This window comes from Oryza glaberrima, chromosome 10, assembly GCF_000147395.1.
Source record: "Oryza glaberrima chromosome 10, OglaRS2, whole genome shotgun sequence".
Taxonomy (NCBI): Eukaryota; Viridiplantae; Streptophyta; class Magnoliopsida; order Poales; family Poaceae; genus Oryza; species Oryza glaberrima.
The window spans coordinates 20209752-20270699 of NC_068335.1; the positions used below are offsets into that span (position 1 = coordinate 20209752).

The 60948-nt window shown below is 44.7% G+C and overlaps 12 protein-coding genes across 15 annotated transcripts; 10 read left to right on the forward strand and 2 right to left on the reverse strand.

The window, feature by feature from the left end:
- Positions 1-8256: 8256 nt before the first annotated feature.
- Positions 8257-13459, reverse strand: LOC127752479 (uncharacterized). Of its 4 annotated transcripts, none has more exons than XM_052277872.1 (6): positions 13107-13459; positions 10598-12168; positions 10235-10333; positions 9962-10133; positions 8886-9869; positions 8257-8782 (listed from the first exon to the last, which is right to left on the reverse strand). In XM_052277872.1, exons 1-6 carry the CDS (start codon positions 13399-13401, stop codon positions 8745-8747), a joined length of 3159 nt encoding a protein of 1052 aa, XP_052133832.1. In that variant the 5' UTR covers positions 13402-13459; the 3' UTR covers positions 8257-8744. The 4 variants fall into 4 exon arrangements, with proteins under 4 accessions (XP_052133832.1, XP_052133830.1, XP_052133831.1 ...); XM_052277870.1 differs by having other exon boundaries at positions 8259-8789; XM_052277869.1 differs by having other exon boundaries at positions 8387-9869.
- A 400-nt stretch (positions 13460-13859) lies between these two features.
- LOC127753156 (heavy metal-associated isoprenylated plant protein 30-like) lies at positions 13860-14849 on the forward strand. Its single transcript, XM_052278623.1, has 2 exons — positions 13860-14205; positions 14320-14849. The coding sequence occupies exons 1-2, from the start codon at positions 13971-13973 to the stop codon at positions 14640-14642; spliced, it is 558 nt and encodes a 185-aa protein (XP_052134583.1). The 5' UTR covers positions 13860-13970; the 3' UTR covers positions 14643-14849.
- Positions 14850-15386: 537 nt separating this feature from the next.
- Positions 15387-19308, forward strand: LOC127786287 (tobamovirus multiplication protein 3-like). Its single transcript, XM_052313631.1, has 11 exons — positions 15387-15783; positions 16035-16125; positions 16228-16280; positions 16367-16459; positions 16546-16617; positions 17239-17311; positions 17695-17740; positions 18226-18289; positions 18382-18435; positions 18524-18601; positions 18985-19308. Exons 1-11 carry the CDS (start codon positions 15613-15615, stop codon positions 19075-19077), a joined length of 888 nt encoding a protein of 295 aa, XP_052169591.1. The 5' UTR covers positions 15387-15612; the 3' UTR covers positions 19078-19308.
- A 318-nt stretch (positions 19309-19626) lies between these two features.
- On the reverse strand, positions 19627-26965 carry LOC127786286 (uncharacterized). Its single transcript, XM_052313630.1, has 7 exons — positions 26582-26965; positions 25080-25826; positions 23282-24439; positions 22832-23159; positions 21922-22177; positions 21651-21831; positions 19627-21234 (listed from the first exon to the last, which is right to left on the reverse strand). The coding sequence occupies exons 1-7, from the start codon at positions 26861-26863 to the stop codon at positions 19873-19875; spliced, it is 4314 nt and encodes a 1437-aa protein (XP_052169590.1). The 5' UTR covers positions 26864-26965; the 3' UTR covers positions 19627-19872.
- A 234-nt stretch (positions 26966-27199) lies between these two features.
- Positions 27200-27772, forward strand: LOC127785950 (ATP synthase subunit alpha, chloroplastic-like; the record flags this gene model as incomplete). Its single annotated transcript, XM_052313278.1, has 1 exon — positions 27200-27772. A coding segment is annotated over one exon (573 nt), but the record flags the coding sequence as incomplete, so codon positions are not given.
- A 3582-nt stretch (positions 27773-31354) lies between these two features.
- Positions 31355-32773, forward strand: LOC127752970 (aspartic proteinase nepenthesin-1-like). Its single transcript, XM_052278421.1, has one exon. It carries the CDS (start codon positions 31462-31464, stop codon positions 32644-32646), a length of 1185 nt encoding a protein of 394 aa, XP_052134381.1. The 5' UTR covers positions 31355-31461; the 3' UTR covers positions 32647-32773.
- A 3365-nt stretch (positions 32774-36138) lies between these two features.
- On the forward strand, positions 36139-37332 carry LOC127753498 (aspartic proteinase nepenthesin-1-like). Its single transcript, XM_052278981.1, has one exon. It carries the CDS (start codon positions 36139-36141, stop codon positions 37330-37332), a length of 1194 nt encoding a protein of 397 aa, XP_052134941.1.
- A 3424-nt stretch (positions 37333-40756) lies between these two features.
- LOC127753514 (aspartic proteinase nepenthesin-1-like) lies at positions 40757-41995 on the forward strand. Its single transcript, XM_052279003.1, has one exon. The coding sequence runs from the start codon at positions 40757-40759 to the stop codon at positions 41993-41995; it is 1239 nt and encodes a 412-aa protein (XP_052134963.1).
- A 3067-nt stretch (positions 41996-45062) lies between these two features.
- Positions 45063-46682, forward strand: LOC127753238 (aspartic proteinase nepenthesin-1-like). The gene has a single exon (XM_052278714.1). It carries the CDS (start codon positions 45130-45132, stop codon positions 46369-46371), a length of 1242 nt encoding a protein of 413 aa, XP_052134674.1. The 5' UTR covers positions 45063-45129; the 3' UTR covers positions 46372-46682.
- Positions 46683-52602: 5920 nt separating this feature from the next.
- Positions 52603-53859, forward strand: LOC127785952 (aspartic proteinase nepenthesin-1-like). Its single transcript, XM_052313279.1, has one exon. It carries the CDS (start codon positions 52603-52605, stop codon positions 53857-53859), a length of 1257 nt encoding a protein of 418 aa, XP_052169239.1.
- Positions 53860-55594: 1735 nt separating this feature from the next.
- On the forward strand, positions 55595-56881 carry LOC127753339 (aspartic proteinase nepenthesin-1-like). Its single transcript, XM_052278818.1, has one exon. The coding sequence runs from the start codon at positions 55595-55597 to the stop codon at positions 56846-56848; it is 1254 nt and encodes a 417-aa protein (XP_052134778.1). The 3' UTR covers positions 56849-56881.
- A 2295-nt stretch (positions 56882-59176) lies between these two features.
- On the forward strand, positions 59177-60420 carry LOC127753484 (aspartic proteinase nepenthesin-1-like). The gene has a single exon (XM_052278967.1). It carries the CDS (start codon positions 59210-59212, stop codon positions 60398-60400), a length of 1191 nt encoding a protein of 396 aa, XP_052134927.1. The 5' UTR covers positions 59177-59209; the 3' UTR covers positions 60401-60420.
- Positions 60421-60948: the final 528 nt, after the last annotated feature.

A 60948-nucleotide genomic window follows, 5' to 3' on the forward strand; every position in this document is an offset into this window, starting at 1 on the left:
CTAAAATACATATTTGTAATTCCAAAAGCGAATGAACTTAAAAACTGACTTAAATACGGATGGCGTACTAAAGTATCGACAAAAAACCATTCCGTTTTTTTTTGCGGGGAACCATTCCGTTACGTTAAACTTGGCTTAATTTAGTTCTAGTATCTGTTTCTGATGTCATGTCTCATGTGTATGTACAACTGTAGACATGTGCTGAACAATATAATTAAGCAGCAGTGAACCTGATTCGCCCCCAGCGCTGACGTACAGAGGCGTCGTGTTTTATGGCCTCATGCACGCGTAAACATGCTGAGATATGCACATGATTTGAATGCACTCTATTTGAAATTAATAGCTCAAGTGCAGATTATTGGTTCGTATATAATTTTGCAATTTGTGTCTCTAGTACCCTCCAAACTTAATTAGCTTTTTCGTTCCCTGAGGTGTGCAATTTGGCTCGTAAATTAACCTGAAGCAGCTCGAAAAGCTCGAACTGAATCTACTTAATTACTTGCCTAATAACCAGTTGCGTGAGACAGTTTCATCTAAATTATGGGTCAAATTAAACAAGTTTGAGCTAGCTAGCTAGCTCTAGCTCACACAGTACTAGTTATCGAGCTAAATTAATTATAATTGCCGTTAGGTTCAGGCACATGCAATTTGCGAAAACCAAATGGTCCTCAAGAATCAAAGGAATCAAGATGCATGCACTTCGAGAGATCATGCATCCTGGTGCTCACGGTTGGTCATAATTCTCATGCTCCCATTCGGATCGGTCGCATGCTTGAGATCACTTTGACCATTGCAGAGATGAGCTGAGAGCTGAGCTAGCATGGGCTGGTGTTCTTGCCACAAGTGGGTCAAGCTAAACTAGAGCTAAGATATCATCAAGATCAGAGGTCCCAATTAAAAGAGAGATCGATACAGCGTGCATTTGCTTGCCTTTTTCTTAATTATGTGTGCGAGAGATTAATTGATCGATCGATCAGGATGTCTTGATGGAGATAAGGATCATGTGGTCGTGGCGTTTTCCTAACCCTAATTTACTCACCTCGATTGCAGCTAAAAATTGCAGCAGATTCCGTAGGGGACCGGCCGGTCTCTGCTGGGAGATGCATGTATGGTGTACTACATGATATATATATTATTGATCGATATGGGAGAGAAGGAAGAACGAACTGGAGCTAAGCTGCTCAAGCTCTGAAGAGAACTTAATTTGATGTGGACAAACTGTACAGAAGCAGCAAACAGTCTTTACTGTCTAAAGCTTTAAATGGTACTACACTACTACTAAATCTTGTCTCGAAGCAATTACGTGTCGATATCTCCATGACCAGATGCTCATGAGGGTGATAATTAATTGATCTGTGCATTCATATATATGGGCAGATAGTAGTAGCAGGTACGTACTATATGTTCTTAAGGTTGAGCTTTTGAGATGTTGAGGTTGATAGGAGATAGCATATATATATATATATACTCCCTCTTTCCCTAAATGTTTGACGCCGTTGACTTTTTAAAACATATTTGACCGTTTGTCTTATTCAAAAACTTTTGTGAAATATGTAAAACTATATGTATACATAAAAGTATATTTAATAATAAATCAAATGATTGGAAAAAAATTAATAATTACTTAAATTTTTTGAATAAGACGAACGGTCAAACATTTTTAAAAAAGTCAACGGCGTCAAATATTTTGGGATGGGGGATTATTAGGTTATCAGTTCGATCAGGAGACCCAACACCTGCAATCATAATGCTTGGAGATGAAACCATGCGTTGATCATGCATGGCATATATACAAATCTTTGGGTTAAAGAAGGTGAAGAGGGCATACCGCTAATTAAACAATGACACCTGTGGGAATGAAAATTTTGTTACTCTTCACATGTAAAGCAAGGAGAGAGGAAAAGCTACATGAGAGCTAGTAATTTTTTAAGGTTACAGTTGCTTTTAGTTCTGAAATTAAATCAAGAGGCAGGAGCTAGAGATCAGATTGCTGCATTGCTAGCTGTCATGCTGGGATTGGGAGGATCACCTCATTTCAGGAGATAAGCTAGGTAGCTAGGATTTTCCTCTGGTTTCATTAACGATCAGTGTATGCAAATAATTTCAATAAAATAGCAAGGCACCTAATTTACTCATTAGTCATTACATATGCATCGATCACTTATATACACAAGATTGCAACCAGTGTTTGTAATTTTGGTTCAAAATTCCAGTTGCAACCCCACTTCCCCCGCCCCCAAAAAAACACAGCACACCGGCATGAAACTATTTCGCCTAGGATTTTTTTTTTGCAGTTTCTTTTTGCTTAATTTGGCAAAAAAAATCAATTCCGGTCAAAAGTTATCCATTTTTTTAAAAAAAAAATCGCTCCAAAATTTTGGACTTTATATACTCCCGGCACAAATGTGCAAAACAAAATTGCAGAACCTTTGCTTGCAATAGATAAGTAATTTAATTTGCTTGTTTTTAGTTGATCCTTAATTTGTTTGCAGATTCTCTCTATCCTAAACATTAAAGAATTCCATGCTTATAAAAATGTACTAACTCTGTTCCAAAATATAACAAGTTACATAAAGTCCTTGGCACGACTAAATAAAGGAGAGAGAGATGTAAAAGGACTTGTTTGCCTTAGGGTGTGTGCGGTGTGGGTCGGGACTAGTTGGGATAAATAATAAAGCCAATGAGTAGTATATATGGGTATTATGTTTGTAAGAAAATTTGAATTCTAGAAGTTGTCTATATTGCTATACTTTCTCCGTTTTATATTATAAGACTTTCTAGCATTGTCCACATTCATATAAATATTAATGAATCTAGATATATATATATGTGTATAGATTTATTAACACCTATATGAATATGGGCAATGCTAGAAAGTTTTATAATATGAAACAGAGGGAGTACAACTTAATTGGCCTAGTGTGTGCTGCTTTTTGTTCTTTTTTTTTTTTGAAAGAAAGATGCAAATGTGCTACTCCTTGTACTTCTTATTTATTAATTTCAATAGAATGTAGAAATACACTGTACTAGCTGTGGTATACTATGAGAACTATTTTTCATTAACAAATCTAGTGGGTTTAATTAGTTTTTATACATCCAACTTTGATGATTTTAAAGCACTACAGTCCTTTTGAAATGTGTAGTTACTATATCGCCAGCCTTTGCACTATATAGCCCTCATGAATTCTGTACAACTGGTTAGTGTCAGTTCAAGCAACTTTTTCCAGATATGTGCATATGACCCAAACATTGAAACATATATATGTGCCACCATTTACTGTGCATATAGATGCACTGCTTCATACTATCTAGTAGTATATAGGATACCAGGCCTCGATCAAGGATAGATATATACTACCTCCATTTTTTCATATATGACGTTGTCGAATCTTTTGGCAAACTTCTAATCATTTGTCTTATTCACATTTTTTTTTGCAAATATATAAAACAAAATTAAGTTATGCTTAAAGAGCATTCGACGATAAATCAAATCACAATAAAATAAAGAATAATTATATTTTTTAATAAGACGAATGATCAAACATATCTGAAAAATTCAACGGCGCCGTGAATTAAAAAATGGAGGGAGTATATATATATATATATATATATATATATATATATATATATATATATATATATATATATATATATATATATATATATATATATATATATATATATATATATATATATATATATATATAGCAAGCTAGCTCTAGGGAAGATATACATTAGTTAAGCACACATGCAGTGAGCTAGCTAACTGCTACTACTAGCATATATATCTACAATTAATACAGAGTGATTTAATTTACAATGCGTGACTCATGCATATGTAGTTATGTACGTAGTATCTAGCTACCCTCTCTCTCCCTCTTAACATGCGTCAATTCGTACTAGTGTAGTACAGTGACCCGATCCCTAGCTCGATCTCTCGCCGTGAGAGAGAGAGAGAGAAAGAAAGATCAGAGAGATGATCCATGGCAAGATCGAGGTCCCCGTGAGGCCGTGATTATGCATGCCGGTCGCTGCGGTAGGGGCTCGATTTACATATCGATCGACGGGGCGTGGTGTGTGGGGGAGGAGCTAGCAGCCACGGCCAGCTAGGGCATGCATTTAGTTATGGCCGAGATCGATCAAAACTCACTACTCAGTAGGGGACCTCATCACACATCTTATATCGCCCAAGGTGACACATGACACACTAGGAAATGTCAATGCAAGATGATGAGGGAGAGAGGTGTGTAGTCGTATAGTAGTACTAGCACATATCACATGTTTGATGGTGGCACTGGCATGCATGCACACAATGCAAGCTGTGTTATTTACTGGTTATTGGATAGTGCTGGTGGTAGTAGCATATATATAACGACGCACTAATGTTGCTTCTGCTGCTGCTATTGCAAACAGTCGAGGGTTCCAGCTGACACTGTTGAAGTAGTCAGCTGATGTGTTTACAATGGAGGTACCCCAAACTTTTGAAGTAGTCCGATTTACGCTCTCGAACTAAGAACTGAACATTCATTAGGCATCCTAACTTATGCCCCCCTAATCTATTTAAAGTATTGATCCTATGTGGCATACACGTGACAGTGATGTTCTCATATGGTTATCTAATTAACGATATTAGTATATCATTTTATTAAAATAAATTGACCCACTTGTCAATCACTCATTCTCTTACATCCCTTTTTACCACGATTGAAACGGAGGCCTAGGTGCCAAGTCAGAGCCAACGCCTCGAGCTCCGCCCACGCGATCGGGGAGGTAGAGGTCACTGAAGGTGGCGGCTAGCAACTAACGCTAGAGGTAGAGCTCCAACTCGATCTCGCTCAAGAGGAGGATCTTGCCAAGATCAAGGAGGGAGGCACAAGTTGGTGGAGGCGGTGGCTAGTGACCGCCTTTATGGATATATCTTGTCGAGCTCAGGGAGGGATGTAGAGGTTGAGAGATACTCTTGCGGCGGCCGATGGTGGAGCAGAACTCAAACTTAATTAATCTCGTTAAAGGAGGCGAATCTTGCCTAGCTCGGGGCTGGCGGCTTAGGTTGTTCGAGGCTTTGGCCAATGGTTCATGGTGGAGGCAGACCTCAAATTAACTTGATCTTGATCGAAAAGGCGGCCAGGCGCGATGGCACAACCAACAACGATGGAAGTATGCAAATTTGGAGCAAATCTCGGTATGGTTTGAAATCAAGCTTAAGCTCACTCGAGGTGATAGATATCGCCAAAGGTTGCAAACTCGATGCACAAAGTGGGTTGAGGCACTAGCTGACGAAGCCATTGAGGAGGTTGAGCTCGGTGTTCGGCGAGCTACAGATGGCGGTGGTAAGTTCTCCCACTAAGGTTGAGCTTGGGATTGATTGGGCTATTAGTGAGGGCTGGCGATTGGATTCGAGAGATGGAGAGGAAGAGGTGGAGAACATGGGGACATGTGGGCTCCGCTAAATTTGTTTTATTATTTTGGTTGACTGGATTACCACGTCAATCAAATTAGTACCACTAACCAAAACAACTCCAGACTGATCAAGGCGGTAATTCATTTGGATTAAAGATGTTTGGGATGACTTGGACTTTTTTTCCTTTTCATAATTCTGTAGTGGTTTTAGCTATCCGATTATTTTTTAAAAAAGAAATACACTACATGAGGTGTCTTTTTTCTGATGCTAAATTTAATACTAGAAAATATAATACCTCGAAAAATCAATCTCTTCAGCTAATTTGCTTCAGTTAGTATATGTGTCCCTTTCACAAGAAAAAAAAAAGTCAGGGTGGAGTATATGAGGGTCAGCAAACACGTACTACAGAACATGAAGCTAAGAGTACGTAGGCTAGCTAGATTGAAAAGCTTTACGTATCGTACCCCAGCTATCTTAGCATCTCAATTCGATTTCAAAGGCAAAAAAGTTTCAGATCAGATCGATCGACTAGCTATATATGCACCCTTCAATGACGCTACTGGATTCTGAAGAGCTAGCTTAATTAGCTCTACTAGTACTACTGACCACTGAGCATGCAGCCAGTCAACCCAATAATCAACGCCAAATTTAGTCTATCACACACCCGTTGTCGTCCAGCCGCAGCCTACCACTGTACGTTGGGGCGGCTGGCGAGCGAAAATGGCAATTTTGCACGTACGCGATGTGGCACCGCTCCCGCGGCCTCGTCACGCGCGCGCGCGCCGCTAAATTTTGGTTGCCCTTGGGCGTCGGCACACGGCGCGCGGCCACCCACGCACTCCCCAAGTTTCCCAACCCATCGCGCCGCGGCGGCCGCGCGGCGGCTAACCACCAGTACAGCACGCGCACGGCGCACCCACCGCAACCAACCGATCCCCCCATACCGTACGTATTTCCCGCACGATACGGCGGTGCGCGGTGTGCTCCCGCGCGCCCGCACGTCACGGTCTCTCCCGTGCCCACGCGAGACGCCACGCGCGCCCCCGTCCCCCACACCGCCCTGTCTCCGCCCCCGTACTAAGTACTAGAGATCTCGGGGAAGCCTGACACGGGGTCTGATAATGTTGAGCCGGAATTAAAAACAGTCTTTAGTATTGGTTAGTACTCTGTTACCTTTTAAATATTTGACGCCGTTAACTTTTTTTAAATATGTTTGACTGTTCATCTTATTAAAAAAAATTAAATAATTATTAATTCTTTTTCTATCGTTTGATTCATTGTTAAATATACTTAGAGTAAAGTGCACGGGCGGTCCTTAAACTTGAAGCGGTGTATCATCTAGGTCCTTAAACTTTCGAAATACATATCCAAGTCTCAGAACTTGTCATAGTGTGTCATCTAGGTCCCAAATCGCCACAACCCCTCTTGGATCTCTTATGTAGGATATAAGAGGGGACGTGTCGATTTGGAATCTAGATGATACACTTTGACAAGTTCTAGGACCTGAATATGTATTTTGAGAGTTTAGGGACCTAGATGACACATCACTACAAGTTTAAGGATCGTCCGTGCACTTTACTCATGTATACATATTGTTTTACATATTGCACAAAAGTTTTTGAATAAGACAAACAGTTAAACATATGCTAAAAAAATTAACAGTATCAAATATTTAGAAACGGAGGGAGTATTACTTACTGATACTAAAGATTGTATAGTATAGTTGATGTATCAATAGATACTAATAGATCTAAAATTTATGTCTTCTATATACCACGACGAACGATCAATTCTCGAGTAGGGGACACCAAACGGAGGAGGATCACATCGACACGAGACAACGGGAGGCCGACATGCAGCTGAGATGGCAGCCCGGCTACAGTAGCAGCAGAGAGAGGCCACCCGCCCCGGCGCCTGCATCTTCCCTCCGCCCGCCACGCCACGTACGTACAACGATCGGCCTCTCTCTCCTCTCGCAGGCTATATAGCTCCTCAATCATCATCATCACTCGCCGCAGCGACGGTTTCCTTCCCCGGCCTCCAAAGCTGCCGCCGCCAGCAGCAGTCGCAGCGATCGATCGTCTGCCGATCGGAGGGCATGCAGTGCAGCGCAGCAGCCAGGTCGTCGCAGCACTGCAGCATGCAGCAGTGTGGTCTCTACTGTAGCAGTAGGCATTTTTTTTTTTGCCCCGTGCTTACGTACTTCGTTCTCTTCTGCACGCACGCCACCCATTTCCATCCATCGGTGTGTTTTTGTAGCCGGCCGGGGTCAACGTGAAAGCTAGAAGAGGATGCTGCAGTGCATGCATCGATCGCAGCCATATGTGCCGTGCCATGCCTGCCCTGCCCTGCTTTACTTTGCCACGTCCTTTTCCACGACTTTTGATCAGATTTCGCACAAGCATCGTCCATCCATCGATCGATCGGTTGTATTGGGATGTGCACCCCATGGAGGAGTAGTGGTACTGTGCCTGTATCTGCTCGCACAGTTGCGATATCGATATGGCCAGAGCGTAGTAGTAGAAGGTTGTTGTTGTTGTTGTTGGTCCAGTCTGTGTCTCCCACATCCAGATCAGCCGACATTTCTGCACTACTTGTCATCCTGGACGCACAGTGGATGGCAATAATAAGTAATCGATCTTCAGCTGACCGGCACAGCTGCTCAATCCCAGATCGATCGCTATCTGAATTTCAACTAAGGAAAAAAGTGATATATCTGTGGGGATTTTAATTGATTTCTCCCGTAATATAATTGCTCACTGCAATCAAACTCAATAGAAAACTTAAATCCAGGGAAATGAGATGAGAGAGCAATAAAAATTCCAGATTGGTTGAACCTGAAACTTGGCCGTGTTGAATTTTACAAGAACAGTGTCCTGTATGCATATATCATATAACTGAATTGGACATTGTAAGGTTGGTGATTACTCCATTGATGTTATGATTTATATTATATAGCAATGGACCAATTCTGTCCCAGAATGAGCATGCTGATGCTAGTCATGGTTGTCAGGTCCCCATGCAAGTTCTGATGCAAACACATAGTGATAAATACGTATACTGAGGCTGGGAGGATATGGATAACACAATTCATGAAAACTCCAAAATATGCACAATTATTATAGATACATCGTACGGTATGAGATGTTTATATGCTGACCAGTTGTGTATCATGATATACTGGTCACAGATAGAGGAAAAGGACCGATGGATCTTTCAGGTTTCGTTATTACGATAGCATATGTACAATAAGCATGTTAGAACATGAGCAAACATAGTTGCTTGATCTCCTTGATAGCTTTCAGTTCGGTAGCCTATTTGCCTGGATGGAAGAAGTTCTCCTTCAGCATATGCTCCCACTTCGGCGGAAATATATCATACCTGTGAACTGAAGAGGAGATTAGGGGCGTCTCTTGAGACCCTGCTGTACAAATATGAGAGTCCATTGTACTTAGCGGCCAACCAATGTTCATGGGAAAACTACCTTCGCTTTGGACTGCAGTTTTGTCATTGACTTCATCAGAAGGTGCCTTGCAACCATTATCTTCATCACTACAGGTTGCATCACCAGGAGAGTCTAGACCACTGACAGAATCTTTTCCTTCCGAGTGCCTCACAAAATTATTAGAATGCAGAATATTTTGGAACCCGTCAGCAGCGCTCGCAGTGTCGCCATTTGGAGCTTGTATTTTGGCCACAACACCATCTTCATCCCAATTTGGTTGATCAGTACATGCTTCTACATGCTGCTTGATGGCATCGTCCAATGAATTTATATTATCGTCACGGAACTTCAAAATTCTCAGTCTAGACATAACAGCATTATCAATTAAATCATTTGTGCCTGTGCTTGCATCTGGCTCATGCTTGCTGCTTTCCTGACCCAATGAGTTTGCATTATCAGGACGGGACTTCAAAATTCTCAGCCTAGACATAACAGCATTGTCAATAAAATTATTTGTGCCTGTAGCTGCATCTGGCTCATGCTTGCTGCTTTCCTGACCCAGTGGGTTTACATTATCAGGAAGGGACTTCAAAATTCTCAGCCTAGACATAACAGCATCATCAATATTATCTGCTCTGTTTGTGCTTGTATCTAGCTGGTGGTGGTTGTTGTTTTCCTGTTTTAGAGAGGCTATATTATCAGGACACGAATTCAAAACCCTTAGCCTGGCCATAACAGCATCTTCAATTGCACATGGTTTTTTGCTTGCTTCTTCCTGCTCTTCACAGTTGTTTTGGCAAAAAGCACGACAATCCTTCAAATTGGACTGTAAAAATTTCAATCGCTCAATCACCTCAGCATCAACACCATCAATGATGCTCCTATTTACTGCAGGAGGTTGCCCGTCACAACTATCTGCTCCCTGACATTGCAAGTTCGCAGGATAGGCAGTGCTGTTTTGTGGTTTACTATTGGGTATGGTTGAGATAAAGATTTTATTGCCTTTTGATAAGTCAACAGGAACTGCATTGATAAAAAGATTTGCATCTATTAGTAGGGCACACTAAGAGGTTAGTATCCATATCCAAATATGTAAATTCATAATGTCTGAGCACCTTGTGTGTTATTGTGATTTTCCATTGCTGCAAGCTTCGCACGGGTAAGTTGAAGCTCATATTTGAGCTTACATGCTGATGCTTCTGCTTCAACCCACAAATTTTTGTAGATCGACAATTGCGAGACATCAATATCATCAAGCGTCTTATCCTCTGGGAGCTTAGCAACAGCCTGAAGGGAAGATAAGGATAAGGTACACAATAGAGGATAAAAAGATGTAATCAATTCAAATTAAACGGCAGCATGATGCTCCTAATCATGATTGAAGCTACCTGTGAAATAGAGGTCTTCAATTCTGAATCGTTCTCTACTAATGAGTGTTCAGGCATTGCCATCCATAAGTTATTCCTTGAACAACTCATATTTTGAACCTTGTATGAGACCAAAAAAAATGAAATGAGTAAAAGCTAATGAAACAAGCTTCGCCTTTCCTACATTTAGTCTATGAAAAGCAGCTTTGCATTTGTATGCAACTTCAAGGGGCTAGAAACTAGAACGTATCAAAGGAAGCATTCGAACTACATATGCCCATTTTTTTATACTATAATAAGTTCATACACATGATGGTTATAGGGGTATAGTACATGATATGTAAATATGTGATATAATTGTGCAAAAACATTTCCAGAGCATACCTTGCTTATACAGGAACTAGCATCTCTAAGATTTTGAATCACTAATTGCAGAAGTTCCTCTTCATATCCCTGTAATGGACCGCTATTGCAAGTGGACAGAAGCATTGCCGATAAATCATGCATTTGTTTCAGAAGTTCTGCCCGAGACTTCGATCTTGATTCAGAAGACGTCTTCAACATGCTCCCCCCAGAATCTGAATAATAGCGAGGCTGCTGACCTCCTTTTGCACATATTTGAGCCTGTGTGCATTCCTCTGCCCCAGCTGCTTGAGAACAAACATTAACATGTAGGCTTTCACTCAGATTCTCAACAAGAGCCCTAGGAGCACTGCCAAGAGGACTAAGCCCTTTGTTAATTGATTCTTCAGTTATGCTCCCAATATGGTTGGAACTATCCTCACCTAAGAGTTTGGCTTTGCTGACTGAAAGGTTTTCCTGTTGATTCGCAGCTATCATGTTCTTACAATCTCCTGTAGAATCATAGCATTTCTGTCTTCTGGAATTTTGTTCTTCAGGAAAATAACTTGCATTGTTACCAATACCATTATGAACCCCAATACAGACCGGAAGTACTTCTTTGTTATCTTCAGTGTTTTTACGTGTCTCGGGCAACTTGAATGTCTTCAAAGCATCACTTTTGACACTTTCAGAAGCTGATACTTCCTGATGTTTGGAGAATAGCTCTGAATACTTTAAACTCCATTCGGGTGATTGCTCGATTTGATAACCACCTACCCCATTTACAGAGTGGGGATTGTCGGTATTTTTCATAATACCAAATGAAGGAGGATATGCAATAGGTGCACCCTTCCAACAAGGTGAATCAACAGTGGGGTTATTAACCTCAGGCAACTCGGATGAAAATTCACGAGACTGAACATATCCAACCTCAGATGGAGAAACTTTGGAATTAAAGCTACCCCGGTCATATTTCATCTCTGAAGATTCCTGTATAGGTCTCCCATTTCCAAAACACCTTGCAGCACGGTGATCTGCTCCAAGAGAATTGAGCAAATGGTCTCCCGCATTGCTAGCAGAGCTGCTCCATTTTCCATGGTGTTTATTAGTAGTCTGATGCCCAAGATCTTTTTGTTCATTCCACATGCAATCAAAATAATCAAGGTTGATTCTACAAGGATTCATATATGAAGAAAAGGATGAAGAACTTTCCCCAGTATTTTTATTCATCACTGGAAACATTTGTTCGACCACTTCAGAAGAATTGGCAGGTGGCGTCCACATGACAGGAGGTGGCACATTTGTTGAACATGATGAAAGCTGTGTCATGTATTTGTCATATGCAGGATACTGAGGAGGATACTGTAATAAACCTCGGTGTGTAGGATAAGGTTCTGTATCTTCTGATTTATGCACAAAGGTATTCTGCTGCGGACTAAAAACTGATGGCCCAACACCACTGGGCAGAACCTCTGAACTTCCTAGCCAAGTTCCAGGACCTTTTGCACTTGTTAGTTGTGAGCTCTCTGATCTCAATGGACGTGTAACCATAAAGTTACCAATTTGACAAGTCCCAGGGAATATACCATATGGTGCAGTTTCAGGAGCTTCACCTATATAATATGTTTGAAGTCACCAAAAATTATTAGGCATGGCATGCTTTGGTTAAGCCAGGCAGCAATATCCCAATCAAATTATACACTCACCAAAAGCTCCTATTAACAAAGATAGAGCTTATGTACACATAAGCTCATTGTGTGTGTGTTTTACGCAAAAGGCAGAGGAGAGTCTGCCTTATGTCCATTGCATTACTGGAGAGTCAAATAGTTATATTACCAAGAGGCAAAAAAAAAAGAAACACTAAAAAGAAAAGGACAGAAAGTATAAACAAAGAAGAAATCTAGAGAAGAAGAGGAGAAAACAGATGCCAGAAACAGCTTAATTCATTATATCCAGCCATTGCTCGGATGTGTTCTCAGCTTGACACGAAATTCCATTTTGAGACAGCAATCATCTAGCTAGTAGTTACGCACAACAGATATTTGCAAGCATGCCTCTTATAATTTGTGCATATGTAGCTAGTCTAGATAGGCCTCTCATGCACATAAATGAAAAAACAGATTCTAGTCGAGGAGCTAGATGCCTTCAATTATTTATCCCAAAATATAAAATAGAAATTAATTCACTTTGATCACTTATATGACAAACCCTGGAACACAAAATCTCCATAAGGAGCTAAATAGGATGAACCACACATGCACACAGTTATCCAATAGTGTAAAAAGTTTAATTCGCTCTGATCACTTGATATGACAAACCCTGGAACACAAAATCTCCACAATAAGCTAAATAGGATGAACCACACAAGCATACAAGTATCCAAAAGCGTAAAAAGTTTGGCTTATGCAAGTAACACCAGCATCATGAGCGGATCAAACGAATCCTATACAGAACCACGAGACAGTAACATCTGACCCTATCAACGCATTCTCGCAACGATCGACCACATATCCACTAGGAATCGACCTCTAAATTAGGCAAACGCGAGTACCTTTATACGCCGGCGGCGGGGGGGTGGCAGCGGCGGTGGAGGGGGCCATGTAGCTGGCGGGGGGTTCCATCCACGACGAGCTCCCCCAGTCTCCGGCGGCGGCGGTGGCGTAGAGGGAAGGCGCGGTGGGGAGATCGAGCCCGGGGGGGTTGGGGTTGCGGACCCTGGGATCCGCCGCGGGGCGGGGGCAGTCCACGGTGAAGGGAGCGGCCGAGGGGGAGAGCGAGGAGTGCGCCGCTGCCGCGGGGTACGGCGGGGGCGAGCCCCGGTGGCGATCGCCGTGGTAGGGCAGCATCTCGCCGGCGGCGACCGGTGGTTGGGTGGAGTGTGGCGTCTGCTCAGGCGTGCGCGACGTGTGCGTTTCTGGTGGTTTGGGTAGGCACGAGCACGAGGAAAGCGTGTTGGGCCGTATGTGGAAAGCTCATAATAAGGTGGGCCCAATGGCCCATATAGTGGTAGCAATCTAATTAGATCCACGTAAAGCATGGAAATATGATTGGCCCATTTCCGATCTCTGAAGCAGAGCGATGGTACATATGCATGAGCTGATTGATCAGTGAAATTGCTTCGTCAGTAAGTCTGGATTCAGAGCAAACTTTTTCTGTGCTATGTACTATTCCTACTCATCAGCAAAAAAAATATATTCCTCCATATTCTCGCACATGACACTGTCACCTCAAGCACTGACACATCGATCGACACAGCCGACCATGCAGGAGGTAGTCACTTCTAAATGTCCAGGATATATGTGTATATACAGTTTCACATTTCTTCCCAAATATATTGATGCCAAGATCCAGATCCTATAACTATACTAGCGTGATCTACCTCAAGGTTAATTAGCTCTGCTTCACCCAAGCACAAATGGCGGACATTGTCTCCGACGTGTTCCTGTCCTTCTTCTGCTGCTGCTACTACCCTCCCGGCGGCCACCGCGGCGTCGGCGCGCACAACGACACCGCCTTGCGCCGCCGCCGTGGCGGCGCCGGCCGAAGCAGCAGCAGGCCGCCCGTGTCGCTCCAGACGGTGGAGCTCAAGGTGCGGATGTGCTGCGAAGGCTGCGAGCGCGTCGTCCGGAGCGCCCTCGCCAACCTCCGAGGTGAGCTATAGCGTGCAACCGCGTCATCGTTTTAGACAATGACACGGTCTTATCGTTTTCGACAACGACACGGTCTCGAGCTTTTTGGTGGTGGTACGTGTTGTTTTTTTTAAGGGGTGGATAGCGTGGAGGTGGACGTGGCGATGGAGAAGGTGAGGGTGACGGGGTACGTGGACCGAGGGAGGGTGCTGCGCGAGGTGCGGCGGAGCGGGAAGAAGGCGGAGTTCTGGCCCAGCGGCGGCACGCCGCGGCGGTTCACGTCGGAGAAGGAGTACTTCCGCGACGGCGAGGCGTACAGGGGCAGCTACAACTACCACCGCCGTGGCTACGGCGACGGCGACCGCCACGGCCGGATGCGAGAGCCCGCCCGCGGCGCCGACGCCGTCAGCAACATGTTCAACGACGACGACGTCTCCGCCGCCTGCGCCATCATGTAGTATGATAGTAGTGTCCTTGTCCCAAGCAGTATAGGAGTGGCTGATCTAGCAATTAGTAGAGCTTGTCTAGCATGATCTAATCAAATATTTATCTGTCATAAAAAAAAGAGAGGATCATGGAGGTTACCTACCTTAGCAATATGCCAATCTACTACTCTATGTCTAAAAGAAAAAAAAACGAATCTTAGAATTGGATGTGACATATTTAATAGAGACATATCTAAATTCATTGTACTAACATGTTTCTCACCATGTTGGTTTTTTATAAAAGGATAGAGTAATAATACTTAAAGTTAGCAAACTATTGCTGACATGGAAACTTTTGCTACTACATTATTGTGGTATGCTTTGCTGAGTCATCTCCAAGTGTAATGTAACCAGCATCTGAGGACGATTGGTCGTTGTATTAGTACATGCTGAGACATCCTGAATGATCTGGCAGACTGATTAGGACACGTGAGAACACGGTCAAGCCCGGCGTGCACACTCTGTCCGGTGGGCCCAGCCCAGCCACCGCAAAAAAAAAACTGAAAGCGAAAGTGCTAAACTAATCACGCCGAGCTGGACCAACCAGGCGCTTCCACCGAAACGTCCCTGCACCCGGTCCATACACCGACAGCCTCGTCCCATCCCCCCTCGCGCCGTCGCGCGGGTTCCACAGCCGTAGACCGGGTCCACGAACGCCGTACACGTGGCCCTCCCCCTGGATCGGCTCACCCTCCCCGGTCGACGTCACCGCCTTCGCGAGGAGGAACACGAACACGAAAAGGCTCGAACCTTCTTCTTCTCCTTCCTCTCGCCTCCACGCGAGTTCGCGAAAGAAAGAAACTGAAATCCGAATTCGATTCCAATCCTCTCGACCAGCGAGAGGCCTCGCCTTCCTCCTCTCCCCCACGTCGGCGTAGCTCGCGCGCGCGCGCGCGCCCGCGCCCGAATCCACAAACAGCGTGGTCGCGGGCGGGGGTTCTCGATGAGGCGGATGCTGGAGGTGGCGGCGGACGCCGGCTCGTCTGCGGCGGCGGCGGCGGCGGCGAACGGCGCGGTGGACTGGTGGCGCGACGTGAACGAGTCGCCGGTGTGGCAGGACCGCATCTTCCACGTCCTCGCGGCGCTCTACGGCTTCGTCTCCGCCATCGCGCTGGTAGGCGCCCGCCACCCTCCACCCTTCCATTACGTTACGATCTGTGGAGGCTGGATCTGATTGCTCAGTGGTATCTGTTTTGATTGGGTTTTCTTTTTTTTATCTTCCCTTTCGATTGTGCGCGTCGGCACGATCTGTGGGCGTTCGGTTCTAAACTTTGGGTGTTTCTGAATTTCTGATGGATATCTTGAGGCTGGGTCATGAGCGTTGTAAGAAATCTAAATTTTTTTGGGGCTTGATTTCTCTTGTAGGTCCAATTGATCAGAATCGAATGTAGGGTGCCCGAATACGGGTGGACAACACAAAAGGTGTTCCATTTCCTCAACTTCCTCGTGAACGGCGGTGGGTAACGAGCTGTTTTTTTTTTTCTTTGCCTATGTTAGATGTTCGGTCTGGTACTCTTGTCGATTGATCTATGACAATGCTTGTTGTTTGTGTTTGCAGTGCGATCCATAGTGTTTGTGCTGCGACGAAATGTGCAGCTCATACATCCAGAGGTTTGTGAATTGTTGCTAATTTGATGATCAGATTGATGCTGCAGTTCATTTAAGTTATGGTGGTATTAAGCAATATTCTACCGCAGATACTTCAACATGTGCTTCTAGATATGCCCGGGCTCGCATTCTTCACGACGTACGCACTTTTGGTGCTCTTCTGGGCCGAGATTTATTATCAGGTGCTAGGCTGGTTTGATCTTTGTAGTTCCCTGTGACATTTCATCAGTGCCTTTAGCACCTCCTAATTTGTGAAATTTTCCACTAGGCGCGTGCAATGTCCACTGATGGGCTTAGGCCAACTTTCTATTGGATCAATGCTGTGATCTATGCAATTCAGGTGTGTACTGTATAAGATCTCATGTTGCACTTGATGGTTTAGAACTTTAGATGAATTAATACGCATGTGAAACGTACTGCTTGAGGTGCTTGGTATTATGTTGTGTGGACCGTTGAATTCAGCTGCCTTAATGTTGCGTAGAATAAAGTTCGGACACTGAAATTCTTTCAGATGGTTATGATGGTGGTGCTTATGACCAATCAGATTGAAGGTAGTTGTAGACATAATTGCTGTACTTTCTTGCCCATTACACCTTTCAGTTTCTCAACTGATGGATACAGTAAGGCACATTTACCTGATATAGAAAATGATTGATAGAAGTACCAGATTCCTTTTAATACCAACCACTAGCAAGTACATGATATAATTGATCTTTGATTTTACGATGAAAAGATATCCCCAATTCCCCATTAAACAACCTTCCTAATGTGTCATACAATGGGCTGGGATGTTGGGATATCTGATTGTATATGTTTATGGGAACTGGAACACATTGAAGATGTTCCTGGTTTAATTATTGGGGAATGCAATCCATCTGTCTTATCTATTTCTGAGCTAACACATGAAAACAAGGAACATATTGCTTACGCATGAAATGATTTGATTATTCATTACTTTCAGATAATATTATGGATGGTTCTATGGTGGAAACCAGTTCGAGTTATGATCATCTTGTCGAAGATGTTCTTTGCAGGTAGAATTTATGTTTGCTTTTCCTCTCCAGTAATTCATATGTTTTAAGTGAACATAGGAAATTTAGGGCATATGCATCCATCATTTCTACTATGCTGTTTAGTTATGTTAGTTATCAACTAAAGAGTACTATCTGAGTGAAAGCTTATGGAAAGTATTAACAGATCTACTGTAGAGTGTCGACCAGGAGCAATAGGAGTAAGCATAGCGTGCTAAAGTTAATTTTGGAAACCACCTTCATATAAGTCTTTAGTTTCTGGTCAGGGAGATATCTAAGTAGCACATGACAAAGCTTTAATAAATTCAGGCACACTAAATTGTTAAATACTTTCTGAGAACTACTTCATCTTTTCAGCTAATAATATGCTATATTTTAATTTTTAGGTGTATCACTGTTTGCGGCTTTTGGGTTTCTTCTCTACGGTGGGAGGTAATACTTCTCTAGCTACAGTACTGCTCTGATAGAGTGATGCTCTCTTGTTGTACTGTTTGGATGGTAAACTAGATCTGGTCACAACAGAAAAAAACATGGGGCCATTTTTGTACCATATGACAAATTAACCATATGATGCAACATGATATGACCACACTATTGCCCTGTCAGATTGTAAGCTGTTCTATGCTTATATTACTTGGATGGTGAACTTCTGGCCTTCTTTTGCATTCAGTAACAATGACCTGCTTTAGCCGCCAGGATGTGTAGCAGCGAGTATATGCCAGTCATTGTGCTGTGCAGCTCTGTTCTACACTAGAATATATACGGTTATGGCCAGTATACTTTCCATGTACCATTCATTTCCATATTCTACTTAACTTGGTCCTATCTATCACTTGGAAAAGCTTGTGCTGAGTATAGGCTGGAGTGACCATTTCTAACAGATGATTTGTCACATGATATTTTGTTTATTGCTGTAGGTTATTCCTGATGTTGCAACGTTTCCCAGTTGAATCGAAAGGACGGCGCAAGAAATTGCAGGAGGTATACTTGCTTTTCATTAGTCTGAAATTTGGAGGCTAGTTTACGACAAATTTTATGTTTAACATATGTTAATCATGTATTCCTTCCTGTAGGTTGGCTATGTGACTACAATCTGCTTTACTTGTTTCTTGATCAGATGTGTCATGGTAAGTGTGTAGAATTTCTTTGGAGTCTTTGAAAGAATTTAGCTTGCTGAAACAGGAGAGAAATACTAAGTTGAGCCTTGTCTTGCAGATGTGTCTCAACGCATTTGATAAAGCAGCTGACCTTGATGTTCTGAACCATCCGATTCTGAATTTCTTTTATTACTTGGTATGTCTTGATTCATTTATTTCCTACTTGGTATGCTTTTGTTCGTTTATATTGTCAAAATGTTAAGCATTCAACTTATGCAGTATGACTTACGACAACTTTTAGATTTTGTTATGACTAAGCAAATTATGAAGGTATCGAGATGAGGGCAGAACTTAACAAAGGAGCATGGATAATGTGATGTTGATAATATAGTACAGTTTGCATATGAAGAACAATACCATATCTGACTCAATGCGGCACGAATGCCAGCCTTGTATTAGAGGGATTTTGCGAATATTCTAAAAGAAAAATAAATCATACCACGGGATAGCTCCAGAAGTATCATATATATTTGTTTACTGTTCTTATATACTAACAAAATTCTCTAATTTTTTTGGCAGCTGGTTGAGATCGTACCTTCAGCTTTGGTGCTATTCATCCTAAGGAAACTGCCACCGAAACGGGGGATCACACAATATCATCCAATTCATTAGAGCAGCCCTGGCAGGGACAGAAGAGGTTTTCTTATGAGTAGTCTATACAGCGTGGTAAATACAGAAAAGGCAATGTGAAAGATACCACACTTGCTTTCGAGCTTGCCCCAGCTTTTGTAAGAGGAAGCCTTTAGAATCTCAGGGTACCATCGTGTGTAAAAATGCAATCTGGTGTTGTTACAGATTTAGAAAGTGTTAACTTATATATATATATACCTTTGTTCTTCTTCACAGTGTTTTCCCTCTGTACACATCACTGCAACTGTGCCTCGCATATTTGTGCATTTTTACCTGGCGAAAAGACTGCATTTTCAGTACTTGTTTCACCCAAGCTCGAGGAGTCGGTTTCTCCTCTGAGGCAGACCTGCAGATTACCACACCTGCAAAACACAACTACCTGATGTATATTTACCATTATATCACAAATAATAGGATGGTGTACCAGATGAAGCACGTATCAAGCATTGACCTTCAGCTCCCTGGCCAGTTTAGCCCTGAAGAAACAAAATAAAAACTTTGAACAGTTGAATCAGAAAGCAGAAACAATACTTTGTTCGCCCAAAAAATTCTACGCTTTCTTTTCCTTTTTATTGAGCTACCTACTAGTCTTTTACATATTGCTTCCCAGGTTGGTTCCTAGGTTCTCCCTACTGTCGAGGTGCCAAAAAGATTTACACACCACGTGCTTGCTTATACACATTTTGGGGATATAAACCAAAAGGGGGAACACTATCCTATACAGAGCAAAAAAAAAAAGGACTGGAAATCTATATGTCTGTATCTGATCTCAAAAGTCTAGCTATCTGCCTCTGCACTTTCAGCTTTATTTTCTGCATTGCCCTGGCCAGGTTCTGCTGCTTCACCCAAGTCCCCTTCCGTCCATCGCTGTTCAGGAACAGGCGCTTCATTTGAAGCAACTCCCGAACCGTCAGGCTGCGCCTGGCAATGAGGTTGTTCTGCACCTTCGAGTGTTACTTCAGTACTGCCCCTGTTTGGTGAACCTAACGTGTTGCTCTGGTGGCATACTGCTTCGCACAAGTCACCTGACATCCCTCTCTGCTCAGGGATAACCGGTTCCTGGGAAGCAGCTCCAGAACTGTCACCCTGTGCCTGACAATAAGGTTGCTCTACACTTTCAGGCCTTACTCTTGTGCTGTCATTTGGTGATTCTGATGCTTCTGCCTTATAGCTGTCTGTTTTCATCTCACACTGCTGCTCGGAAACATCTTCGGGCTTAATTGCAGGCAGTTGGTGAGATGCAGTTCCATAACCTCCATGTTCGTCATGCAAATGAGGTCGATCTGCACTTTCGGATCTTATTTTTGCATTGACCTGCTGGGGTGAATCTGATGCTTCTGCTTCGCACCAGTTTCTTTTCATCCCTTGCTGCATAGTAACTGGCATGTTACAGGTGGCATTCTGCACCTGATGAGTTTCTTCCATCCAATGGTTATTGGTCCGTTCATACCATCCTCCCCTACCTCTACCATGATATGTAGGTCTCCCTCTACCCCGACCACCAAAAGTCCTATATGGTGCTTGTTGCGGATAACTACTGAACTCCCTGTGCTTATTCATACTTTGAAGTTCAGGAGCACCGGCTTCATATGTATTTGGCCTAATTTGAGAAGAATTGCGCCGGCATGGATAACCAGAAGTCCCATCCTGAAATCCTTTATTGCCGTCACCTCCTAAAGGTTGCCGTTCACCAAGGATACTAGTTTGCCTCTGTGATTTCTCCCTCTGAATTGATCCAGAATAAGGAAACCTCCCATTGCCTGTTTGAGGAGTACTGCACATGGTTTCATGATAACTTCTAGTACGTGAGTCCTGACCAGAATGATGATTTGGATGTTCTCTAAACACTTCCAGATAACCATAACTGCCACAGGATGGTCTGTTGCCATTGTGCCAATATTGATTAGGAGGAGCAACTTGTGAATAGTCACCACTATAGGACTTGCGTTGCTGAAAGTGTGTTCTATGCATGTCCTCTTTTGTGTGACACACATTTAGTCGTGAATCGTGGCCATTGCTTCTCCTTGTGTTTCCAGAACCTGGAAAGTGACTCCATCTCATTGGTCGACTGTTGCCAGCAGCAATTATGTCATGCCTCGATGACCCTGATGACCATCGATTTGCATTGTGGGCACTCCTCTGACAAGTAAACAAATAATTGTAAGGATTTCAAAATAAGAGAACTTTTTGCAAGAAATATGTCAGCATGTTAATCTTATTAACAGCTCCAATTGCCAAAGGTGTATAAAGGACATTATTCTTAAATAACATGAACTGCTCATGTGACTGAATAAAGGACTAGAAACAACAAAATAATTAGCTTTTAGGAAATTGGGGTCACAAAGAACAGGTTCTAACAAGATCAGAAAGTATTTGCTACTGGCACCACACCCAGCACACTTCAAGGCCTGCATTGCTTCACCAGGAGCAGCAGGACAGTCTCTCCTCACCCATATGTGTTGGAGGGAACCATCGCAAGCTTTTAGTAACCATATGTCCCTAATAAACATGATAAGTCCTACCTTCCGACAAAAGAAAATGTTCCACTTTATTACCTGTTCTCTTTGGTTCCTCTGCTCTCCCTCCTTGGTTGCATGCATAATTATTTCTGCTAAATTCTTGTCGTCAAGGGCATTAAAGAAACATCCACGTCGTTTTGAGTCATGGACTAATTCTGCCCATATTGAATTGCTTGCCAGCAAAGTGGCTCCATTTCCAAGGATCCAAAGGCAATACCTGAGGCCAAGAAAATAGTAAGCTTTTGAAATTACAAGCAGTGGAAATATTGAATTGAAATTAATCTGTTACTAAATTAAGACAACATACTTTGCTCTTGTCAGAGCCACATTAATTCTCCCAGCATCCGAGAGGAATCCTACTTTGCCATTTTTGTTGGACCTAACGGTCGAAATCAATATTATGTCCTCCTCTCCACCTTGAAATCCATCAATGGATTTTACTGTAACAGACAGAAACTCATGATTCTTGAACTGTTTTCCAAGTCTTTCTTGCAATGCAATTACTTGGGCAGTATATGGAGATATCACACCAAGGCTGGTTCGCTGCCTCTTCTCAGAGCACTCTACAATAGTTTTGGGAACCATACAAACATTTGTTAGCTTTATCCAATCCAGAGGCATGGTTAAATCAAGTTCATAAAAGTATCATTTTCAGAATATTCTTATTATCAAAATAGAAAGAATTTCACCCAAACAAATGCAAAGTATGAAACTAACCAACTAAGCATGTTACTCGTATTTCATGTATGGCTTTAAATTAGTTGCAAAAAAAAAAAATCAAACTTCATATATGCATGTTTCCTTGAACACTTAGCATCATGGAATATCCAACATTTTGATTCTGATGGATAGGACATGGTCACCCGACACCTATTTTCATCATATGTCCAGCACAATACCAAAGGAAAGCAAAAAAAAAAAAAATATCGCATTTATTTATTGTGTTATTCTCAACCTATTTCCATTATCAACAGACTGTTCAAAGAAGAAAACACTGGTGCTGATGGAAATGTGTACAGACAGCCTTGAAATTATGTATGTAGGAAACCATCTTAAAAGTTTATATAATAGCTAGTGTCGAAGCTCTAATAAAATATATTGAGCAAGTCAGCAGCTTATCAAACAACAGCAAGCAGGTTATCTATGTGGCAAGCCATATTTAAACTTATTTCTTTCAACAACTATGTGAAAACTGAGGCCTTAGCCCTTAGATGTACCTTTTGCAAGTCTTTCAACAATATTGGTCGCTACAGCAACCTCAACCATATTTTTGGAACTCTGGCCAAGTTCATCAAGCATTTCCATATCGTTTTCAATATGAATGAATGAATAAGCACCATAAATAGGGCCAGGGAGATAACTCTTCATATAGTCTTCCTGTTGGACACTGGGACCATCAGAAATTCGGTTATCATAAAAGTTGGCATTTGGAAATTTGTTGATGCCAGGGTGCATCCTATATTGTACTTCCAGCAAATGCTTTCTATAACCCATTGTACACAATCTCTCATAGAGACTTCGGCCAAAGTCAGCATCTTTAGCAATCTAGAGTAGCAGTAAGGAGACAGTATGAGCAAAGCTATAGAAGTCAGAATAATTACTGGCAACAATATACTCATAATAAAAGAGAACATGTCCATGTATATTATCCCATACCAATGGCATACCTTACTCTTTACCAATGATGATAATTGGTTTTCATCTCCAATCAGCAGAATGTGCTCTATCCCTGGGAGCAAGAGAGGAACCAGTGCTTCGCATTCTTTTAGTTGTGCTGCCTCATCAATAACCAAGATGCTTATAGGCATCACGTTTTGCAACCTGAACAACTCAAATGAACTAGAAGCAGTGCAGAATACCAGTTTCGCTCGTTTCAAGCATAAGTCCCGAATCGAACTCTCATTGTCTTCACAAGGAAGCCGCATTTTTGAAAGATCCATCAGGGTTTTGATACAAAGAGACTTTATCTCCAAAGGGTCATCTAGGGAGATATCATGGTCATGAAGATCAACAGTTGCATCATCTGTCTGGTCATGGCTATCAAAAGAGTCAATAGGTTCATCGGAAGGCTTGAAAATTGTGAAAAGAAGCTCATCAGAGACATCATCTGCACACAGCAGTTGTTGCAATTTATCTAATAAACTTTTGGCAAACATCATCCTGTCCAAATTCCTGCCCAGGGAATCAGTTGGAAGATGATCAAAGAATGTATCAATACACGTTGCTAATTCTTTTACTAATGTGCTGAATTTACTTGTGAAATACTTCTTAAAGGTAAGATTGCATCCATCACTGCTTGCCTGCTGTATATCTAGGGACATTTGGTAACGAGAAATGCAATTCATAAGGAATTTCATGACAGAATCCACACGTGCCTTCCAACCATCTTCTCGTTTGAAATACCTCAGCAGCTTATGGACACGATCATCCAAATATACTTTTGACAACTCCTTTCCGATGTGCAGACGGTCCTTGTTACCAAATAAGACAATGTCACCAAATGAATAACAATGACTTGAAGAGAAGTCCTGAATCAGCTCAATAAGACGAGATGCCACTTGCAAGACAGCCATGTTGGTTGGAGCACATGCAAGAATTCTCTGCTCCTTCATCAAAAGCATGTGTAGCATCACCGAAACTGTTGTAGTTTTACCTGTCCCAGGAGGGCCCCATATTAGCCCCACCGAAGAGTTATGACAGCATTCACTTGCCGAAATACAACTTGCTACTGCATCAAGCTGTGAGTCATTCAGCTTAAAATTGCAGAGATAATCCTTGATTTTGTCGTGTGTTTCACTTCCGCAGTACTTACAATGCCCTGTAGCCTACATTAATTCGAAAACCTCAGTGATCAATAGGAAAATGAAAAAAGACGTGCAACAGTGCATAAAGACATGAACAGAGAAAGTACCAGAGTCTGGAACAGCATGAAGAAGCATACATTTCATTTACATTCATATTTTACATTAAGAATGCGCTAACTGCTCATAATAAAAAAATTCTCTTAAAAATGATAATATCGATATAAGGCTCAATATCAAGTTGGCAACACAGTGATATGGATGAGGTACACACAAGAACATGAATTGTAAACTTTAGGCAGAGACTAATTGGTCAACAGTAAATACAAGAAGTTGAGTTTAATCAAGAATTTAAAAATAGTCTGAATAGGGCATGATCTGAGAAGTAATCTTTAACAAAATTCTAAAATGGCATATGAGTACTATCAGGGTGTATTAATTGCAATGGCAATGAGTATACAAGTTTATGGGGTAAAATATATAGGTTAATTGTTTGAAAGTAAATAAAAACGAACATACATATGTTTTAAAAGATATATTACAGTAAAAGCATTAAACTTGACTATCAAAAGCATATCGCCTGCACATTTAATTCTTCATATGGAAATCTTTCAGTTCACTGCAAACTAGTCATGGAAGGAAGCATTGTAACTGAAAAACTTACATATTTTTTTTTGCCAAACATACTGAGAACAATTTTTGAATCCATTGTCAAACCCCTTCGGAGCACAACCCAAACACGATCATATGTTATCATATTAGTCAGGTAGGTAGCACAGAAGGACCATCGCTTCAATGAATTTCCACATGTCCCCATCTCATTCTGTTCTTGCAGATCACTACACTTCTCAAAGCACTTTCGAACTTTTGAATGTTCTTTACGCCCATTTTCATGCATAAATGAGTTGCTAGATTCTGGAGCAACTGCTTCTTGGTCCAGCATTTCCCAAGACTTGTCAAAACCTTCCGCATACAACTTGTCATACCTGTTCATGCCCATTTGTTGTCGTTCATCTCCATGAACCCCTGTCTCCATCCTTCGTGATGCCTTGACTGTCATCTTATTACCCTGGACCTTACCAACCCATACAATGACACAGGATTTAGACTGTTTGAGAATATCAGATTGATTTGCCGGTCTCGTTTCTGAAATCAGTAGCAAATCTGCCGCTTTAGGCTTATAACCTTCTATCGCACAACCATGAGACACCCCCCTCCATTTGTCAAGCTTGATCTCATATGATCCTTTCCCCTTCCTCATTGCATTGACAGACAGAACACTTGCATATGGAGCTTTGGAAATGTCCTCCATGCTTGAACACATGTCACCCCTGACTTCCTCCAAAAGTGGACCGAAAAATGATGTCATGTACTGCTCCATGCTGCTGAATGTTTCTGGGATCTTAGCCACCTGCGACGACACATACATTCCATGAATCCACAGCCTCTTTTTATGGCAATAGGCAAAATGAGTTCACAGAGGAGTTAAGCAACATAAGAGCAGTCATGCTAATTCCTTAGTTCTATTCTTAGTGTAGTTAACATTTTGATTTATGGCATTTCAACTGCAATCATTCTACTCTGGCTAAAAAGGGGGTGTAGGTTGTCTCCATAGCACTACACAAGCAGAAGGTAAATCTGAAATCTACTCCAGCCATCTAGGTAAGTACAATTCAGATACTACCAGACAAAGCATAAACAGTGAATCACTTGGCACAGATTCAAAAAAAAAGGGCTAGTGCTTCTAGTGTGCTCTACCAGAAACTGGAAAGCACAAACTCCAAAGCGCACCAGTGGTACGATTTGCAGCGCCACCCATTATTTCACTAATAATAAGCACAATAAACTTCAACAAGCGCATCAGTGGTACGATTGCAGATTTGCAGCCACCCAATACTTCGCTTATTACGCGCAATTACCGGTTCTACACAAAATTAACCACTCATTCGCGATGCGTGAACCCAAAAATGGCCCCATCACAAGAGAGGGAAAAAAAAAACGGCCCCAAGTCCCACCCAATCGATGACGCGAAATTGACACGCATTTCGTCAGATCCACGCCGCTCAATGGCCACTCACGCGAGTGCCACCGGTGCGAATTCGAGAGGAAGAGGAGGAGGAGGAGGAGGCTGCGGATGTCGCGAGCCAGCGGAGGTGGTGGCGTCACCTTGTCGCGGAGCAGGTCCTTGTTGAGGATTTGGTCCACCGACCACGAGAGCACCACCTCGGACAGCCCCTGGCTCCGCCACTGCCACAGCGAGTCCCCCGACGACGACGACGACGACGACCCCTTCCCCGCCCCCGCCTTCATTGCCGCCTGGTGCCACCCGCCGCCGCCGCCGCCGCCGTCATCGTCGTCGCCGTCGCTGCCGCCGTCGAACGCGTGGGAGGAGGAGGGCTCCGCGGGATCCGCCTCGCGCCCCCAGTCTCCGCCGCCGCGGCGCCGCATTTCGCCGGCGACCGGGAGAGGAAGGAATCGCCGCCTCGCGATTGGTGGGTCAGATTTGGGGGCTAAATTGGAGTAGGTTTTAGTGGATTTTTTTTTGTTTGGTGGATTTTTTTATCCTATTGGAGTATAATAAAGTATGGATCGATCTGTCCCCCTGCACGGCTGCATCCAACGGTTGGGCGGCCGTGATTCGGACAGGCTAGCTAGCTCCAGTGACGCGTAGTACCGGCACAAGCTCAGCTCAGCTCAGCTCAGCCGGTTTGGTCGGCTACTCGGCTGAGTTCGTTCCTTGCAGTTGGGAAATAACCTACCGTACAAGAAGCACCTAATTAATCCCCTGCTACATTACAATACCTCGCTCCTTATACGGGAGCAGCCCTGGCTGAGTATTTTATGTACCGCGAATGGCATACTTTAATAATTTATGATGATCTCTCCAAACAGGCACAAGCTTATCGCCAAATGTCCCTTCTATTAAGAAGACCCCCCGGCCGCGAAGCTTACCCAGGGGATGTTTTTTATTTGCATTCACGCCTTTTAGAAAGAGCCGCTAAATTAAATTCTCTTTTAGGGGAAGGAAGTATGACTGCTTTACCAATAGTTGAGACTCAATCTAGAGACGTTTCCGCCTATATTCCTACTAATGTAATCTCCATTACAGATGGACAAATATTCTTATCCGCAGATCTATTCAATGCCGGAATTCGGCCTGCTATTAATGTGGGTATTTCCGTTTCCAGAGTAGGATCCGCGGCTCAAATTAAAGCCATGAAACAAGTAGCTGGCAAATCAAAATTGGAATTAGCTCAATTCGCAGAGTTACAAGCCTTTGCACAATTCGCCTCTGCTCTCGATAAAACAAGTCAGAATCAATTGGGGGAAATAACCTACCGTACAAGAAGCACCTAATTAATCAAGTATTAACTTTCTTTTAACAGTTTAACTATTTAAAAAATAAGAAACGCCCAGAGATCTTCCAGCTAGCTCAATAAGATGGTGGGCTAGACGACCTGGGTTTGAAGTCTCACCCCTTATAATTTTTTAATATTAGATCCTTCCCTATATTCGTGTTTTACTATTTGAAAAACATGCATGTAAAAAAAAAAGATGAGCTGGGAAACTCAGCTGCCAAACACAGACTTGAATTGAGATCACAAACACATGGCAGTATAAATGCAACTTTTGCATTCATATAGGAGCAAGTGTAATAGGATTATTACATCAGTCGATGATAGCAATTGCCAAGTTAGATTTTTGTCGAGATGGAAGAGAGAGAACTTGAGAAGAGAGATGTGTGGGTGACTAAGAGCAAAAATAATAACGAGCTATAAACTAACTATAAATTTATATGAAATAGTGAAACAACCAAAAATAAAAGGTGTTGGCTCTAATGCAAAATCTAGCTAACACGTGCTTCAGGACAAATACTTTAAATACAGTAGGTGAGAGAGATAGTGAGAAGAAAATATGGAAACAATTATATAGTTAATTTATTATATATATATTGGTTTTAAGATGGACTAATAGCGGCTAGTGAACTCTACTACTCCAACGCATTCAACGCAGCAATGTGGGCCCAACGAATAGGAACAAGGGAGAAAGCATAGGAGAGAGATTAACATGAGTAAAATAAAAATTTTGATCGTACTATTGCAGTTAGCTATTAGTACCTTAGAGACGGTAAATTATCTATATCTGATGCGGATGAAAATTATAGCCTGCTTACTTCATTATTAATCTTGCTCTAACCATCATTAGATTGAATAACAAAGATTTAGATCGCACAAGAGTATTGTTCATCATATTACCGTATGTACATGTTGAATAGGGGTAGCAGCGCCGGGGGGTCTCCAATCTGGCAGTGGATCCCACATGCCAATATCTACCTTCTTCTTCCCTTCTTTTTCTCCACAGTCCACATCTTTCCCCTTCCCCATCCCCACCCACCCGACGGCCCTCTTCCCAACCAGTGCATGAGGAGGCGGTGGCTCAAGGCTAGGGGGCAAGTGATGGGGAGCCGGCGGCGCCACTGCTGTTTCACGCGATGATGGCCGACGCTAGACAACTACGAGCACATGAGACGATGACGGGATCAACTCCTCGCTGGCCTCCCTCACCGTCGCGCCCTCCCTCCCTTGCCGTCGATGGTGCATACCGGCTCCGTCGCCCTCCTTGTCGAGTTGCGCCGATGGCCGACGTTGAAGAAGGAAGGCGACAGCGGCCAGCAGAGGTGGCGGCAGCTGGCAGGGGAGGCGATGGCCGGTAGGGCCAGCAAACAGCAGCGAGCCACCGAGCCGGCGGGCAGCAATGAACGACGACGGATACGAGAGAGAGAAGCGTGAAGAAAAGCAGAGGTAGGGGCAAAAGCACGTGGGCCCATTGTTTTGGGAGGAGAAATGCACGTGGGGCCCACTGTTAGCTAGTGACTTTGGCTTGACAAGTTTAGACCAAGGGAGAAAGTGTTTTGGACAGCTAGATAGCTTCACCATATATCCAGTTAAAAAGGTTGTTGGAGATGCTTTTAACTCGTGACTTCGGAGCCTCGTGGGTCAACTCTTATCCCCGCATGCGCCCCCGCATTTACTGTCTGCAAATTGCCACCCCTAGCCAGTAGCCGCGTATGACGACGACCAGATCATACATGCTTACGCATGTGCTACCTGCCGGGAAATGCCTCGCATATACTCCTACGTACCGCGCCGAGTCGTCGCCGACCGATACGCGTTGTTTACTGCATGGGTATATCATGATAGCCTGCGACTTTTTTTTTGCATCGATCAATCGATCATGTGAAACCGTACGTCATGAACTTCCTCACCCTTTCGTTGGTTAAACTTCCTGCGTAATGTCAACAACTGAACTTTTTTTTTGTTTTTTTAGTTGAGGCCGGGGATCAACAAAGTGAACTTGACTGACAAATAGTCATGCTTGATCTGATCTGCCAGCTTGATCAACGAGTTGAATTGAGTTAACATCGATACAGGGCGATTTTTAGTTACCTCAGTAAAAAAAAATAATTATAGAGATGAATATACAGGTATATCTAGATTATATTCATCCTTAAAATTAACTTTTTTTCTTGCCGAGGGAGTATATTTTGGCGATGCCATATCTTCTTGGCGTAACAAAAAGAACAATGCTAGCTGCGGCAGTTATAATATTATGGTACTCCCTTTGTCCAAATTATAAGTCACTATCTTTTTTAAAGAAAAACAAACTTGGTAACTCTTGATTAATAATCATACTAACCACATATATGCTAATTAAGTATTATGCATGTTATATCACTATATTAATATTTTAAAAGAACTTTAATGTGATGCTAATTTCATATTTGTTTGGAACATAACATGGAATAAATTAATTATCAAAATAGGTTATTGAAGACTGTTTAAAAAAATATAGACCCTATAATTTGGGACAGAGGAAGTATAGCAATCTGGTAACATAGCATTGCAAGAAACCGCTATTGTGCCTGTCACACGTTGTCGACACAATTATTTGAATAGACAAAATGGTGGTTATGAGTTTTTTTTTCTTAAAATCATGAATTGTATGACTAGGTTTATTTTTTCGCGAACGCGTAAAAGGATTGCACATCAATATATTAGAAGAAAAGAGTTATAGTTACATGACGCAATCAGCCAGACCGGCTTACGTAAAGGGAAGGGAAAAAAAGCAAAATAAGAAGCTGAAGCTTAAAAAACTACGGCGGCTAAATACAAACTCCAAGCAGCGGGAAGGGGCCGAGCCACGCTACACTCCCAACTAGTCCCCAAAAACGGGGACGCCAGCTATAGACCATAGATGGCTCTTGACTAGGTTATTAATTTTTACTAGAGAATTAAAGGTTCAAAATGTAATGTTATCCTCACCGTTGTAGGTAACTGTATCGATCGGTGACGTTTGTGTTTGAATGGAACTCCTAGCAGCAACAGGGCCACGTTTGCTCTGCGAACAGGTCGTAAGTACAACGTACGCACTGAATTTCTTCACCTCTCCAGCCAATCAACGGTGGGCCACATTGCTGAACATATAAATTCCACGTTGCTGAATAAGCACATTGCCGTCAATATATTAAACTTGATCCATTGGAGATATAGTATATTTATATAGAGAATCAACGACTCCATGAAGGCTCAAGTGTCTCATCCATTTCACAGTTATTTCGTGCTCACTTATTAACGATTATGAGTTCTTATCTCATTTTTCCTAATTCACATCTTTCGTTTTTCATACACACGCTTTTCAAACTATTCAATGGTGTGTTTTTTTAAAAAACATTTCTATGCGAAAGTTGTTTTAAAAAAGTATTAACTATTTTTATGCGAAAGTTGTTTCAATAGTTAATACTTAATTAATCGTACAATAATACGTGTTCCGTTTTACGTGCCGAGAGGCAACCCCTCCTCCCGAACACACCCAGAAGTTAACATCAATTTATTCAGTCCTATGTTCTCGTGGTTCGTCCATGCAAACCAATCAGCTGCAGCTACTGTCCCTATATAAACCTAGCTACTCATCAACTTCGATCATAATCAAGCATCAATTCCTCATTAGCATCGCTTGTTGATACTAAACTAACAGTAGCCATAATCATGGGAAGGCCAGTGGCAACGCTGCTGGTGCTGTGCTTCATCTCTGTCACGGCGCGCGCCGCCGCGTTCCGCGTGCACGGCCGCCTCCTCGCCGACGACGCGATGGAGGGAGGCGCCGTCGTGCCCATCCACTGGACCCAGGCAATGAACTACGTCGCGAACTTCACCATCGGCACGCCGCCGCAGCCGGCGTCGGCGGTCATCGACCTCGCCGGGGAGCTCGTCTGGACGCAGTGCAAGCAGTGCGGCCGCTGCTTCGAGCAGGGCACGCCACTGTTCGACCCGACCGCGTCGAACACCTACCGGGCGGAGCCGTGCGGCACCCCGCTCTGCGAGTCCATCCCGAGCGACGTCCGCAACTGCTCCGGCAACGTGTGCGCGTACGAGGCGTCCACCAATGCCGGGGACACCGGCGGCAAGGTCGGCACCGACACCTTCGCCGTCGGGACGGCCAAGGCGAGCCTCGCGTTCGGGTGCGTCGTGGCGAGCGACATCGACACCATGGGCGGGCCTTCCGGGATCGTCGGGCTAGGGAGGACGCCGTGGTCGCTCGTCACCCAGACGGGCGTCGCCGCGTTCTCCTACTGCCTGGCGCCGCACGACGCCGGGAAGAACAGCGCGCTGTTCCTCGGCTCCTCCGCGAAGCTCGCCGGCGGCGGCAAGGCCGCCTCGACGCCGTTCGTCAACATCTCCGGCAACGGCAATGACCTGAGCAACTACTACAAGGTCCAACTCGAAGGGCTGAAGGCCGGCGACGCGATGATCCCGCTGCCGCCGAGCGGCAGCACCGTCCTGCTCGACACCTTCTCGCCGATCAGCTTCCTCGTCGACGGCGCCTACCAGGCCGTCAAGAAGGCGGTGACGGTCGCCGTCGGCGCACCGCCGATGGCGACGCCGGTGGAGCCGTTCGACCTCTGCTTCCCGAAATCGGGGGCCAGCGGCGCGGCGCCGGACCTCGTGTTCACGTTCCGGGGCGGCGCCGCCATGACGGTGGCGGCGTCGAACTACCTGCTCGACTACAAGAACGGCACGGTGTGCCTCGCCATGCTGAGCTCGGCGCGGCTGAACTCGACGACGGAGCTGAGCTTGCTGGGAAGCTTGCAGCAGGAGAACATCCATTTCCTCTTCGACCTTGACAAGGAGACGCTCTCCTTCGAGCCTGCAGACTGCACTAAACTCTCCTAGCTAATCAATGGCTGCTGCTACTTAATTACTTTCTGCATATGTATGTGTACTTCTGAATAACGCAGCCTTGCGGCATGAGCTGCAGCATGCTCATGTTGGTGAAAATAATACTCCATTCTTATTATTATTCTGTGGCGATCTGGCCTACTTCGATTTCAATCTCTGTTCCATGTTTAATACTTTAATGGTTCATCAACCACTGTAGGAATTAGGATGCTCTCCTACAGTTTTTCTTTCAAAAAAAAATGTGGTTCATCAACCAAGTTTCGTCTTACAGCTTCAGAAACAAACTGCATGCCTCTTCAGTTATCTTAGCAAAACACTCTGAAATTAAATCAGACCGGTAGCTTCAAGTCGATCAATTGTTGGGAGGCATTGCTAAGAAATCTAATTAGTCAATAGTCATGGATTACGAGTTACGACGACTGAACTGATATACCAAATTAATCACCAAATATGACAAGTGGAACTCTAAAACAGCAACATTTATGCTTAATCCACCTTGCATTTCTGGATCACGTGCTGGAGACGACTTTTTCCACCAGAAGCCGCTTCACACGTACTACCACACTCGCACTAACTAACCACGTATTCGCTCCATTAAAAATAAACAAACTTCGCTAAAATGTGATAAATTATGATAGTACGAATCTAGATAGGTTCTTAAGTACTACGAATTTAAACATACCAAATTCATAATAATGTTATGTATCACATCTTATACTATATTTATTTATTTTAGACTGAATGGGGTAGTAGATGAAGTAGACTAGACCAAGCATGAAGCCAGCAGATCAGGGTAAATGTGGTAACCGCAAGTCCAAAGAAAATAAATCCTCTAACTTACTATTCTCTGTATATCCACAGCTCATGTTTCCATGGCTGCTCTTATCCTTTTTATTTTTTTAGGGGGGGGGGGGGGGGGGGGAGGGGGCGTTACCGTGGTAATCGCCGAAAACCGCGTAAAATTCACCTCCAAAAATATAACATTTTTCATTTAACCTGTTCCAATAATATTTATAATAAGCTTTTGTCAAATCTAAAACCTTTTGAATGGAACACTCTCATTTTGTCTTTACAATACTAATCCAATATGTCTAATACAATGGCATGACAAGAAGCCGTTGCTATATCTATCACCCACCGTAGTATGGTAAAATTAAAAACTATTGCCTAGCCATGGTCAAAGGTATGGTTGGCGACATGGCTGAAAGGTTTATTTAATAAAAAAAATTATAAAGCTATATACAGTTTTTACTAGAGAACGGTTAAACTGAAGAAAATATTATTCATTCGGATGTAACAACATCAGTGATGTCTGAATGATACTTATGCGCATAATTGAACCTTTATAGTGTGAATGACACCGGTATTTTTTTAGAGAAGAATGACACCGATATGGTGCAGTCATTGTCAATGGTTTTTGAGATAGAATGTCCTAGCTACAGGGTCGAGGCACGATCTATGCGAACAGGTGGTCACTACTGCTAAAGAAAACTTCTACTATGTAGCCAACCAAAAGTTGCCACGTTGCGTGCTCAACACATATTCTATAAAGATCCATGCATGTGACGAAAACACAAATTGCTAGGTTTCTTTTGGTTAATTAAAAAGATCAAACTGAATTTTAAATTTTGAGAAGATAGATTGATCCAATTTTATTTGTTTTTATCAATTTATCAATGGTTACACTAAAATCCACTCATGAACGGTTTTTATTCTCACTATCAGAACTAGCATGGTGGCCCGCGCAGATTGCGCGGCTAGCATCATTATATTTTCTCTTATATAATAGCATATATGTTTTCTCATTATATTATTAAAATATATTACAATGACAACATAATTTTAAATTTTGCAATAACTTTACGAAACTACTAATGTGTAATATTCATATTGTATTTTATATACGTGTTAGTTATTAATTATTTTTAATATCAATTTTTTGTTATTTATAAATTATATATATTCCTATATGGACTCTAGACTCGTCTTTTAATATTTCTTTTTTTAATTCTGAATTTTTATTATTTCTAATTGTATTTCTATGTGGACTCTAAACTCATCTTTCAATATTCTTTAATTTTTAATTTTAAATTTCAGTTACTTCTAAATTGTATTCCTATATTGACTTTAAACTCTTCTTCCCATGTTTTTTTTATTAATTTCGAATTTTAGTTATTTGTAAATTGTATTTTTATACGGACTCTAAACTCTACTTTTAATTTTATTATGTTTATTCTGAATTTTAGTTAGTTTTAAATTCCTATGTGGACTCTATACTCTACTTCTAATATTCCTTATTTTTTAATTCCGAATTTCTTTTTTTTCTTAATTGTATTTCTATATGGGCTCTATACTCTACTTCTAATATTCCTTATTTTTAATTCCGAGTTTCTATTATTTCCTAATTGTATATCTATATGGACTCTATACTCTACTTCTAATATTTCTTATTTTTAATTCCGAATTCCAGTTATTTTCTAATTGTATTTCTATATGGACTCTAGTCTCCTCTTCTAATAGTCCTTATTTTTTAATTCCGAATTTCAACTATTTCTAAATTGTATTTCTATATGGACTCTAGTCTACTCTTCTAATATTCCTTATTTTTTAATTCCGAATTTCAGCTATTTCTAAATTGTATTTCTGTATGGACTCTGCTTTTTCTTTTTCTCCGATTAATGTGAAAATTTCTAGGTCATGAGAGCAAACGTGGAGGCTCCTTTTTATTCCGAATTTTAGTTAGTTTTAAATTTCTATATGGACTCTATACTCTACTTCTAATATTCCTTATTTTTTAATTCCAAATTTCTTTTTTTTTCTTAATTATATTTCTATATAGACTCTATACTCTACTTCTAATATTCCTTATTTTTAATTCTGAATTTCTATTATTTCCTGATTGTATTTCTATATGGACTCTATACTCTACTTCTAATATTCCTTATTTTTAATTACAAATTTCAGTTATTTCCTAATTGTATTTCCATATGGACTCTAGTCTCCTCTTCTAATATTCCTTATTTTTTAATTCTGAATTTCAACTATTTCTAAATTGTATTTCTATATGGACTCTGCTTTCTCTTTTTCTCCGATTAATGTAAGAATTTCTAAACCATGAGAACGAATGTGGAGGCTTCTTTTTTTATTCCTTTAATAATATAATAGATAGATTGTGAACCCAACCCTGCTCCATGAAGGCTCAAGTGGTTCATTCAATTTCACTGTCATTTCGTGCCCACTAATCCTCGACGAGTCTCTCTCGCGTACCAATTAAACGATGAGGCGTACGTTGACATCTGTTTATTCAGTTTTTTTTATCGGTTAGATTTATTCAATTACTATGCGACATTACAGTGTTAGTTAAAATCATCTTACTCCTGGTTTATTGCATGCAGCCAATCATCTGCAGATATAAGCTTCCTATATAAACCCTACCTCTCGACTTTGATCATACTCATTAGCTCGAGACATTAGTCGATCATCATAATGGGAAGGCTAATCGTAACACTGCTCGTGCTGTGCGCCGCGGCGACGACGTGCGCCGCGGCGCTTCGCGGGCACGACCTCCGGCGAGCCATGCGCGGCCGCCTCCTCGCCGACGGCGGCGGCGCGGTCGTGCCGTTCCACTGGTCCCCCGAGCTCTACAACGTGGCGAACTTCACCATCGGCACGCCGCCGCAGGCAGCGTCGGCGTTCATCGATCTCACCGGCGAGCTCGTCTGGACGCAGTGCTCGCAGTGCATCCACTGCTTCAAGCAGGACCTGCCCGTGTTCGTCCCGAACGCGTCGTCCACCTTCAAGCCGGAGCCGTGCGGCACCGACGTCTGCAAGTCCATCCCGACGCCCAAGTGCGCCAGCGACGTGTGCGCCTACGACGGGGTCACCGGGCTGGGCGGGCACACCGTCGGCATCGTCGCCACTGACACGTTCGCCATCGGGACGGCGGCGCCGGCGAGCCTCGGCTTCGGGTGCGTCGTGGCGAGCGACATCGACACCATGGGCGGGCCTTCCGGGTTCATCGGGTTAGGGAGGACGCCGTGGTCGCTCGTCGCGCAGATGAAGCTCACCAGGTTCTCCTACTGCCTGGCGCCACACGACACCGGGAAGAACAGCCGGCTGTTCCTCGGCGCCTCCGCCAAACTGGCCGGCGGCGGCGCCTGGACGCCGTTCGTCAAGACCTCTCCCAACGATGGCATGAGCCAATATTATCCGATCGAGTTGGAGGAGATCAAGGCCGGCGACGCGACGATCACGATGCCTCAGGGCCGCAACACCGTCCTGGTCCAGACCGCCGTCGTGCGGGTCAGCTTGCTGGTCGACAGCGTGTACCAGGAATTCAAGAAGGCGGTGATGGCTTCCGTCGGCGCCGCGCCGACGGCGACGCCGGTGGGGGAGCCCTTCGAGGTCTGCTTCCCGAAGGCGGGGGTCAGCGGCGCGCCGGACCTCGTGTTCACGTTCCAGGCCGGCGCCGCGCTGACGGTGCCGCCGGCGAACTACCTGTTCGACGTTGGGAACGACACGGTTTGCTTGTCGGTGATGAGCATCGCGCTGCTGAACATCACGGCGTTGGACGGGCTGAACATCCTGGGAAGCTTTCAGCAGGAGAACGTCCATCTCCTCTTCGACCTCGACAAGGACATGCTCTCCTTCGAGCCTGCAGACTGCAGCTCACTCTCCTAACTAACATTGGCTGCAGCCTGTGCAGTTTGTGCGTCAGCTTGGCTGTATATGTTTGTGTGGTTGTCAGGTGTGTACAACTCGCATGTTTATAGCCATAATAACGCAGCTAGCTAGGCAGCATGCATGCATGTGTGCTGCGACATGCTTTGCTTTGCTCTCCCAGTGTCTACGCATTTTCCTTCGTGAACCTGCGTGCTTGTGTGTGGCATCCTAGGGTGATATGTTACTTGTTAGTGCAAATAATATATTCAGTCGTGATCTGGACTTGATTTAATTCCGTCATTCACTTGATCATTCCCATATGTAATGTTTTATTCTCACGGTCTCCTTCCCCTTATTAATGATGGTAAAATTAAAATTAATTGCTCTATTAACATAAGGCTACAACTTATAGAAACAGATTGCTCATTCAGTTATCCTGCTAAACCACAGTTCCAAAATTAAATCAGTTTCCCCAGCTCGCAGCTAAGTATTAGTTTCTCTTGTTCCTATGGAGCAATCGTCATTACGCAGGCTGCTCATGAGATGACAAACCTGCTCCATTATAAATTAAGGTATACGTTACACTTTGAATGCAACCCATTCTGCTCCCAATTGGAAATTGTATTTTGCAATCTTGTCTTCATAAAGTCCTTAATTGGTGTAAAGTTCTGTTATCTTTAGCTTATTTTTACTCTACTGACACCGATTCCACATGCACAAGGATTGATGGGAAATACCTCGGAGCGAATTAAGATGGTATTTTGATGTTCTTCAAAAGAGAAGGTGGAAGGGGAGGGGGGGGGGGGGGGGGTGTTCCGAGCTTAAAAGAGACGATGGCCGAGGTAGCAGGGACCTAGCATGGTCACCACCTCGGCCTCTAGAGAGAAGGAGGGCAGTTAAGTTGGCTAGTGTTAGCACTTAACATCAGGGAATATATATCGCCGGAGTGGTTAGGAGATAGGGTGGTAGTGCTGGATCCTGCAGCGTGAGTTGCGGGAGACGGTGGAGGAGAGGCGGGGTAGGGGAATCAACACTGAATTTGAGGAAGAGGACTACGGTGGCGCTGCAAATTTGACAAAGATAATGGAGGAGGGTATAAGGTACTCCCTCCGTTTTTAAATATTTGACGTCATTGACTTTTTAAAATATGTTTGACCATTCGTCTTATTTAAAAAATTTAAATAATTATTAATTATTTTCCTATCATTAGATTCATTGTTAAATATACTTATATGTATACATATAGTTTTACATATTTCACAAAAGTTTTTGAATAAGACGAACGGTCAAACATGTGCTAAAAAGTCAAACGGAGGGAGTAGTAAGGAAATCTCGCTAGAGCCTCTAAAGTGGGGGCGGCTACTGCTTCTTGCTGGAAGCTATGGCGACATGGCTAAAAGACTCATTTAAGATTTTTTTTTATAAAGCTATATACGGGTTTTAATAGAGAAAAAAATAAACAAACTCCGCATAAAATGTGATAAATTATGATAGTACGAATCTGGAATCTAAACAGACCAAATTCATAATAATACTATAATATATCACATCTTGTACTATGTTTATTTATTTTAGAATGAAACGGGTAGTAGATGAAGTAGACTAGACCAAGCATGAAGCCAGCAAATCAGGGAAAATGTGGTAACCGCAAGTCCAAGGAAAATAGATCCTCTAACTTTAAATGATTGATATATCCACAGGACCACAGCTCATGTGTTCAGGGCTGCCCTTATCTTTTTTTTTTGGCCCCGAGGGGGGGGGGTGTTTACCGCGGTAACCATCGAAAACCGTGTAAAATTCACCTCCAAAAAAGGATACATTTATTTAACCCGTTTCAATAATATTTATAGTAAGCTTTTGTCAAATCTAAAACCTCTGAACGGAACACTTTCATTTTGTCTTTACAATACTAATCCAATATGTCTATTACAATGGCATGACAAGAAGCTGTTGCTATATCTATCACCCACAATAGTATGGTAAAATTAAAAGCCATTGCCTAGCCATGGTCAAAGGTACGGTTGGCGACATGGCTGAAAGGTTTATTTAAGAAATTTTTTTTATAAAGCTATATACAGTTTTTACTAGGGAACGGTTTAAACTGAAGAAAACATTATCTATTCGGATGTAACAACATCAGTGATGTCTGAATGATAATTATGTGCATAATTGAACCTTTATAGTCTGAATGACACCGGTATTTTTTTAGAGAAGAATGACGCCGATATATATGGTGCCGTCGTTGTCAATGTTTTTTTAGATATAATGTCCTAGCTACAGGGTCGAGGCGCGATCTATGCGAACAGGTGGTCAGTAATGCTAATGAAAACTTCTGCTATGTAGCCAACCAAAAGTTGCCACGTTGCGCGCTCAACGCATATTCTATAGAGATCCATGTGACAACTATATGATAGGGTTTACCATCCGATGAAATCCGGACTTCCCTAACCAGGTCAAAAACACAAATTGCTAGGTTTCTTTTGGTTAATTAAAAAGATCAAACTGAATTTTAGATTTTGAGAAGCTAGATTGATCCAATTTTATTTGTTTTTATGGATTTATCAATGGTTACTGTGAAATCCGAATACACCACTCATGAACGGTTTTTATCCACTATCAAAATTGTGTACCCAACCCTGCTCCATGAAGGCTCAAGTGGTTCATTCAATTTCACTGTCATTTCGTGCCCACTAATCCTCGACGAGTCTCTCTCGCGTACCAATTAAACGATGAGGCGTACGTTGACATCTGTTTATTCAGCTTATTTTTTTATCTGTTAGATTTTATCTGTTTTTGTAAATTTATCGATGATTACCACGAAACCCAAAGACATCGCTCATGAACGGTTTTTGGTCCGAAATTGGGAAACCAACCTGGCCTGCTCTGTGAAGGCTCAAGCAGTTAATTAAAAATTCACTATCATTTCGTGCCCACTAGATCCTCGACTAGTCTCTCTCTCACGTAGTTTCATTTTAATTGACATTTTAGACAATAACACGATCTACAAAATATATCTTTGATCTTATTTTTCTATTATAATATATATAATAAATAAATACATGTTTATTTTTATTATAGTACTTTAAAAGATAAATCTATATATGTTGTTCTAGTTTCTTTAAACTAAATATTTTTAAAGTTATTGATGGTTAAAGTTATAAAAATTTGACCTTAATCTTATCCAAAACGTCAATTAATATGGAACCGGAGGGAGTACCAATTAAACGACGAGGCGTTGACATCCATTGTTTTTTTTAAAAAAAATCTTTCAGTTATTCAGTTACTACGACATTACAGTGTTAATAATTAACTCATCTTAATTAATCCTGGTTTATTGCATGCAGCCAATCATATGCAGCTACGCTTCCTATATAAACCCTACCTCTCGACTTGGATATCATACTCATTAGCTCGAGACAGTAATTAATCACAATAATATATAATGGGAAGGCTAGTCGTAACACTGCTCGTGCTGTGCTTGATCTCTCTGACGACGACGTGCGCCGCGGCGCTTCGCGGGCACGACTTCCGGCGAGCCATGCGCGGCCGCCTCCTCGCCGACGGCGGCGCGGCGGTCGTGCCGCTCCACTGGTCCCGCGAGCTCTACAACGTGGTGAGCTTCACCATCGGCACGCCGCCGCAGCCCGCGTCGGCGTTCATCGACGTCGGCGGGCTGCTCGTCTGGACGCAGTGCTCGCAGTGCAGCAGCAGCAGCTGCTTCAAGCAGGAGCTCCCGCCGTTCGACCCGACCAAGTCGTCCACCTACCGGCCGGAGCCGTGCGGCACTGCGCTCTGCGAGTTCTTCCCGACGAGCATCCGCAACTGCTCCGGCGACGACGTGTGCGCCTACGAGGCGAGCACCCAGCTGTTCGAGCACACCTTCGGCAAGATTGGCACCGACGCCGTCGCCATCGGCACGGCCACGGCGGCGAGCGTCGCCTTCGGGTGCGTCGTGGCGAGCGACATCAAGCGCATGGACGGCGGCCCTTCCGGGTTCGTCGGGCTAGCGAGGACGCCGCTGTCTCTCGTCGCGCAGATGAACATCACCGCGTTCTCGCACTGCCTGGCGCCGCACGACGGCGACGGGAAGAACAGCCGGCTGTTCCTCGGCGCCGCCGCGAAGCTGGACGGCGCCGGCAGCAAGAGCGCCATGACGACGCCGTTCGTCAAGAGCTCTCCCGACGACATCAAGAGCCTTTATTACCTCATCAATTTGGAAGGGATAAAAGCCGGCGACGAGGCGGCGATCACGGTGCCTCAGAGCGGCAGCACCGTCGTACTTCAGACCTTCTCGCCGGTCAGCTTCCTGGTCGACAGCGTGTACCAGGACCTCAAGAAGGCGGTGACGGCCGCCGTCGGCGGGCCGACGGCGACGCCGCCGGAGCAATTCCAATCTATATTCGACCTTTGCTTCAAGAGAGGAGGGGTCAGCGGAGCCCCGGACGTCGTGCTCACGTTCCAGGGCGCCGCCGCGTTGACGGTGCCGCCGACGAACTATCTGCTCGACGTCGGGGACGACACGGTGTGCGTGGCGATCGCGAGCTCGGCGAGGCTGAACTCGACGGAGGTGGCAGGGATGAGCTTCCTGGGAGGCTTGCAGCAGCAGAACGTCCACTTCCTCTACGACCTGGAGAAGGAGACGCTCTCCTTCGAAGCTGCAGACTGCAGCTCACTCTCCTAATTAATCCATGGCCATGGCCGCTGCTGCTGCTTCCTTCAGGAAGCAGTTCTTGCTTGGATTTGCAGGTGTGCATACTTATATTGTCAGAATAACACAACCAGGCGGCATGCTTTGCTCTCAACTTCAGTAGCATCCTGCTCTTCCGCTTACGTGCTTGTATCCTAATCTGATTTTATGTCAGATTTATGCTAGGTAGTCTAAATAATATTCGGTGGTGATTTTTTTTTTCGGAATCCAATCTGTTCCATGTCTTACTCCCTCCGTCCTGAAAAAAAAAACGAATATAGTATTGGATATGATATATTCTAGTACAATAAATCTAGACATATTGTAATACTGTATATCCAGATTCGTAGTATTAGAATATATTATATCTGGTATAGATTGGTTTTTTATGGACAGAGGGAGTATGATTTATCAATAGTATTTGATCTCTGTGACTCTGTCCGACACGGTTGTCTATGTCAGCAGATATTGTACGACATGTACCAACTCAGCAAGTTTTATACAATTATAAATATTAGCAAGTTTTATACAAATAAAACATATGCCATACCAGTAGAGTGCAGAGAGATACGTATTTGAACTTCAGTCAAAATGCATATATAAACATACTGCCTCTGGTTTTTAATAGATGTTGTTTTTTAAATATTTAACCATTTATCTTATTTAGAAAAAGTGTAATATGCTAAAATACAAGTCATGTTTAAATTTTTTAATGTTAAAATATGTGTCACCAAAATAAATAATATTTATATAATTTTTTTGAAGAGGACAGCTGGTTACTCACTCCGTCCATAAATATAATGTTATGTCTAAAATAGCACAAATTAAGAAAGAGTAACTAGTACTAGTACGTCTATGTAGCTTGAAAATAAGTACTCCCTCCATTCCAAATTGATCTACATATAGTTTTTTTGAGATTATTTCTAAATGATCTACATATTTGTGTTCATTTATTAAGTCTATTCATTATTTGTGCATTGGAGTAAATGGACATTGGTGCATGTATCTATGCACACAAGTATTTATAACCCACATGCAATATCTTGATTTGCTATTAGCTAGAAAATAGTAGGGATGGTGTATGCATTGAGTTTGTTGCTAGAGTAAATATAGTATGAGAGAGTTATCAGCTTTTCTTGGTCTTGGTGTACCTATAAAATATGTAGATCAATTTGGAATAGAGGGAGTACTTCATCCGTCCCATATTAGTTGTCGTTCTAGGTTATTTAGTACCCCTCATTAAATTTTGTATGTTTAGATGTAGGAGGGTGGTTGAGGGTAAAAAAGAAATAAATTTGAATTAAAAGTGATTGATGAGACAAATAATACTCCATTGTGACAAGTATTTTGGGACAAAGTTTGAATCCTAAAAAGACAAGTAATTTGGGACGGAAGGAGTATATTATTGACACAATAAACAAAGTAGTAGTACACTAGTACTAGTATGTTCTCAGTAGTACGCCACCCGTCCCAAAATATAAGTATTTTTGGACTCCGATACAATTTACGAGTTGCTACTTTAATCAACAATATCCACAAAAATAAAACATTTTGAATAAAAAAGAGTTGCATATTATTATAATTTATTTAATGATAAATCTAGTAACATCAATTTTACATGATTGATCTTTTTTATTATTTTGCTATTAATTGTCAAAGTTAAAAATGTTTGACTTGTTACTATTCTAAAACTGCTTATATTTTAAAATGGAGGGAGTATATTTTTTCCTTTTTGACATGGACTGTGCGAAGTAGCACGAGTGCTAGACATTCTTTGTATTTCTTTAGTTCTGATAAATTAGCATCACATAGGTTAATCATGGATTAATTAGGTTCAATATATTCGTCTCGCGAATTAGTCCAGGGTTATGGAATGAGTTTTATCATTAGTCTACGTTTAATACTTTTAATTAGTATCCCAACATCCGATGTGACATGAACTTAAAATTTAGCACATGTATCCAAACAGTGCCTGAGTGATGGATGGTGGAGGCTGACAGGCTGTGCTTGCTTGCTTCGGGAGGAGACAAATCCACTATGTCCCTGGACATACCCAGGGAATAAAATCCCTCGTAGTACTTCTGGACAGAGGGAGTAAATGTCATAAGTAAAGAGTCAACAATATCATGTACTTAAAAAAAAGGGGTAATTAATTACATACAGTTACTGAGTTAAGCTTGGGCTGTGTAAGTCCAGTTTGGGAGTCCATCCGCTCGAAGGGTCAGCTGTAGTCTTTAGTCGGCGTTGCTGTTTTTGGGGATTTCTTGAGTGTAGCGTGGCTCTGCCCCCTCCCGCTGTTTGGAGTTGTGTTTTTAGCCTTCTAGTAGTTCCTAGCTCGAGTTTTTTATTTTTATTTTTCTCCCCCCTTGGGCATAAGCCAGTATGGTTGATTGCTTGGTGTAACAAAAACTCTTTTTCTGCTAATATATTGACGTGCAATCCTTTTGCGCGCTCGCAGAAAATGTAAGTCTGGTTTGGAGCATATTGTTTATTCAGTTATTCTGCTCAACCACAGTTCCAAAGTTAAAACCTCCCCCAGTTTGTAGCTACTAGTTTGTCTTATTCCTATGGAACAATTGTCATTATGCAGGCTGGTCATGACATATCTAACCTGCTCCACTACAGACGAAGGTATAAGTTACATTTTGACAACATCCCATTCTTAATGTTCTGCCCAAATAGAGAAATAATTCTGGTAGTATGTGATTATGTGAATAGATAGAAATACGTTCACATTGCCATTTCATTCAGTGCCCACTATAGATCACGAGTTCACGACTTTAACAGAGATGCAAACCATTTTTATTATTAAAAAATAATCTTGCATGCGTCTCTATCTCACTTCAACAAAATGTCCGACACAATGAGGCGTTGACATCAGTTTTATTCAGTTACGGTTGGTGTCGAACTGTCAATATCTTAATTAATTTCTCCCGGTTATGCTGATGCACGCACACCCAATCCGCTGCGCTGCATCCCTGCAGCATCGATCTAATTTTCCCTATATAAACCATAGCTGCACATCTCTTCGATCAAAATCACGATCAAACTCATCCTTGCGCTCTTGAAACAGCAGTTAAAATCACGATCATTAGCTCGCTGATTGATAACGAACAGTGGTCGTAATCATGGGTAGGCTAGTGACAACACTGCTCGTGCTGTGCTTGATCCCGCCGACGATGTGTTCACTCGCGGCGGCGCACGACGACCTCCGGCGAGGCCTAGAGCAAGCCACGCGCGGCCGCCTCCTCGCCGACGCGACGCCGGCGGGAGGCGCGGCCGTCGTGCCCATCCGGTGGTCCCCGCCGTACTACGTGGCGAACTTCACCATCGGCACGCCGCCGCAGCCCGCGTCGGCGATCGTCGACGTCGCCGGCGAGCTCGTCTGGACGCAGTGCTCGGCGTGCCGCCGCTGCTTCAAGCAGGACCTGCCCGTGTTCGTCCCGAACGCGTCGTCCACCTTCAAGCCGGAGCCGTGCGGCACCGCCGTCTGCGAGTCCATCCCGACGCGCAGCTGCTCCGGCGACGTGTGCTCCTACAAGGGGCCGCCCACCCAGCTGGGCGGGAACACCTCCGGGTTCGCCGCCACCGACACGTTCGCCATCGGGACGGCCACGGCGAGGCTCGCCTTCGGGTGCGTCGTGGCGAGCGACATCGACACCATGGACGGTCCTTCCGGGTTCATCGGTCTAGGGAGGACGCCATGGTCGCTCGTCGCGCAGATGAAGCTCTCCAGGTTCTCCTACTGCCTCTCGCCACGCAACACCGGGAAGAGCAGCCGGCTGTTCCTCGGCTCCTCCGCCAAGCTGGCCGGCAGCGAGAGCACCTCGACGGCGCCGTTCATCAAGACCTCGCCCGACGATGACGGCAGCAACTACTACCTGCTCAGCCTGGACGCCATTAGAGCCGGCAACACGACGATTGCCACGGCTCAGAGCGGCGGCATCCTCGTGATGCACACCGTCTCGCCGTTCAGCCTCCTGGTCGACAGCGCGTACAAGGCCTTCAAGAAGGCGGTGACGGAGGCCGTCGGCGGCGCGGCCGCGCCGCCGATGGCGACGCCGCCGCAGCCGTTCGACCTCTGCTTCAAGAAGGCGGCGGGGTTCAGCCGCGCCACCGCGCCGGACCTGGTGTTCACGTTCCAGGGCGCCGCCGCGTTGACGGTGCCGCCAGCGAAGTACCTGATCGACGTCGGCGAGGAGAAGGACACGGCGTGCGCGGCGATCCTGAGCATGGCGTGGCTGAACAGGACGGGGCTGGAGGGGGTGAGCGTCCTGGGAAGCTTGCAGCAGGAGGACGTCCATTTCCTCTACGATCTCAAGAAGGAGACGCTCTCCTTCGAACCTGCGGATTGCAGCTCACTCCCTTAGTTAATGAGTAAATCTGGAAGTATAATTTTTAATCGTGATGACGTGGACAAATCTCAGACGTCTATTTTTTATCCAACGATAGTTTTCAGATTTTCACTATATATATATATATATATAGTTTTCACCGTATATTTTTCTAAAGTAACGCAGCTAGCTAGGCAGCATGTGTGTGCTGCGACATGCTTTGCTCTGCTCTCCGAGTGTCAACGCATTTTCCTTCGTGAACCTGCGTGCTTGTATCCTAGGGTGATATGTCAGTTCTATGTTAGTGCAACAAATAATATATTTAGTCGTGATCTGGACTTGATTTAATTCCATCGATCATTCACTTGATCATTTCACTTGATCAAGTGAATTCACTTGATCATTTCCATATGTAATATGTTTCATCTCCTTCCTCTTATTAGTGATGGTAAAATTAATTGCTCTATTAACATATGGTTACAACTTTAGAAGCAGATTGCTCATTCAGTTATCCTGCTAAACCACAGTTCCAAAATTAAATCATTTTCTCCAGCTCGCAGCTAGTATTGGTAAGAGGTGAAAATGGTGCGGATATTTTCCGACCACCCGCCCGACTCGAAGCTCGCGAGAGGAATATGGGAGAAAAAATAGAATATTCGATACTATCCAAGTTCGAATCCAAATCCGTTAGAAAGTATGGGTTAGGATACGGAAAGACATGTATCCGCCCGTATGTTCTATATTATAAAATATGTATGAAAATTTATTATAAATTTACCTATAAACATGATAAAAGATTGGTTAATCCCTATTTTACGAGATCTCACATGTAATATTATATATTTTTTCTCTTGATGTATCTCTTTTAATACTTTAATTAATTTATTATATTTAATATCTATGAATTAGATATATAAATAGATATCCGTTTCCGAATCCGATTCGAAGGAAATAATAGATAAGTGATATGTTGTACGGTAATACCTGTACTCGGCTCCGAACTTAAAAAAAAATGAGTTAGAATATGGGAATTTCATAACCCGACCGTACCCGTCCGTTTTCACATACTAGTTTCTCCTGTTCCTATGGGAGCAATCTTCATTATGCAGGCTGCTCATGAGATGGCAAACCTGCTCCATTATAGATTAAGGTATGCGTTACACTTTGAATATAGCCCATTCTGCTCCTGATTGGAATTTGTATTTTGTAATCTAGCCTTGATAAAGTCCTTGGTGTGAAATTATGCTATCTTTAGCTTATTTTTACTTTACTGACGCCGATTCCACATGCACAATGATAGGTGGGAAATACATGGGAGCAAATTAAGATGGTATTTTGATGTTCTTCAAAAGAGAAGGGTAGGTGGGGAGTGAGGAGAGATAGGTGTGTGGGTTAGGGTTTATAGATGCAACTTTTCAGTTAAAAAATTAACAGATGTTTCACACATTTTCAGTTAACTGATGAATATCTAGTCCCAACTTTATAAGTCGTTTGGTGTAAATTATACAATATCAGAACTCTTTGTATATTATGACAACAACACTCTCTCACCCCCTAACACAATGGCTTGGCAACAACCATGGCATGTCAAGAAGCCGCTATTACTTTTAGAAACATAGTACTAACGCATATGCTATGCTCTTTTACACGCGCTCGCGTTCATCCTTATGAACGAACACACGTACACTCTATACATATGAGAACTCCTGATATGCAATTTCGGTAATTTCGAACCCCACCAGCAAGGCAATATCTCAGCCAAAATTTTTTGTATTTCTCTCTTTTTTTGTGTGAATTTGATCAAAATTTATTCAGGTTTTGTCAAATTGTGTTAAAATTTCAAATAATTTTGGTGCGAAAATCCCAAAATTTTAGAAATTTTGGTGCTACCGAAATTTTGAGGAAAATCAAAACTAAAACTTTAGATACGCTGAACCGATATATCTTAAGATGGTAAGTGTCACACCCTGAAGTTCTTCTCCCAAGCCTAAATTAATTAATAGATAGCCTCGAGAAATTACCTGTGTAAAAGCAAGAGAGAAACCCTAATTGAATTAATGCAAATAATAATCGGAAATGGCATGTGGAATTTTCCTTGAGTTCTCCATGTCAAAATATGCTAACAAGATTTTTAGTGGAATTTTCAGAGCTCTAGAAATAATTTTAACCAATTAAAAATGAGCACAAGCATTATTTAAATCCCTGGAAATTAGTTTTCCCCTTTTTTTTCTTTTCTTTTCCCCCTCCCTTCTCCTAATGGGCTGCCGGCCCATTCTTTCTCCCTTCCCCTCCCCGCTGGGCCGGCTGAAGGCCACGGCCCAGCTGAGCCGCGCACCTCCTCTCTCTCCCGGGGTCGCCGACAGGTGGGGCCCACCTGTCGGGCCCGTCCCCAACCTCCGGCCGGAGGAGGAGGTCGGCCTCCCTAACCGCCGCCCCCGCCTCTCCTGCCTCCCTGCGCCACGTCGGCCACGCCCGCGCGTGCGCCCGCCTTCCCCGCGCCTATCAACCCCCTCTCCCGCTCGCCCGCGCCCACAAGATGGCCGGGATTCAAATTTCGAAACCCGCCTCTCTCTCCTCTCCCACTCTCCCACGTCGGCCGGCAATTCCCGCCTCTCCCAGCCACGTCCAAGCCCCCTCTTCCCCTATTTAAGCACCACCGCCCCTCCCTCTCCCTTTTTCCCCATTTCGCTGAGCCTCCCCATGCTCTTCTCCGCCCTAGCGCCGCTGCCCTCCTCTCCGCCGCCGCCGCCGCCTCTCCGGTCGCCGCTAGCCGCCGCGCCAAGCCGCGCCGTCGATGCCGTCACGTTCACCGTTGTGCGGGTCGCCTCGTCCACCCCTCCTCCGTCGGAATCCGCCGCCGGAACCCGTCCTCTGTCGCGCGCCGGTGAGCTTTGCCATGGCCGCCACCTTCGGCCGGCGATCCCACCCTCGATGGTCTCTCTCTTCCTCTCTAACTTTCCCCATTGTGTTCCTTAGGTGACCCCGAAGCTCGTCCCTTCGTCGTCATCGCCCTCCGTCGCTCGTCGTCGTCAATCGTCGTCGGTGCGGCCCCTCCTCCCCTTCCTCTCTCTCTCTCTCTCCCGCGCCGCTTAGCCGCCGCGCCGCCGCCTAGCCGCTTAGCCGCCGCTAGCGCTGCCCGTGTCGCCGTCGCGTCGCCGCCGCTCTCCGCCGCCGGCCGCTCGCCGCCTTGCGCCGATGCCGCGCCGCTGCGTGCCATGGCCGCTGGGCCGGCTTGAGCCGAGCCCGTGAGCGTCGGCCGCGTGCACCCGCCGCCGTCCGATCTACCCGGGTAGATCGGGGCCGTCCGCCTCGCCGCCCACGTGGCTGCCGCGTGGCCGCCACGTCGGCGCCACGTGGTAGACCCTCCTCCCCGGTCCCGTGGGTTTGGTCCACCATGAGCCGGCACCCCGAGCCACTGCCATGTGGGGCTCGCATGTCGGCGCCTCCCCTCTCTCTCCAGGGTTTAATTATTGCACAATAAATCATTTAAGGGTTTTCTGTTTATAGTAAAAACACAGTGAATCTTCTAAAATTCATCCGTGCTCCGTTTAAGCCCATTCAAGTCTCAGTAAATCAAGAAAAATACAAATAACCCATTAAAAATGGTTTTGTTCTCTGTTTCTGTAGTCTCATAGCCTGTTTGTATTGTTTGCTTTGTATGTCGTTTAGATTCCGGCTCTCCCGATGCTCCGGTGTACTTTGAGATAGTCGTCGAGGTTCCTCCAGCAGCAGAGCAAGGCAAGTCATGCTTGTCACTTGAACATCTTGATCCTATATTGCAAATGGTCTATCGTTTTCCTTTAAATACTGCATTGTTTTTCAATGATACCATGGGATATTTACCTACTGTCTCAGCCATGTTATTTATTACCTCATTCCTTTGTTAGCTTGGGGTTATAACATGATTAGACGTTGGATTAGGAATTGCTTAGCCATGCTTAGCTCAACTAGCACACAATGGGGGAATCACATTAATGCATAGACTTCAGGTTCTAGTATTGTTGTTGGTTTAGTGCCACCGCTCTGGTGATGGTTAATTAAAATATATTAAATGGTGGGCTGTGGGTGCATGGTTTTGATGGTCGCGTCCATGGCACTTAAGGACCGGTTCGCGGGGAACCCTGGAAGAATTCCTCGTACTTACCACAAGCCAGCGTGGGCAACGGTTGGGCTTGTAGTGTAGCTTTCCTCTAGCTGACGCATCCAGGCAAGGGTGAGCGTGATGGAGTTCGGATGGGCCCTGCGACGGCCTATGCGGCTTTCGGATTCACCTAGGCACGAGAGGGGACTGCCCGCTGCCTTGCGAGGAGTGGGGGTGAAACCTGAGGTGTGGTGTGTTTGGTTAGAGGGGATTATGCGAAGGGTCATGTCACGGCCTCTTTCTGGTATGTCATGGTGGCATGTCGGCGCACGGGAACGTGTCGTGGGGTTGTGTCTTGTGGGTACAGTTGTTCACCTTTGATCAGAGTAAAACTATTCGAATAGCCGTGCCCGCAGTTATGGGCGGTCAACCAGATTCACCGTGATTAGTCTCACCCTAATTTAGCTAATAGAATTCATTAGTTCAGGTGGATGGTTGGGCCTGTTGCAACGTGGTGTAGCGTTGGACAGTGGATGGTTAATATTGATTAATTATTACAACTGTTTTACTGCCTTCAACTACTGTTTATAAATGCCGCTTTGTGCAAATGAACCGCTCTAGCTATCCTTTGGTTATATCCTGTATCATACCCTCCGTTCCGGTATGACTTGCTGAGTACAGTGGGTAGTACTCAGTCTTACTCTATTTTTCCCCAACCCCAGAGTTTGAGTATGTGTCAGATGGTGGCTATTCCGAGGAGTAGGCTTCGTCCGTGCCGTTGATGATGCCTGTGGAGTGGTGTTCCCGCTGCAATCCAAGTCAAGGCTTATCTTCAGTTATCTTTTATATTTCCGCTGCATTTATGTAAGATTTTTATAATGTTTGTAAGACGTGGATCTGTATGTCAACTTTATCGTTTGTTTACCCTGGCCGATCCTGGACAAGGATTTTAATGCACATTCTGTTTGGAATTCTATTCAGTAATTTATGGGCGCGACAGTAATTAAGTCACCATGACTACCTTCGTTATTGAATGGGGTATCGCCTATTACATTTACTACCTGCATAAGGTAGAAAGCCGTTGCTACACTACTGTCAAACACCATGGCCTGCGACGTGGCTAAAAGGTTTAGTTAGAAAGAAAAAGTATATTAGAGGTTATAAGTTTCTATTAAGAACGTACCTAAGACAGCTTCACCTATGGAGCCAACCCAAAGTAGCCACGTTGCTGACGACTCAAGTCAAGTGGATCATCAATTCCACTGTATAATTTCTTCATTCAATTCGACGAACACACGTCTCTATCTTGCATATACCGAGAGGTCCAAAACGATGTGGCGTTGACATCATCAGTTAATGACTTAATTCGGTCACATTATATATAGTGTCAACATCTTGCACTAGCACATAAACAATTTTTTGAGATGGTCGCGAAAATCGAATTTTCACGTACGAACGTTTAAGCCGGCCGTCTACGACAATAAAAAATCAAACCCCACCCTGAAACCCTAGATCCGCCGCCATCTGGTTGCCGCTGTCACTCGAAACCCTAGCCTGCTGCTTCCACCCAAGTTATCGTCGTTGAGGTCGTTGTCGTTGCGGGGGAGGGCGGCTGTCGCCAGATCGGCGCGGGGGAGAGCCGCCGCCGGATCCGTGCGGGGAATGGTCACCGCCCACCCGAGCCCTCCATCGCTGGAGCTTGCGCCGGATTCGTGCGGGAGAGCATGGGGGAGGGTGGAGGGGGCCGCTGTGCGCCATCGCCTACGCCCGCCGCTAGTACCCGTTGTTGGTAGGGAGGAGAGGGGAGAGGAGGTGGGGAGAGGAGGAGCGGGAGTGGGAATGGGGGAGAGAGAGGAGGGGAGAATATAAAAAGAGTTGCAAGAGGGGGGATTTTCGCATATGGGTCACTTAAGTAACTGTATTAAAAATAGGGTCGATTTTTTAGATGCGGACACTTCTAAACCGCTTGCAACCTATGGAGGTGCTCGTCCAGAAAAAATAAGTGTTAATTAGTTTGTCCTGGTTATGCATGCAGCCAATCAGCTGCATCAATTGTCCCTATATAAAGCCTACCTTACCTCTCGACATCGATCATAATCACGAACACTAATCATCCTTCCTCTTGAAACAGCAATTATAATCACGATCATTAGCTCGCTGATTGATAACTAACAGTGGTCATAATCATGGGAAGGCTAGTGACAACACTGCTCGTGCTGTGCTTGATCTACGTGACGACGTGTTCGCTCTCGACGCGCACGGCGGCGTTCCGCGCGCACGACCTCCGGCGAGGTCTAGAGCAAGCCATGCGCGGCCGCCTCCTCGCCGACGCGACGCCGGCAGGAGGCTCGGCCGTGCCCATCCACTGGTCCAGACACCTCTACAACGTGGCGAACTTCACCATCGGCACGCCGCCGCAGCCCGCGTCGGCGATCATCGACGTCGCCGGTGAGCTCGTCTGGACGCAGTGCTCGCTGTGCAGCCGCTGCTTCAAGCAGGACCTGCCCCTGTTCGTCCCGAACGCGTCGTCCACCTTCCGGCCGGAGCCGTGCGGCACCGACGCCTGCAAGTCCATCCCGACGAGCAACTGCTCCAGCAACATGTGCACCTACGAGGGCACCATCAACAGCAAGCTGGGTGGGCACACCTTGGGCATAGTCGCCACCGACACGTTCGCCATCGGGACGGCGACGGCGAGCCTCGGCTTCGGGTGCGTCGTGGCGAGCGGCATCAACACCATGGGTGGACCTTCCGGTCTCATCGGGCTAGGGAGGGCGCCGTCGTCGCTCGTCTCACAGATGAACATCACAAAGTTCTCGTACTGCCTGACGCCCCACGACTCCGGGAAGAACAGCCGGCTGCTCCTCGGCTCCTCCGCCAAACTGGCCGGCGGCGGCAACAGCACCACGACGCCGTTCGTCAAGACCTCGCCCGGCGACGACATGAGCCAATATTACCCGATACAATTGGACGGGATAAAAGCCGGCGACGCGGCAATCGCGCTGCCGGCGAGCGGCAACACCGTCCTTGTCCAGACCTTGGCGCCGATGAGCTTCCTGGTGGACAGTGCGTACCAGGCCCTCAAGAAGGCGGTGACGAAGGCCGTCGGCGCTGCGCCGACGGCGACGCCGGTGCAGCCTTTCGACCTTTGCTTCCCGAAGGCGGGGCTCAGCAACGCCAGCGCGCCGGACCTCGTGTTCACGTTCCAGCAGGGCGCCGCCGCGCTGACGGTTCCGCCGGCGAGGTACCTGATCGACGTCGGCGAGGAGAAGGGCACGGTGTGCATGGCGATCCTGAGCACGTCGTGGCTGAACACGACGGCGTTGGACGAGCACCTCAACATCCTGGGTAGCTTGCAGCAGGAGAACACGCACTTCCTCTTGGATCTGGAGAAGAAGACGCTCTCCTTCGAACCTGCAGACTGCAGCTCACTTCTCTCCTAATCGATGGCTTCTTGATGGAAGCTGCTCTTGCCTTAGCAGCTTAGCTAGCTTTGCTATTCAAGCTTCCATATTTGTGTCATTGTGTGTGTGTGCGTGCAAGTGTGCGTGTTCATAGATAACGCAGCCAGGCGCCCAGGTGACATGAGCTGCAGCATACTTTGCTTTGCTCTCCAGTGTGGGTAGCGTCGATCTACCATTTTCTACTTCCTGAACCTATAGGCTATACGTGCTTGTGTTGGAACGAGATCCTCCGTAATACTGAAACTGACATGTGCAGGGGCGGAGGATTATGTCAAGAGTAGGGCTTAATCACTAGAGTATGAACTTTTTGTACGAATTTTAATAGAAAAATTAGTAAATTCCTTGGTATTTTTTCTGCCAGGTGTGGGGCCCGGGCCCAAACTGCCCCACACCTGGCTTCGCCCCTAGACATGTGGGTCCCAGTTACGCAAGGCCCACATGTGAGCTGCTTCTATTGCAGGGGAAACTATTTTGATCCCTCGAGAAGATGTCCACTTGTTATTTGCATGCCACTGAATGATTATGAAAGAATTTAAAAAAAATTAAGAAGATGTATTAATATATGGTATAACACTAAAATATGTAAATTCAAATTCAACTTTGCATCTCGTAAAAAAAAAACAGTATATAAACAATCAGTATTACAGCTTCTTAAACAGATTGCTCATTCAGTTATCTGCTCAAACAGTTCCAAAATTATTAAATCATTTCCCTCAATTTGTATCTGCTATTAGTTTCTCTTGTTCCTATGGAGCAATCGACAATTGTCATGATACTGGCTAGTCATGAGATGGCAAACCTGCTCCATTATACATGAAGGTATAAGTTAATACTATAGCCACAGTATTCTCCTCCTGATTGGAATCTACTCCGTAAACTTGCCTTCATAGACTCCATGATGTGAAGTTCTGTTCTCTTTTGCTTATTTTACTTTACTACGCTGATTCCACATGCACAAGGATAAGGTGGGAAGTATTGAGTGGATTCTAAACTCTCGATGAAACATCCTCTTCTTGTTTGTATGTCATCTAAATTGTTGTAAAAAAATTTAAAAAAAATTCAACAAGATATATTAGTATGTGATAAATCATTCTACAAACATGCAAGTTAAAATTTAACTTCTACATGTTGCAACGAAAAACACAATTAAATTTGTTTTTTTTTTTTTGCAACTTGTATAAGTTCAACTTGACCTTACATGTTCATAAAGTAAGTTATCGCATATTAATCTACCTTGTTGAATGTTTTTAAATTCTTTTCATAACCGTTTGGATGACATGCAAGCAATGATATTGTTTTCCGTGGGAAATACACTAGAGCAAAGATGGTGTTTTGATATTCTTCAGGGAAAGAAATATACTTCAGTTTTCGGTGTCCTGGGGCCACCAGAATTAGGACTTACAAAATAAAATAGCAGAAAAGTCAATTCATAAGCATTGCATGCACTGGAACTTTTCATAGTAGCTCCAACTTCTAAATCTAACTTCAGGTGTGGAGTTTGGCATGGAGCTATAGAGCGGCCCAACCTGTTCCACCCCTCTAATTCTTTTTTTTTTTCAATCACTTAAGCTTGCTCTGCTCCTTTTTTAAGATGAGGTTAAAATTGTTTGGTTGTCATCCAGCTTCAAAAGAGATGAATCGGGCATTTAACTTTTTGCCACTTTATAATCACGATCATTAGCTCGCTGATTGATAGCTGACAGTGGCCATAACCATGGGAAGGCTAGTGACAACAGTGCTCGTGCTGTGCTTGATCTATGTGACGACGCGCATGGCGGTGTTCCGCGGGCACGACCTCCGGCGAGGTCTAGAGCAAGCCATGCTCGGCCGCCTCCTCGCCGACGCGACGCCGGCAGGAGGCTCGGTCGTGCCTATGCACTGGTCCAGACACCTCTACAACGTGGCGAACTTCACCATCGGCACGCCGCCGCAGCCCGCGTCGGCGATCATCGACGTCGGCGGTGAGCTCGTCTGGACGCAGTGCTCGCGGTGCAGCCGCTGCTTCAAACAGGACCTGCCCCTGTTCGTCCCGAACGCGTCGTCCACCTTCCGGCCGGAGCCGTGCGGCACCGCCGCCTGCAAGTCCACCCCGACGAGCAACTGCTCCCGCGACGTGTGCACCTACGAGAGCACCACCAACATCAGGTTGGGTCGGCACACCACCTTGGGCATCGTCGGCACCGACACGTTCGCCATCGGGACGGCGACGGCGAGCCTCGGCTTCGGGTGCGTCGTGGCGAGCGACATCGACGACACCATGGACGGGACTTCGGGTTTCATCGGGCTAGGTAGGACGCCACGGTCGCTCGTCGCGCAGATGAACCTCACCAAGTTCTCGTACTGCCTCTCGCCACGCCGCACCGGGAAGAGCAGCCGGCTGTTCCTCGGCTCCTCCGCCAAACTGGCCGGCGGCGAGAGCACCTCGACGGCGCCGTTCATCAAGACCTCGCCCGACGATGACAGCCACCACTACTACCTGCTCAGCCTGGAAGCCATTAGAGCCGGCAACACGACGATCGCCACGGCTCAGAGCGGCGGCATCCTCGTGATGCACACCGTCTCGCCGTTCAGCCTCCTGGTCGACAGCGCGTACAGGGCCTTCAAGAAGGCGGTGACGGAGGCCGTCGGCGGCGCGGCCGCGCCGCCGATGGCGACGCCGCCGCAGCCGTTCGACCTCTGCTTCAAGAAGGCGGCGGGGTTCAGCCGCGCCACCGCGCCGGACCTGGTGTTCACGTTCCAGGGCGGCGGCGCCGCGTTGACGGTGCCGCCGGCGAAGTACCTGATCGACGTCGGCGAGGAGAAGGACACGGCGTGCGCGGCGATCCTGAGCATGGCGCGGCTGAACAGGACGGGGTTGGAGGGGGTGAGCGTCCTGGGAAGATTGCAGCAGGAGGACGTCCATTTCCTCTACGATCTCAAGAAGGAGACGCTCTCCTTCGAACCTGCGGATTGCAGCTCACTCCCCTGATCGATCAATGGCGGCTACTGCTGCTTCTTGCTGGAAGCTTTGCTGTTCAAGCTTAATTCCATTCCATGTTTGTGTTGTGTGCGCGTGTGTGGCTGTGTGCAGGTGTGCATGTTCATAGATAAGATAACGCAGCCATGGCGCGCGCCCAGGCGGCATGAGCTGCAGCATGCTTTGCTTTACTCTCCAGTGTGGGTAGCGTAGCTAGTTCTACTTCCTGAACCTAAAGGCTATACGTGCTTGTGTAAGAACGAGATCCTCTTGTCGAACTCCATTCATCCTTAAGGAAATATCCCTCGTTTTTGCATGGTGTTTCAATTATTATCAACTTTTTTTTAAAAAAAATAGTAAGATAGATCAATATGTGATATACAACTCCAAATTCAACTTATATATATAGAAACAAAGATAATTTGGCTCACCTGATTCGGGATATAGGTGCGCAGAGGCGAACTCAGAACAAAAATTATCGGGGGTCCAATACGTACTAATTATCTTTTTTTTTACTTATATACTAGTTATCATCATATAATTTAGTTAGAATTGAATAGTTTACCCGGGGTCCGAGGACACCAGGAAAATGTACCTAGGATCGTCACTGGGTGTGCTGAAAATGAGAGGTTGTCATTTATAACATGTATAAAATGAGAGTATGTCCTTCCACTTTCGATCCTCTGCAATCTGTAATACTGCAATCCATGTGAGCTCTACTTGCTCAAAGTCCCACATGTCACTGGCTCCTATTACAAGAGCAATTATATAGAGGAGTTGAGTCCGCTTGTGTCCAGATTGGTATATCAGTCTTATGTTAATTTAAATATTATTCAGTTGTGATGTGTGGGCTTTGATTTCAAAATTGAATCTTCGTTCCATGTCTAATGGTTTATGAATACTCTTGCGTTACATCTTCCCAACACTGTTGGCCTTTGTCAGCATAGATCGTTCTACCTGTGCCAACTGAACACAAGTCAGGAAAAATTGTCATGAAGTCTCATGACTCTCACTCTCATGTGCACAAGCCATCAACTTCAAACTTTCAGAATCAATAGGTAAATAAACATACAGCTACTCTCAGACGATACCTTTTGCTTCAACTCGAAGTTTGCCGGCAGTGATCTGCAGAACATTCCGACGCTGATTTCGGGAAGTCTGTTTTCAGGTTTGAGGATATAGGATTAATAACGGTTATACAGATTTTGGGTAACTGTTTATTTCTGTCTTTAGGTTGGTTTCCATCAATTCCATTATAAATAATGTATTATAAACATATCCTAAACAGATTGCTCATTCAGTTATCCTGTTCAAATAGTACTAAAATAATTAAATCATTTTCCCCAATTCGTATATGCTACTATTAGTTTCTCTTATTCCTATGGAGCAATCGTCATGATGTAGATTGGTCATGAGATGGCAAACCTGCTCCACTATAGATGAAGTCTAATATTTACTCCCTCCGCTCCAAAATAAATTAACCTACACATCACAGTACTACGAATTTGCGTGGCGAAGACAAAAGGAAACTTAGCTGCAAAGTTGCCGCGTTGCTGAACACAATAATTCCACGTGAAGGCTCAAGTCAATCATCCATTTCATTGTCATTTCATTTTTGCCCACTAGATATGAACATCTCCCATCCCTAGTGTGGCAGAAGCCAGAGTTGTAGACACTGTTTCCATGCATTATCTTCGTTTTAAAAGAAGAAGATCTCGCTGTCTCTATCTCATACGGAGTATACCAAAATGTCCAAAACGATTAGGCGCTGACATCAATTTATCTAGCTACGTTACAGTGTCAAACTGTCAACATCTTAATTACTCCTGGTTATGCTTATGCATGCACCAATCAGCTGCATCTACTGTCCTTATATCTCTACTATTATAAAAATTAAAAATATTTTTGCCGGCGCTTTGGCATGTCATCTGTGTATGAGTCGGTTTTCAAATTCGTTCACTTTTGAAAATACATATCCATATTTAAGTCGTTTATTAAGCTCGTTTGCTTATGGAAATATAGAAGAGTCGTATAAGAAATCTCTTTAAAAAAGCTCGCATACAAACTTGAGATGATCTGACTCTAATTACAACTCATAATTTTAAGTGAATTCTCACAGTAAATTTCACCTTAATTAAACCGTATAATAATAATAAGATTAAAATAGCTTTCACCCGTCGTTACGAACAGGTATTTTTCTAGTTAAAAAAACGAGATATGAAGGAAGGGATGTTCTCTGTCCCCATATTAACCCAAGTTACCCCTCGACTTCGATCACTAATCCTTCCTCTCGAAAGTTGAAGCATGCATCAGTCATAATCAGTTAATCACGACAATTAGCTCGCTGATTGATAATTAACCGTAATTATAATCATGGCAAGTCTAGTCTCAGCGCTGCTGTTGATGTGCTTGATCCCTCTGACGCGCGCGCACGAACTCCGGCGAGGTCTGGAGCTCGCCGACGACGCGACGACGGCGCGGCCAGGAGGCGTGACCGTGCCCGTCCACTTCTCGCAAGCGTTCTACGTGGTGAACCTCACCATCGGCACGCCGCCGCAGCCCGTGTCGGCGATCATCGACATCGGCGGGGAGCTCGTCTGGACGCAGTGCGCGCAGCACTGCCGCCGCTGCTTCAAGCAGGACCTGCCCCTGTTCGACACGAACGCGTCGTCCACGTTCCGGCCGGAGCCGTGCGGCGCCGCCGTGTGCGAGTCCATCCCGACGCGCAGCTGCGCCGGGGACGGCGGCGGCGCGTGCGGGTACGAGGCGTCCACCTCGTTCGGGCGCACCGTCGGGAGGATCGGCACCGACGCCGTCGCCGTTGGGACGGCGGCCACGGCGAGGCTCGCCTTCGGGTGCGCCGTGGCGAGCGAGATGGACACCATGTGGGGATCCTCCGGGTCCGTCGGGCTAGGGAGGACGAACCTGTCGCTCGCCGCGCAGATGAACGCCACCGCGTTCTCCTACTGCCTGGCGCCGCCCGACACCGGGAAGAGCAGCGCGCTGTTCCTCGGCGCCTCCGCGAAGCTCGCCGGCGCCGGCAAGGGCGCCGGCACGACGCCGTTCGTCAAGACTAGCACCCCTCCCAACAGTGGCTTGAGCCGATCTTACCTGCTGCGTCTGGAAGCGATCAGAGCCGGCAACGCGACGATCGCCATGCCCCAGAGCGGCAACACCATCATGGTCTCCACCGCCACGCCGGTCACCGCCCTGGTGGACAGCGTGTACCGGGACCTCAGGAAGGCGGTGGCGGACGCCGTCGGCGCGGCGCCGGTGCCGCCGCCGGTGCAGAACTACGACCTCTGCTTCCCGAAAGCGTCGGCCAGCGGCGGCGCGCCGGACCTCGTGCTCGCGTTCCAGGGCGGCGCCGAGATGACGGTGCCGGTGTCGAGCTACCTGTTCGACGCCGGGAACGACACGGCGTGCGTGGCGATCCTGGGCTCGCCGGCGCTGGGCGGCGTGAGCATCCTGGGAAGCTTGCAGCAGGTGAACATCCATCTCCTCTTCGACCTCGACAAGGAGACGCTCTCCTTCGAGCCAGCAGATTGCAGTGCTCTATCCTAAATTCCTAATGGTATTTCTTCAAGCAGTTCATGCTGCAAATAATACGTGAACCTACGAGTTTGTACCGTTGTACACTTGTACTACGTATCCTAGCTTCCTAGGCAATATGATGTCAGCTTAATGTTACTGCAAATAATACGTATATCATGGTACTACCAGTAGCGTATCAAGGATTTAGGGTATAGGTGGTTGAAACATCCGCATCAACAGTACACCATCAAATTTTTAAAAAATTAATTAAGAAAAAAAGTAAAAACGACTTATAATATAAAATGGAGTATAAGTTTGTAAAATCAAATAAGTTTATAAGATTAAGAACAGAATTTTCAAGACATATCTGCACGTACGTTATTTATGTTTTCAAACTAAAGTATTTTAAAGTCGTTGATATTTAAACATTGAAAATGTTTGACCAGCTTTTATTCAAAATATCAAATATTTATAACCGTGTGAGCATCATGTATGATCCGACAAGGATCCTATATACGAGCTCGGTTGACCGGCTAGCTTCAACAAGTTCAAATTTATTACAGCGGATACAATAGCAG

Excerpts from the sequence above, each read along its gene's own strand:
- LOC127785952 (XM_052313279.1), top strand. The coding sequence starts at position 52,603 with ATGGGAAGGCTAGTGACAACACTGCTCGTGCTGTGCTTGATCTACGTG.
- LOC127786286 (XM_052313630.1), bottom strand. The coding sequence starts at position 26,863 with ATGCGGCGCCGCGGCGGCGGAGACTGGGGGCGCGAGGCGGATCCCGCG. Across the intron at positions 22,178-22,831 it reads TGTTGAAAGACTTGCAAAAG|AGTGCTCTGAGAAGAGGCAG; the intron begins GTACATCTAAGG and ends AAACTATTGTAG. Across the intron at positions 21,235-21,650 it reads AGAGGAACCAAAGAGAACAG|AGGAGTGCCCACAATGCAAA; the intron begins GTAATAAAGTGG and ends TTTACTTGTCAG.
- LOC127753156 (XM_052278623.1), top strand. The coding sequence starts at position 13,971 with ATGGCGGACATTGTCTCCGACGTGTTCCTGTCCTTCTTCTGCTGCTGC. Across the intron at positions 14,206-14,319 it reads CGCCCTCGCCAACCTCCGAG|GGGTGGATAGCGTGGAGGTG; the intron begins GTGAGCTATAGC and ends GTTTTTTTTAAG.
- LOC127753484 (XM_052278967.1), top strand. The coding sequence starts at position 59,210 with ATGGCAAGTCTAGTCTCAGCGCTGCTGTTGATGTGCTTGATCCCTCTG.
- LOC127752970 (XM_052278421.1), top strand. The coding sequence starts at position 31,462 with ATGGGAAGGCCAGTGGCAACGCTGCTGGTGCTGTGCTTCATCTCTGTC.
- LOC127753514 (XM_052279003.1), top strand. The coding sequence starts at position 40,757 with ATGGGAAGGCTAGTCGTAACACTGCTCGTGCTGTGCTTGATCTCTCTG.
- LOC127752479 (XM_052277869.1), bottom strand. The coding sequence starts at position 13,401 with ATGCTGCCCTACCACGGCGATCGCCACCGGGGCTCGCCCCCGCCGTAC. Across the intron at positions 12,169-13,106 it reads CCCGCCGCCGGCGTATAAAG|GTGAAGCTCCTGAAACTGCA; the intron begins GTACTCGCGTTT and ends CATATTATATAG. Across the intron at positions 10,134-10,234 it reads TGAAGACCTCTATTTCACAG|GCTGTTGCTAAGCTCCCAGA; the intron begins GTAGCTTCAATC and ends TCTTCCCTTCAG.
- LOC127753339 (XM_052278818.1), top strand. The coding sequence starts at position 55,595 with ATGGGAAGGCTAGTGACAACAGTGCTCGTGCTGTGCTTGATCTATGTG.
- LOC127753498 (XM_052278981.1), top strand. The coding sequence starts at position 36,139 with ATGGGAAGGCTAATCGTAACACTGCTCGTGCTGTGCGCCGCGGCGACG.
- LOC127786287 (XM_052313631.1), top strand. The coding sequence starts at position 15,613 with ATGAGGCGGATGCTGGAGGTGGCGGCGGACGCCGGCTCGTCTGCGGCG. Across the intron at positions 16,126-16,227 it reads CAACTTCCTCGTGAACGGCG|TGCGATCCATAGTGTTTGTG; the intron begins GTGGGTAACGAG and ends TTGTGTTTGCAG. Across the intron at positions 17,741-18,225 it reads TTTCTTCTCTACGGTGGGAG|GTTATTCCTGATGTTGCAAC; the intron begins GTAATACTTCTC and ends TTATTGCTGTAG.
- LOC127753238 (XM_052278714.1), top strand. The coding sequence starts at position 45,130 with ATGGGTAGGCTAGTGACAACACTGCTCGTGCTGTGCTTGATCCCGCCG.